The sequence below is a fragment of the Narcine bancroftii genome, chromosome 2, assembly GCF_036971445.1.
Source record: "Narcine bancroftii isolate sNarBan1 chromosome 2, sNarBan1.hap1, whole genome shotgun sequence".
NCBI classification, from domain to species: Eukaryota; Metazoa; Chordata; class Chondrichthyes; order Torpediniformes; family Narcinidae; genus Narcine; species Narcine bancroftii.
This window is the reverse complement of record NC_091470.1, coordinates 62,232,533-62,304,621: the sequence shown is the minus strand read 5'-3', so window position 1 is coordinate 62,304,621 and position 72,089 is coordinate 62,232,533. Positions and strand designations below refer to the sequence as shown.

The window sequence follows — 72,089 nt, the reverse complement described above, 5'->3', positions numbered from 1 at the left end:
AATATTCCAGCCCCAAAAGTACTGAGACAAAGAGAAAATTCTTATCACCTTGAAGTTGTCTGTAATCCTCTGTAATCTTGTTTAGTCTTTAATTTTCTTCAAGCTTCTTTCATCCTCGTCGCCAATGTCACATTTGTGGCCCGAAATGTGAAGTTAATAAAACACTAAACACAAGTTTTATCAGGTAAACTTCTGAGTGTCTTTATTCTCCCGTTTCCTTTGTTCTCCTGCCGGTGTTCTTATCTCTCTCTCTCCTACCACGTGACTTCCGGTACATCTCATACATATTCATCATCATGACAAATGCCATCTATTTAGACATCTCTCCTCTCCTGTCTCCTCCATAGCCACCCTCAATAACAATTGGAAGTATGCTGTTAAAATCAAGACCACATGATCTTGCTTTTTTGTTTTAATAAATCGAGCCAACTTTCACAGACATTCATAAAGCACAGCCATTCGTGAATATTCCATTGGAGATTATCAGTGACCACAAAAGGTTTCTACCAGTCAGCCAATCTTCAATCCATGCTAGAGCCTTTCCCAAAATACCACAGGCTCCTACCTTGTTTTGCAGCCTCATCAAAGGCCTTTTGAAATTCCAAAATCAAATGATTTCTACATACAAAAATATACAAGCTTGGCACTACAGAGCTGTTCTGAATGGGTATGGATCATCAATGATCTGCATCAGGAAGAAAAAGCATTAGAGGGTAATCCCATGTGCCAGTCTACCTAGAAGTATATAATCTTTTGATCAATTCAGAGATGATAAAAAAAACCTTATCCTGTAAAATGACCTATATTCATACCCTGGCCAACCCAGTTAAGTCAAGTGAACTTGCCACCAATCTCACCCTTTACTCAGATAAAATCATGTGCAAATTCATCATCAACAAAGAGGCAATATTTTAAAAACTGGTGAACAGTGAAGTAGTTTCGAAAAACATGAAGGCCTTGTGTGAATGCAGGAAGAAATGTTTTTACAAAGAATTGTGGTTTGCAGATGGTGGAGAAACAACTTGCACAATTGAAGAGCACAGAGATGTCAGAGCTAAAAATAATCACTCGGTGTGTATTTTCTACACCACTGTCACTGACGAGAACAATGCAGAACTGTATCTTGCAAGGACTTTGTGTGAGGTATTCTGAACCAAGACACTGTAGTCAGGGCAAACCATGTCACATAATGCTAAATAACTCTCCATTGTGGATTTCTTTCATTGAAAGTTTACAGTATGTAAATACAATTGAATGAACAGTTTCAGCAAATACTATCAATCTCAATAAAAAAGTGAAGTAACTGTCCTTTTAAAAAAAATCACAAATAAATAAGAAATGTGTTTCTGGAAAGGGACAGAAGAAATAAATATACAAGGTGTTTTTATTTAAACAGATAACACAAATCCATCATGGACTTCAGGTACACCAAGTGTGTATTTTATATTACTGTTGGTCAGGCAGTAGAATTTAAAAAAGGGAAAGACAGCTTTACCCTGCTGTTCACTTGGTGAGAAGCCTTCACTCACAAGAGTCTGTTGACTGCTGGTCATTGATTATTGTGGGAGGAATTAATGGGAAATTAAGAAAATTAGCAGTAACCAATAAAAAGGAGGGCTTGCTAAAGGTGCAGCTGTGAAGGAGTGGGATTTCAAGGCTGAGGAAGTGCTCCCCGTGAGGTAAGGTTTGGTAAGTCTCTTTTTACATTTATCTTTAATTACTCTAATTTAAATTGAAGAGCAGGTGATGGAGGCAGTTGAGTGGATGTGGGAGGTCAGGGACAGCACAGATGTTCCTGATAACTACACCTGCAAAAGGTGCATCCAGTTGCAAGTCATGGAAGATGGGTTATGGAACTGGAGTTGCAGCTGGATCATAAGGGAGGCAGAGATAGATGGGAGTTATGGGGAGGCAGTCACACCCAACAGTTAGGAGTCAGGGAAATGGGTGACTATGAGGAAGGGGGAGACAGGCAGTGCAGAGTACCCCTGTGGCTATTCCCCTCAACAACAAGTATACTACTTTGGATACTGTTGGTAGAGTGATGATCTACAGGGGGCAAGTCATGGAGGTCAAGTCTCTGGCACAGGGGCTGGACCTTTGGCTCAGAAGAGGAGGAAGAATAGAGCTCATAGTTGGGGACTTGCTGGTTAGGGGAGCATATAGGAGGTTTGCTGAATTAAATCCTAGGTGCTATGGTCAGGGATGTCTCTGATCAAGTCCACAACATTCTGGAGGGGGAGGTCAAGCAGCCAGAAGTCATGGTTCATGTGGGGACCAATGACATGGTTAGAAGTGGGGATGAGGCCCTGAAAAGGAATTATGTAGAGTTAGGGAAGAAGTTGAAAAGCAGGACCTCAAGAGTGTCAATCTCTGGATTGCTGCCTGTGCCACATGTTAGTGAGGGTAGAAATAGGAAGTTGTGGTGGATGAATGTGTGGCCCAGGAGCTGGTGCAGGGGTTTAGATTTCTAGATCATTGAGATCTCTTCTGAGGAAAGTCTGACCTGTTCAAAAGGGATGGGCTGCCCTTGAAATGGAGGAGGACCAATATCCCGCCAGGTATGTTTGCTAGAGCTATTAGGGAGGGTTTCAGCTAGTTTGGCAGGGACTGGGATCAGAATGAGAGTATGGAGATTAGGAAGGAAGAACACCTAGATTGGAAGGAATGGAGGGAACAGAATGAAAATATGAAGGAGGAAGGTAAAGATAGTAGATAACAAAAGGAGTATATGTGGAGGACCATCTCTCAAGTGCATATTTTAATGTAAGGAGCATTGTAAATAAGGAGGATGATCTGAAGGCATGGATGGTCACATAGAAATATGATATTCTGGCCATCAGTGAAACTTCATTGCAGGAAGGGAATGTTTGGCAGTTAAATATTCCAGGATTCCATTGTTTTAGGCATGACAGAACTGGGGGGGGGGGGGGGGGAATAAAAGGTGGAGGAGTTGCATTGTTTATTAGAGAGAACATTACAGCAGTAATGTGGCAGGATGGTTTGATGGGATTGTCCAGTGAGGCTATTTGGGTAGAATTGAGGAATAGCAAAGGCAATGAATACATAAATTAAAGTATTATAGACTAACCAAATGGGCTGAGGGAATTAGAGGAGTAACTTTGTAAGGAGATTGTGAATAGGTTTAATAAACACAAGGTGGTAGTTATGGGAGATTTCAACTTTTTGAACATTAACTGGGATGCCCATACAATAAGAGGGCTGGATGGGGTAGAGTTTGTGTGTTCAGGAAAGTTTTCTTAATATGTAAAAGAAACTACTTGAGAGGGGGCAGTATTGGATCACCTATTAGGGAAAGAAATATTTCAGGTGACTGAGGTTTGTGTTGGGGAAGACTTTGGGTCTAGTGATCACAATACTATTAGTTTTAGGCTAGTAACGGAAAATAGAGGTTAGCCAAAGGTTGAGATTCTTGATGGCAGGGGTGGGGATTTGGGGCAGGGGTGGGGATTTGGGGCAGGGGTGGGGATTTGGGGCAGGGGTGGGGATTTGGGGCAGGGGTGGGGATTTGGGGCAGGGGTGGGGATTTGGGGCAGGGGTGGGGATTTGGGGCAGGGGTGGGGATTTGGGGCAGGGGTGGGGATTTGGGGCAGGGGTGGGGATTTGGGGCAGGGGTGGGGATTTGGGGCAGGGGTGGGGATTTGGGGCAGGGGTGGGGATTTGGGGCAGGGGTGGGGATTTGGGGCAGGGGTGGGGATTTGGGGCAGGGGTGGGGATTTGGGGCAGGGGTGGGGATTTGGGGCAGGGGTGGGGATTTGGGGCAGGGGTGGGGATTTGGGGCAGGGGTGGGGATTTGGGGCAGGGGTGGGGATTTGGGGCAGGGGTGGGGATTTGGGGCAGGGGTGGGGATTTGGGGCAGGGGTGGGGATTTGGGGCAGGGGTGGGGATTTGGGGCAGGGGTGGGGATTTGGGGCAGGGGTGGGGATTTGGGGCAGGGGTGGGGATTTGGGGCAGGGGTGGGGATTTGGGGCAGGGGTGGGGATTTGGGGCAGGGGTGGGGATTTGGGGCAGGGGTGGGGATTTGGGGCAGGGGTGGGGATTTGGGGCAGGGGTGGGGATTTGGGGCAGGGGTGGGGATTTGGGGCAGGGGTGGGGATTTGGGGCAGGGGTGGGGATTTGGGGCAGGGGTGGGGATTTGGGGCAGGGGTGGGGATTTGGGGCAGGGGTGGGGATTTGGGGCAGGGGTGGGGATTTGGGGCAGGGGTGGGGATTTGGGGCAGGGGTGGGGATTTGGGGCAGGGGTGGGGATTTGGGGCAGGGGTGGGGATTTGGGGCAGGGGTGGGGATTTGGGGCAGGGGTGGGGATTTGGGGCAGGGGTGGGGATTTGGGGCAGGGGTGGGGATTTGGGGCAGGGGTGGGGATTTGGGGCAGGGGTGGGGATTTGGGGCAATATATTTTTTCATTGAAGAATATAGAAATAAATGGAGGCTATTCAAAGGAGAAGTTCTGAGAGCACAGTCGGTATGTCTCTGAGAATTAAAGGAAAGGTTAGAAACTGTAGGGAGCTTTAATTATCAAAAGATATTGAGAACTTGGTTCGGAGAAAGAGAAATGTGTGCAGCAGCAAGAAATGGATAAATTGCTTGAGGAATATAAGGAGTGTTATTTTTTAAATCTTAAGAAAGAAATTAGAAAGACTAAAAGAAAATCTGAACCTGCTTTGGCAGGCAAAGTAAAAATAAATCCAAAAGGTTTCTACAGATATATTAAAAGTAAAAGAATAGTGAGGGATAAATTGGACCTCCGTGAGAAGCCAGAGGTGATGGGTGAAATGTTAAGTGATTTTTTTTAAGTATTCACTAAGGAAAAGAATATTGAGCCAGATGAAGTGAAAAAATATGGTAGGGAGCTCATGGATAATATAAGAATTAATGAGGAGGTAGTGTTAGCTATATTGAAAAAGATCAAGGTGGATAAATCTCCAGGTCCTGACAAAATATTCCCTCGAACCCTGAGGGAGGTTAATAAACAAAGTGAGGGTGTTAATAGAATTATTTAAAATGTCACTGGCCACAGGGGAAGTTCTAAAGGACTTGGGGGGGGGGGGGGTGGCTCACATTGTTCCACTGTTCAAAGAGATCCAAAAATAAACCTGGTAATTATAGGCTAGTATGTCTGACATCAGGGGTGGGTAAATTAATTGAAAGTGCTCTTGGAGATGCTATATACAACTATTTGGAAAGACAGGGATTGATTAGGAGTAGTCAGCATGGTTTTGTACGTGGTAGATCATGTTTAACAAATATTAGTGTTTCAACGAGGTTACTAAAAAGGTTGATGAGGGGAAGGCAGTGGATGCTGTCTCTTTGGACTTTAGTAAGGCTTTTGACAAGGTTCCCCATAAGAGGGGAAGGTGGAAGCATTAGGTATAAATGAAGTAGTGAAATGGATTCAGCAATGGTTGGATGGGAGATGCTAGAGAGTAGTATTGGAAAATTGTTTGTTGAAATGGAGGCCGGTGATGAGTGGAGTGCCTCCGGGATCGGTACTGGGTCCACTGTAGTTTGTTATATACATTAATGATCGAGATGATAGGGTGGCAAATTGGATTAGTAAATTTGCAGATGATGGCAGTGTTGTGGATGACGAGGAAGATTATCAAAGCTTACAGAATGATATAGGACAGAGTAGGCTGAAAGATGGCAGATGGAATTTAGTACTGATAAATGTGAGGTCATACATTTTGATAGGACTAAATAAAATAGGACATACACATTAAATGAGACAATTAGGGAGTGCAGTGGAACCAAGGGATTTGGGAGTCATGGTACATAATTCTCTGAAAGTTGAATCACATGTGGATAGGTGGTGAGGAAGGTATGTTGGCTTTCATAAATCAGAGTATTGAATACAGGAGTTGGGATGTCATGTTGAAATTGAATAAGGCATTAGTAAGGCCAAATTTGGAAGATTGTGTGCAGTTTTGGTTGCTGAATTACAGGAAGGATATAAACAGAATAGAGAGAGTGCAGAAGAGGTTTATGAGAATGTTGCCAGGGATTCAGGGTTTGAGTTACAGGGAAAGGTTGAGCAGGCTGGGACTTTATTCCCTGGAGCTTAGAGAGTTGAGGATGATTTGATAGAGGTATTCAAAATTATAAGGGGGAAAGATAGTCAATGTGGATAGACTTTTTCCACTAAGAGTGGGGGAGGTTGAAACAAGAGGGCATGGATTGAGAGTAAAAGGGGAAAGTTTAAGAGGGAATTTCTTCACTCAGAGGGTGGTGGGGGGTATGGAATGAACTTCCAGCAGTTGTGGTAGAAGCAAGATCAATGTTAATAGTCAAGGAAAGGTTGGCTAGGTATGTGGAAGGGAGAGGTGTGGAGGTTTATGGGCCAAATGCAGGTCAGTGGGACTAGTTGGGAGAAGATGTTAAGCACAGACTAGTTGGGCCAAACTGGCCTGTTTTTGTGCTATAAATGGTTATATGGTTATAGCTTCAAATGAATTTGATAAATAGATGAATAGTCTAGTTCCTCATCCAAGTAACTTCCAAATATGAAATTTGCCCTGTTCTATGTATGAAGTCTGTGTACTTCAATATCGATGATATGCATGATGTTATTCTCATATCACTGATGCTTTGATTAAAAATGAAAGTCCACTGCTGTGGTTTATCACTATAGGACTTCAATAAACCTCATTTTGCACACCTTCTTCTGAACTGTCTATGATCGATGGCATAGGGATTCATCAACATGGATACTACATGAACATAAGCTTTTCCTAAACAAATGTAATAAATTTGAGAAACAATGTTTATGGAGAAGGAAACAATTCAGGCTTCTGCTTTTTTCCAACAGACTAGGTAAAAAGCCATCAGCCTCAAACATTTATTTTGTTTCATTCTCCAAATAGATTTACCTGCTGTGTTAAGTGATTTCTCTTTAGCTTTTGAGCAATGCATCTTGAATTTCAGTGCTGGATGATGACACCAAATGCCCATTTTTGTAGGAAAAGTCATAGAAAATCCATGACACAAAAGGAGGCCACTACACCAACAGTGTCTGCATTCCTCACTAAAGAACTGCTCTGCCTGTCCTTGCACCCAGCCCTGGGTCTCTGGCCTTGCACCAGTGAGTTTTCTGATGATGTTTAAATGTCTCTTCAAACTCATTGGAATGAATTTCAGAAGCACAGAGTACATCAAGCTGTTGCAACCATACTGGCCAGATGTGATTTTCAAAACAATTCTTTTATCCAAATGCAAACTCAGTAGATTTTTACTTTAATTAAAAGGGACACAAGCTGCCAGCTATAACTATTTGCACAATTTTGAAGTTTAGCATCAAAAGGAATGTAGAACTGTAGATCCCTTTCACGGATTTCTGTTTTGTTTCAAAACAATTGATTGTAAAATAAATTGAAAACTAGGCAGCAAGCTCAAACTCTTTCAAAGTTATAGTCGGAGCACAGACTTCGGACATTTAATTTTTTTTCCATGCCCTGCCTGTTAGGAACACCTCAATACAACCGCAATGCAATTATTTTTCATTACCTTTGCATAACTAACCTCTGAAGGAAGAATACATTTTATAGAAAGTGGGCCTGGCACTGAATTTACTTTTATTCCAACATGCATGCTCTCCTTGTTGGGTCAAGACAGTAGGGAAATGCAATATATTTGATGGTACCGACGTTCTAGCCCCTCCTCTCTCATTCAGAGATCAAAATCGATTAGTACTCCTCTTTCAGAAAAAAAATGAACCTTACTTCAATTATAACATATAAATCTATTTTTGGACTTTATTAACTGAATTGCCAGACCCCTGCCATTCCTGCAAAATAGAGATAACATTTTACTCTGAGCAGCATGAAGTGAAATCCTTGTTCTTGAGCTATTGAAAATATTTTCCATCTGCCAGGTCTGAGCAGCTGATAACCTATCTCAGCTGGTCTGTTTAAATCAAGTTGTACAGCATCATCTTAAACAGTTCCTGCTGTGTAAGTGCAAATGTGATTTTCCCCATTATCTGGATTCAACACTTCAAAGTAGTGATACTATTCAACTGGACTGCAGCAAATCATTATGGAATAAATGAAGCAAGGTTTGTATACTATGAAAGGTCAAAAATGTATTTGACAGGAATTGGCAATTGAATATCTGAGACCATTTCAAAGTGGGTTGGAGGCTCCTCTATATACCATAGAATAATACGTTAAAAAAGGGAAGAAAGGCCTCGCGACACAGAGGGCATAGGATTGGAGAGCCTATGGGTGAAGTGAACGATTGGTAAAATCCAAGTAAAATGTGAGCCAAGAGAGAGGTATAAGGTGAGGATATGTTATGGTGCACGGAGGAGGAAGCATACTGAGAAAAATCAGGCAAGGAGACAAGACAAAAAGGAGACTGGATTGGAAGAGGGCAGGCTTAAACATTAGGGGACAGAACTGTGGAAATTCATAGAGGGCTGATCTAGATAAGTGCAATTGATTGGCATGGATATGATGGGCAGAAGAGTCTTTATTGTGCTGTATGACTGACTAAAAAGAGACAATGAGAAAAAAATAGAAAAGCAAAATAGAATGGGCAAGTTATAAATGAAAATAGAACTGAAATAATAAAAGAAATATAATCTCTTACAGGAAAGTATAAAATAAATGAATGAAACTTGAAAAGACCAATGAAATACTATCAATACATTGAAATTCTGCCTGGCCGCAGGAAAAAAAGAACCCCAGGGTTGTATGTGGTATGTACTCTAACAATAAATCTGAAGTTGAAACTTGGAAATATTTTCCAAATCAGATACTTCGGATCTGCACTGGGGAAGTTAATTAAAAGATTATATTTCACTGGGGAAAATTAATTATAAATCCTATCTTCACTGAAAGAAATAAAGACCGGGACTTCACCAGGGAGAATTCATGGAGGATAGGTTCTTCCTTCTATAAAAATAGTTAATTACCTGATCTTCATTGGGGAAAATTAATTAAATATAAAGTTTTCAGGAGAAAAGTAATTGATTTGATTTTTGCTGTGGAAATTAATTAATGTGCTTATATTCACTGGAGAAAATTAAAGATTTGAGCACACGAGGGAAAATTAGTTGGGTCTTCACTGGGAAACTAAATGAAAGACAAGATCTTCACTATGAAATAGAGTCAAGACCTTTTTAAAGCCTAGACAGAGATCAAAGGAATATGGCCATCCTATAAGGATGGTGGAATAGCTCATGGAAATATTTTCAGATTCATCCCCATTTTTCTCAAAATCCGTAATATGATCCTTTTCATCAGATTTCTGCCCTCGTACAGTAACTAAAATCACTTACCAGAATTATTACTGATATTCTGGGTGACAGTGATAATGTCGATAACAACACATCAGCAATCAGTCATAAAGTTATAGAATACAAAAAGGATCCCTTCAGCTCAACTCATCTGCTCTGACAGAGGTGCTTACCTAAACTTGTTCCATTTGACCTATATGCCTAAAAATCTTTCCTAGCTATGTTCTTGTCAAATTGTCTTAAATGTTGAACGTGCCCTATCATTTCCTCTGGCAGCTCGTTCCATTTACCCACAATCCTCTAAGAAATGTCATTAAAGCAAGTTTTAAATCTTTTCCCCTTCACCTTAAACTGGGTTTAAAATTTCCTCCCCGGGAGAAAGAACATGATTTTTGTACCTCTAAGGTCACCACTCAGTCACGTATGCACCAGGGAAAGAATGCTCAGCCTATTCAGTGACTATGCAGCATAAGCTCTCCAGTTCTGGAAACATCCTTGTGAATTTTTTCTGCTCAATTCCAACTTGATGACATCCTTACTATAGCTAGGTGACCAGAAGTGCACACAATGCTTGAAGTGTAGTCTCACCAAGGTCTTGTACAGCTGCAAGATTAGGAAACATCTCCTGTAGTCTATGCTCTGAATGATGAAGACAACCATACTAAATGCCTTCGTCATATCCATTTTACCCATGTCACCATTTTTACAAAACCATTTACTTGTACCCCTCAGTTACTTTGTTCTACACCTCCCTCCAGGGCCTTATCATTGTCTCAGTCTTATCCTCCTTAATTTCCCACAATGCCACATTTAACATTTGCGTGAGATCAATTCCACCTGTCCTTCTTTGGCCCAGTTTATTTAGATCTTGTAATTTTAGATCGCCTACTTCGTGACCCACTGTACCATTAATTCTAGTGTCATCTCCAAATTTGTGAACCATGCTACTTGCATCGTCACCTGAATCTTTTTATACATGACAAACAAACAACAGAGGACCCAGTATAGATCCCTTCAGCATAGGCTTCCATTCTGGAAAAATAAACATCTACCAGCACCCTTCTACCACTGCCAGTTTTGTTTCTATTTGGCTTGCCTACCCTTAATCCCAGTTAATCAGCCAACTAAGCAAGACTTAGTTAACGCCAAAGTTTAAAATCTGCCTTTATCAACATTTGGTTGCCTCTTCAATCATTTTGAACACATTTGCGAAACATGATTTCCTACTCAAAATGCCATGATGTCTCTCCATCTATTCCTCAACATCCCTGCAGTGTCCTCTGTCAATACCTACCTTTCATTCTTTACCTCATTAGAACCACTCAAATTCATTCCTTAATCATTCAAATGTAGCCTCAGGATCACTTAAAAATGCCATTATTATCACAACTACATTTATAGCTCTGTGACATCACTCCAATGGCCTGGATTTGATTTTGACCTCCTGTATTGTTCATGTGGTGTTTGTTAGCTTTCCCGGTGACTACAATGGCTTTCCCTGGATGCTCCAGTTTCTTCCCATAGAATTATTGATTGCCTGGTTAGCTGGTTAATGCAAATTATCCTGGAGTACTTGGGATGCCTAAGAATCAGGGGGTATTAATGGACATGCAAAAACAAAGATGAATTTAGGAAATGAATAGAGCAGATGAGATTTATCTAGGAACAGCTGAGCTAAATGGCCTTTTTTTTAATGTTATAAGCAAGCATTAGAAATAATTCTCGTATCCTACAATAAATTATTCATGGAAACTTTCCTTTCCTCATTAATATTTAACCATTTGACAAAAATGTCATTTGGAATCTGATAATAGTGAAGAAACCAAATTTCTAACCTCTGGATATGTAACATCGAGCACTGGATGAGTAGAAATTTAATCCAAGTGAACATTGAAAAGACTGAACCATCTGTGTGTGTGATAATCTTTGTTCTCTACCAATTAACTCCATGTCTCTTGTCATCAGATGGTTGGAAAACCATGTCATTTTGATCCTGATGAGATCTTTAGACCACATAGCCAAGCTATTACAAAAATACCTACATGGTTCTCAGTAAGATCACCTGGCTCCATCATGCCTCAGTTCATCTGCATGGAGCATCTACTTTCTCCTGTTTCACAAGACCCCTATTTCCTCTGGATGCTCTGTTTTCTTCCCATGTCCCATAGAAAATGGGGAGAATAAATTTGGGACTAATGTAAGATCAGTGTAAATGAAATGGTCAATAGGATACGCAATGGGCCAAAGGGCCTTGTTCGCTAAATTCCAAATTCAAGGCACTGTGAGTGGCACAAATTGTTGTGAGATCAAAAGCAAAATGCTGCCTGTAGCTGCCAGCTCCAATGTGGAAGGTAATGCAAATGGAATACACAATACACAAATTATTTACCACGAGGAGGAATGCAGATGTGAGTACTGAATTTTTATCAGCATTCTGGGCTGCCATCTGCCATTTCCCTTTCAATATCTAAGTGCATGGCTTGCCAGGAGATGTAGTGGGAGCAGATACAAGAGTGGTAATTAACCTTCTAGTTACATGCATGAAAAATATGTACCATAGCAAGAAGCATAATTTTAGCATCATGTTCTGCACAGACATATTGACCGAAGGGTCTCCTGTGCTGTACTGTTCCATGTTCTCGGATAGTTACTGGGAAGTTACGAATAGTTTAAAATTGATGAATTCTAATTATAGAATTTTTAAACAAAACTTACTTTAATTAGAAAATATTTAAAATAGATGTAGAGGCCAATAAATAAGAGCATAAGATGCAATTGTAGCTAGTTGCTACAAGCTATGGCTCTGCAAAGCCTATAGCTTAGGAGAAGTTATAGGTGCATGCAGGTTAGCTCAAGAAGAACGACATGAACCTCAGCTGGGTGTAGTTAACACTGACTGCTTTATTGGGCTCACAGCCCTGCTTTTATTCTCAAGATGAGGGGTGTGGTCAAAACCCTCAGCACTGATTGGTGTGCTTGTGATCCACTTTCCCTGATATGCCAGTTAAGCTCTTTTGGTTGTGGCCAATTGGAAGGCAGCGCTGTGGGCCTCGTGCAGCCTGCTGGATCGTCGCGTTCGTCTTTCATTTAGTGAGGCCCCGTGGGGGAGCTGTGAAGGGCTGCCACACAATAACAATAGATTATACTAGAACTGAGACATAAATAAGAAGTAATGCTGGATAACTGACTGCCTGTACAGGGATATTTATCATTTTACAAAATTAAGTATTTTGAGCTAAATTAGGCAGCATGAAAAATATTGTATTGAAACTTGATAGATGCGAGCTTAATGAGCTTAGCAAAGACATGGTTAATGCTCAAGCATGCACAAAGATTTACTTATTACAGATTAAAATAGATCTAAAGCTACAATGGTGGCTTTGTTAGTAATGAATGCTATGACTTAAGTTGCTTAAAGAATAAATTGGAGCTAAATTACAGTTTCAATCAGTCTCATTGAAAGAATGAACAGCAACAGACTAATTGGCGAGTACTTGGGGAATAGTAGGTGTGTTGAAAGTCCCTGCTTGGAATCAGTTGTGACAATTAGGAGCATTGGGCTCCAAATTGACCTCTGGAATTCAGCTGACACAAAGTCTAATCTGAGAATGATGGACCCTGTGACTCAGTAACAATGAAAAACAAATTATGCACAATATTCATTCACCGCCTTTAGACTAAATGCCTGAAAATAATTTGTACAAAGCTCTATTTATAAATAGCCAACACTTCTTAAATTCAAATTCTAAAAGTAGGAATCTGAGTCATAAGATTTTTTGAGACTCCACCTTCTCCATCGTACACAATCAGTCTTTTGTGATATTGATGGTACGTCACCCCCTATTAATGAATCCCAGCATCCCGTAGGCCTTCTTAACTATTCTATCAACCTGTGCAGCAACGTGGAGGGATGTATGGATTTGAACCCCAAGGTTCCTCTGTTCATCCATACTCTTAAGTAACCGACCGTTAACCCTGTACTCAGCCTTCTGGTTAGTCCTTCAAAATGCATCACTTATCCGAATTGAACTCCATCTGCCATTTTTCTGTCCAACTTTACATCCTGTCTATATCCTCTTGCAACCTTCGATAACTTTCAGCTCCATCCGCAACTCCTTCAACCTTTGTGTCCTCTGCAACCTTACTTACCCATCCTTCCGCCTCATCATCCAGGTCATGTATGGCATCAATGGCTATTGATAATAATGCTACAAGTCTGATCTCAGCAAGATTCCTAAAGCAGCACTCCTAATTTAGGTCTCCCCTTTGTATTTGTCAACAACTCCACGTGCTTCTCCCCCTTTGCTCCTCAATTCCTTAGCAATCGCAGCACCTTTTCCCATTATACTCTCAATGGCATTCACTTCTATTATTTCTTCACCACTCTATACTTTAGCTAACATCCGCCCACAATTGTGACACTGATATCCTCAACATATCTCACTGAAATAATTTACGTTCTATCCTACAGCAAAAGAGAAGACACACAAATGTCACCCATTTTCTGGATCAATATCCAGAAGATTATAGGACCCCAAAGTAACTTGGTATAACTCTGATTTTAACCCTGTGGCAGAAGGCAAGGGCTATTACAGAAGACTACAAATGAACATTACAATTTCAGCTGATTGACCCAGGGTATGAAAGTGTCCCATTCAAGGACTGTTATGAAGACAATCATAGAACAAGTGGTTAGGTCTCGGGCCTCTGAGAATGAGTCACAGAGGGTCAGAGGTTAATGGAATGTTGAGATTCTAGTCATTTCCCTTTCGAAGGGGTATTAGCCTCTTGTGATGGGAACAGAATGCTGTGGTAAAGTTTAACATTCCTTCAAATAGTTGTTTCCAGGCACCAGTAAGCTTATTCAACCCATTCTGTCTTGCATCTCCATCAGCGTCTCCTTTTCCTAAATTCCTTTCTCCCAAATCAATTTCTGCAATTGGTTCCTTCAGAGGCAATATTATAGAGTGAGTAACAGATGTCCACAACAAAGAAAACACAGCGAGGTGCTTTCCTGAACCTCGAGGAAATAGAGCCCTACCTGAAGCGGCCAATCCAAGTTTGGTTTGAACTGTGGCTCTGCATACAGTCTTTTTCAAATTCTGTTCTAATGAACCTGGCAGAGCTGGTCACTACTTATTTTGATACTCAGTAGTATGAAATGTGCTATTTGCCTTGGCGAGTCTGTTGTCTATCTCATTGTCGATCCTTGAATCTGATGAAATGGTGCAGCCGAGATAGGTAAACTGGTTGACCGTTTTGAGTTTTGTGTGCCCGATGGAGATGTGGGGGGGCTGGTAGTCATGGTGGGGAGCTGGCTGATGGAGGACCTCAGTTTTCTTCAGGCTGACTTCCAGGCCAAACATTTTGGCAGTTTCCGCAAAGCAGGACGTCAAGCACTGAAGAGCTGGCTCTGAATGGGCAACTAAAGCGGCATCATCTGCAAAGAGTAGTTCACGGACAAGTTTCTCTTGTGTCTTGGTGTGAGCTTGCAGGCGCCTCAGATTGAAGAGACTGCCATCCGTGCAGTACCGGATGTAAACAGCATCTTCATTGTTGGGGTCTTTCATGGCTTGGTTCAGCATCATGCTGAAGAAGATTGAAAAGAGGGTTGGTGCGAGAACACAGCCTTGCTTCACGCCATTGCTAATGGAGAAGGGTTCAGAGAGCTCATTGCTGTATCTGACCCGACCTTGTTGGTTTTCGTGCAGTTGGATAATCATGTTGAGGAACTTTGGGGGACATCCGATGCGCTCTAGTATTTGCCAAAGCCCTTTCTTGCTCACGGTGTCGAAGGCTTTGGTGAGGTCAACAAAGGTGATGTAGAGTCCTTTGTTTTGTTCTCTGCACTTTTCTTGGAACTGTCTGAGGGCAAAGACCATGTCAGTGGTTCCTCTGTTTGCGCGAAAGCCGCACTGTGATTCTGGGAGAATATTCTCGGCGACACTAGGTATTATTCTATTTAGTAGAATCCTAGCGAAGATTTTGCCTGCAATGGAGAGCAACGTGATTCCCCTGTAGTTTGAGCAGTCTGATTTCGCCTTTGTTTTTGTACAGGGTGATGATGGTGGCATCACGAAGATCCTGAGGCAGTTTACCTTGGTCCCAACAAAGCTTGAAAAACTCATGCAGTTTGGCATTCAGAGTTTTGCCGCCAGCCTTCCAGACTTCTGGGGGGATTCCATCCATACCTGCTGCAGACTACACAAAAGAGTCTGGAAAAACAACCAACTGAAAAACCTCACAAAGATAAGCGTATACAGAGCCGTTGTCATACCCACACTCCTGTTCGGCTCCGAATCATGGGTCCTCTACCGGCACCACCTACGGCTCCTAGAACGCTTCCACCAGCGTTGTCTCCGCTCCATCCTCAACATCCATTGGAGCGCTTACACCCCTAACGTCGAAGTACTCGAGATGGCAGAGGTCGACAGCATCGAGTCCACGCTGCTGAAGATCCAGCTGCGCTGGATGGGTCACGTCTCCAGAATGGAGGACCATCGCCTTCCCAAGATCGTGTTATATGGCGAGCTCTCCACTGGCCACCGTGACAGAGGTGCACCAAAGAAAAGGTACAAGGACTGCCTAAAGAAATCTCTTGGTGCCTGCCACATTGACCACCGCCAGTGGGCTGATAACGCCTCAAACCGTGCATCTTGGCGCCTCACAGTTTGGCGGGCAGCAACCTCCTCTGAAGAAGACCGCAGAGCCCACCTCACTGACAAAAGGCAAAGGAGGAAAAACCCAACACCCAACCCCAACCAACCAATTTTCCCTTGCAACCGCTGCAATCGTGTCTGCCTGTCCCGCATCGGACTTGTCAGCCACAAACGAGCCTGCAGCTGACGTGGACTTTTTACCCCCTCCATAAATCTTCGTCCGCGAAGCCAAGCCAAAGAAAAAGAAAGTATGAAATGTAGAGAGCATTGAAGACCAGAAAAAGGAATGCAGCTCCTTGAAATTTTGGCTCAGACATGGATGACATGTACTTCCATCATGTTCCTACTGGACTTGGAATCCTCTCCAACTGAAGGTTTGCTGTCACACACCTCTCCAATGATCTCCATGACCTGATTCAGAACTGGGATGTCTGAAGTCATGGGCTAAGATCCTGTCAAAGCTGACAACTTTTTCTGGCTTTGTTGCTTCGATTGAAAAGATGATGATGTTGGAATAGAAAGCCTAAGTGTCAGCTACAAGCAGTAGAGCCCAGCATACTAGGAAATGCCACTGATAGTACCTGGGGTATCTCTCTGAATTCAGGATCATGGCTTTCCATAATGACAACATTGGTAGTATCAATACCCTAGTTGGGTTTGAGTTTTGTTGCAAGATGATGTCGATCCCCATATAAATCAGACTCCTGGTGTACTGCTCCTCAGTGAGTTGTACTATGGTAGCTAGTTTCTGAGCCTTGAATCCTCCTCTCCTCTTCCTTTTTGCCGTCATAACGCTTTCATGGACTCCCTCAGTTGAAACAAAAAAAATATTGGAGGTACTCAGCAAGTAAGGGAGAAGCTGTGGAGAGAGAACCAGAGTTAATGGCTCATGTCCAACTGGAATGTTAACTGTCATACTCTGCACGGATACTTCCTGAGCTGCTAAATACTCCAATTTAAAATTGGCAGAATTTTGCTCCCTCGATTGTTTTACTATTCACCATAATGCAAAGCCACTGGCAAAATTAAAAAAGATTGTGCTTTCAATGAAACAGTACAAAGTTGTCTTCACATCATCTGAATTAAAGGCAAAGCAGTCAAAGCCAACACAAGTACCATAGAAAGCTGAAAAGTATAACCTGACAGGTACATTATTAAATATCACTGGTGAAAGCTGTTTGAACTGCCAGGAATCATTTGTCTAAAACTATAAACTCATATTGGAAACTGACAAATCAACTGCTGATATAAACCAGCCTCCTACATACTTCTCAAATCAAAGAGAAGCCTTGTCACATAATAGGCTAAATAAAACCAGGAATAGTCAATAGTTCCAGCTGCTCCCAGGAATGCAAGGCCTGGCCTTATGAAATCCTGTGAGAAGCCAAAGTGTTTCCACCCATTTGCTGGACCTCAACAGCAGAGCTCTGTCATGCTAGGATTCCCAACAAGGGGTAATGATATCCTGGTGAAACAGAGAAGTCTGCAAATGCAGCATCCATAGGAGGGAAAGATGTTTTACCAACGTTTCAGGCCTGAGTCCGGTGCTAACTTAGTGATCAGGTTACAGGACTAATAGTTATTGCCCGGCCTGCTGATTTTCATCAAGGGTCCCATGTCCAGACAAATGATTTCCCCCCCCCCCCCACCATAATCTGGTAACTAACTGATTAGTTCTCAATTCCAAAAGATCAAAGCAATTATTTACCATTTCCCCCAATCTCAACATGTTCCATAAATTCCAAAACGTTTTGTTATTCAGAGAGTTAAAACAGCTGTCTTTGGAATAAAAGAAAGTGCAATATAGTCAGTTTGAATAGACTTTTGTTGTAGTCATATTTAGTGATGGCTAATGGTCTGAAGTTTTCTGAAAATGCTAAGGGAATGTCAGCAGGAGTTTCCTACAGTGTCCACTGAAGGAGGAGTAAGTTGTCTAGAATTGATTAGTCATAGATTTCTGAATCAGGAATAGTTGTATCCCTCTTTGGTAATTCAGACTATGGAATGTATACCAAGGTTGAAGCCAGGCAATGCAAAGAGGTAAGAGGATGTGCAGTCTGAATATATTCTTCACCATGGCCTCATTTTCTCTGATCGAGTTCTATAGCAAATATAGATAACCAGTGCTAAGACAGAAATTATTAAGCCTGGTCATGTATCCATCAAGACCATGAGAAAAATTATGTTCTTGAATGAAACAATCATGAAGGGAGAATGATCCAAGAAACAATCAATCACATGCCCCTCTATATTAAATTGGCCTAGTATCAGAAGCTTAGACGCTACACATTGGTGAATTGTAGACCATGGAAAGGGACACTATGCCAAAGCACAATTGAAAGGGGTTGCAAGGTCCAAAATTAGTCAATTCTGAACGGGTCTGCAGAAGAGTTCCATTGGATGAGAACAGTAGGAGTAAGTGGAGTTGGGTTTTTGGAAGCAGAATGTGAATTCCTTGTTGATCCTCAGGATATCATTCAGAGTGATTTTGAGTCTGGGACTCAGAGAACATTGGGCATCCTAAGTTTTGAGAACCTTGTGGCCTGATGGATAATATTTTTCACAAGTGTTTGTAATTTGCAATGAAAAATTAGAATAAAACACATTTACATGCATTCACCAGTTATCAGTCATGCATCTCTAAATACGAATTCAAAACAATACCATCTCATACTCAAGCAGATGGTCCAAAGCTTCAATTTCTCAGCTGATCCCATGCTGACCTTCCACACGCATTTGTCTCCATCTGCCACAACATAACATTGCTGCTTCTACCTTTGTCCACTGCTGAATTCTCCAATGTGCTTTGGTTTCAAGAGGTGGATCTATTCCAATTCCCAGCCTGCATGCTCCACACACATCAACAAAATCCTTGTTGTCCAGGGTTCTTTCTACAAGAAACTGCACTCATGCATCAATTGTGACCTTCCTTACATATTTATGTTGCCAGTTGGTCCCTCTGTGCTTCCACTTTTAAATTCCAATTTTTACATTGGAATAGGTTTTTTTTATCTGCCACACAACATAAACTTAACAAAAATGGAAAAAGCTCTCTGATTCTCCAATCTTTTTTTCTTTAAGGCATTCCTCTAAACCTAATTTGATGAGGGAGCCTTTATTTGCCTCTAATATATCACCTCTGCCTTGAAATCCACATTATCCTGATCAATTCCCTGCCTAGGGATTTATTTTCTATGTTAAACTTATTACATGGGATGTTCTTGTTCTCAGTTGTGTCCCTGTGAGGCTGAAGATCGGAAAAGGTCAACCTTGAAGTTTCTTTCTGCACTTCCACTGAAAGCTTAATGTCTCCAAAGACTTGCTCTTAAAACGAGATCTAGCACTCAAGGCAAGAGCAGACCAGTGTGTTCTGTTGGGTTCACGTGGCACTTCACTGTGAAGTGCAATTGATTTGCTTCTTTATACTCCAGCTTGCCGTGTTCTGTTTTTGACGGTTGCCAAATCATGAAAGATAGATTCAATTGGAATTCACTGTGCTATCTTTCAACCTCACCTGTGCTTCTTTTAAATTATTTAAATATTTTCAATTTTATTTTCCAAGGGGCATAATCTTTCTAAATCTATATAAAATGTCACCTGCCTGTTTCATTCACATACAGATTTTATCCGGGCTATTATATACTCTGTGTCCTTGGCTCACCTCCAATTAAGTAATGTCTGCATTTGCAGGCAATTTGTATTGATTTCCTGAATTCACAACAGTAATAAACCTAGCAGCTTACCTGGTGAGGTAGATGTTACAGCTCGATCAGGTCAGTGCCAGAAGTGACCATAAGGAAGGTACAGGTAATCAGGAGAGAAGGAGGAGACTGCGAGTGTCCAAATAGGCTGGCAATGTATTTTAGAGCTTCACTAGATCTGCAAGGAGAAATTTTTCACATGCTAAAAAAAAATTTTTTTCAAAATGTATCTTTCTCTGATTGTCCTCAGTGACTTAGTAGATCATGTGTTGCTTCATATTTACTGAGTGTAGTCTATTTGACAACAAAGACAAATAGTTCTGAATAAATCATACAAACATCTAGGCCTCTGCTGTATTTACATTAACAATCCTTGTTTCTTGCGCACACCTTTGACTTTTGTTAACTGGGCAGTTAGGCATTATTTTCAAGTAATAACGGCACATGTCCTCCATGTCAATTTGCATACTTAAGTGATTGATGTTTGATAAATGGTCAGGACAAACATTAGCAAACATGATATCCAAGTAATTTAATCATCAACAAACAGATTGGTCTGAATTAGGCTGATTGTAATCCGGGAGGAGTCACGTGATGGAGTAGTGGCCAGTAGGAGAGTACCAGCCCTCTCCAGAAAAGGAAAAAAGAAAAAAAAACCCAGACACACAAATAAAAAAAGCTGTGGAGAAAAATGGCATCTAAGAAAGAAAATCCAAAAACAATGGGAAGAAAAGAAAGACACCAGAAGAGAGGGGTGAAGGCCTTACCTGCACGAAAAAGCAGGAAACCACCGTGGAAAGAGGAGCCCACTACCTGAGGTCTCGACTCACCGACCGCAGGACTGCAAAGATGGCTCACGGAGCCAAACAGAGGTGCACGATGCACACGACAAAGACAACACAGATGGGGGGGGGGGGAACCAGCTGTGGAGTGAAACAGTTGAGAGGGACACGACAGCAGGGCTCCCAGCTGGAAGATAAAGAAAGGAACGGGAGGGGTGAGAATGAAAAAACGAAACTAGAGACACAACAGATAACCAACCCAGAAGAAGAGGACCAACATCAAGACACCATGGAAAAATACCCAAAAAACTGAGACAAGCAGCTCAACAAGAAAGTCAGAAGAGACACAGATACAAGGAAAAGAAATAGAAGACAAACTCAAGAGCAGACAAAGAAGAAGAACACCAAGCTCTGCACAGAGGAATAGGATGTAAAATGAATGGACACTACATAGATTTAAAAATTTTTAAGAACATATGAAAGCATTAAGAGAATGGCTGACACTGAAATTTAGTGAAATAAAAAGAAAAATGAAAAGTACAGAAGAAAAAGTGAGTGGAATAGAGCTGGTCATAACAGATGTAGGGAAAAGATTAGAAAATGTGGAAGAATGTGTAATGGCGGTAAATGTGGAAGTGAATGACTTAAAAAGAAAATTGGAAGAAAGTGATTTAAAAAGTTAGAGAAACACAGGAGTTGTTAGCTCAGAAGATGGATATAATGGAAAAATAGTAGGCGAAACAATACAAAGATAGTGGGCCTTAAGGAAGATGAAGGCAGCAAAGATATGAAAGAATTTATAAAAGAATGGATCCCAAAAGTCCTGGGAATGCCAGAAATGAAGGAAGGAATGGAAATAGAAAGGGCACACAGAACATTAGCCTCGAAACCACAGTCACAACAAAAACCAAGACCTGTTTTTGTAAAATTCCTGAGATAAACAAGAGAAAATATATTGGAGAAGGCCATGAATAAAATGAGAAAGGACAAAAAACCACTGGAATACAAAGGTCAAAATTTTTTTTTCTACTCAAACACAAGTTTTGAGTTCCTGAAGAAGAGGAAGGAGTTTAATGTAGCAAAATCGATCCTATGGAAGAAAGGCTATAAATTTATGTTAAGATATCCAGCTGTGCTTAAAATAGTTATTCCAGGGCAGCAAAACGGACTGTTCTCTGATCCGGAGAAAGCACGAGAATTTACAGAACGCCTGCAAGACAAGATGAAGAGATGTAACAAGAACAAAGAATGATGACAAACTACATATAAAGAAGAAAATATAACAAGAACTAAAGGAGGGAAAGAAAAGGGAAGAAAGGAAGTAAGGGGGGGAAAAAGAGGGTGAGCTTTGTTAAATGTGAAGATAAAAGTCTTTTCTGGAGGATGTTGGGTGGGAGAGAATAACAGTCATTGCAAAATCAGTTGACGCTTGCAAGCAGGTTCGCAATCCAAATGGAGAGGGGAGTTGTGGTTGCCTGGCAAGGGACAAGGGGCAACTCAGAGAGGGGGGGGACATTTGAGGTTAAGGGAATTTTAGATGTGGGAATGGTGGAAATATTTTATGTTTTAGAAATGTTGTCATACAGTGCGTTCAAAAAAAGACTGAGAAATGGAAATAGGGGAAAGATGGCGGTGAGGAAGCAGAAATGAGATGTAAACAAAGTATGAAATGGCCATGTTGAACTATATGACTATAACTATTAATGGAATACATAACCAAATCAAAAGGAAGAGGCTATTAAATTTACTGAAAAAAGAAAAAATTGATATAGCATTCATGCAGGAAACACATCTAACTGAAGTGGATCACAAGAAATCAAGGAGAGATTGGGTAGGGCACGTAACGGCAACATCATATAACTCAAAAGCCAGAGGTGTAACTATATCAATCAATAAAAATGTACCAATCAAAATAGAGGAGGAAATAATAGATCCAGCAGGGAGGTGATATGAGGGGACTTTAACCTTAATTTGGACTCAAAGATGGATAAAACTGGACAAAGGACTAGCAGAAAGAACAAAGTAGCCAAATTTATGGTTAAATCAATGCAGGAAATGAAACTTATGGATATTATGGAGGAGACGACACCCAAAGGAGAAGGAATACTCATTATTCAAGTAGACATAAAACATACTCAAGGATTGACCTGTTCCTGTTGTCAGCCCATATCCAAGGGAGAGTTAGGAAAACAGAATATAAAGCTAGATTGTTATTGGATCACTCACCCCTATTATTAGCAAGAGCTGGAGGACATCCCAACAGAACGTATAGATGGAGATTAAACTCCATGCTCCTTAAGAATTGGAGAATTCATTGAGCACCAAATTAAAATGTACTTTGAAATAAATACGGAATCAGTGAAAGATAAATTTATATTAAGGGATGCAATGAAAGCTTTCATCAGCAGGCAGATAATAAGTTATGTAACTAAGATAAAGGAGGACGACAATCGGGAAATAGAACAGCTGGAAAGGGAAATAGCAAGTACAGAAAAATAATTAGCAACAAGGGAAGATACAACAAAGAGAATTGGCAGACAAAAAAAAAGAAACACTACAAACGTACAAGGTGGAGATGAACATAATGAAGACAAACCAGAAGTACTATGAGCTCGGAGAAAAAGCACACAAAAATACTAGCTTGGCAGCTTAAAACAGAACAAGCTAAAAGAATGGTATTGGCATCAAGGAAAAAGAACAAACAAATTACATATAACCCAACAGAGATCAATGAAAACTTCAAGGAATTCTACGAGCAATTATACCGAACTGAGAACGAAGGGAAGACGACAAAATAGATGAGTTTCTAGCTAAAATTGAACTACCAAAATTGCAAGAAGAGGAGCAAAAAGCTGATTGTAACCTAGCAATTTAGAGTACTTAGTCAAATTCATGACATCTCTCATATTTAATTCATAACACAAAAGGAAACTATTCAGCCAATCAAGTTTAGAAGGGAGAAAGAGGAATTAGTGACTTGGTGCTAGGACAACAACCTCTACTTCAATGTCAGCAAGACCAAGAAGATGGTATTGACTTCCAGAAGAGGGGTGGAGCTCACTCCCTGATCCATATCAATGATGGTGAGGTAGAGTAGGAGACATTTTAAGTTCCTTCATCCAAACATCTCCAGTGACTGTTCCTAGTCCACCCATGTCAACATAAAGGTGAAGAAAGAAAGCCAGTATCTTTATTATATCAGAACCTGAGGAAATATATTATGTCACTTACATTCCTTAACTTCTCCAGATGCACCATTGAAAGTATCATGTCAAGGCACATCTGTATCGTCCCAAGATCACAAAAAGCTGCCGAGGGCTGTGAGCAAGGCTCAGTCCATCTCACACAATCCTTCCCCTCTGGAGATTCCATCTATTAACTCCCACTGCCTTGGAAAAACAGTCAACATATTAAAAGACATCCCACCTCAGCCATATTCTCTTCACCACCCTACTTCTGCTCGGAAGAAGATTCATGAGTATATGTTCACACACTACCAGATTCAGGGACAGTTTCATTCCCACCATTATCAGATTCCTGAATGATGCACACAATTGTAAAATTATGTCACCTTTTCTATGTACCAACTGATCTATGTAATTCTGTGTCTCACTGTACTCCACAACAAACATCTCACTGAGCTACTCACAATAGAAGTAGTATCATTGCTATATGTGGCAATAAATATGAAGTTGAACTTGAACTTCAAGTCCATGCCCATTAGTCCTATTCCCCCATATACATCCCTTAAACAACTCTTTCCTCACATACCCTTCAACTCTCCCCGATTCTCCTACAACCTCTTAATGGTATTTACATGCAGTACTTAATCAGACAAGGAGAAACACTCCTCGTGTGTCTAATTACATTCAGATGAATACAATCCAACCATGGGAACATCTTTGTTTTAAATCCCTTAAGCTCATCTTGAGACTCCATCTCATTGATATCCAAGTCAATAAACTAAGTTGGATTAACTCTGAGAACAGATGATGTGCTACAAATGCCTCCCCAAGTGAATGCTTAAAAAAAGTTGTAAAATATATTAACTATTTACATTTACCCTCAGACTTTCTCTGGTCAATAATCCTTAAGAGTTGCTGCTCTCTTATCACTAGAACGACTGATTTCTGTTATACATGTAAATACACATGGTTGCTCGATTCTTCAGGGCTGTGTCATATATTTCGGAGACAGTCTGGGGAAATCATGATTCGTGGTTAATCCATATTTATTCAACCAGCATTTGTTGATTTCTACAGCCAACCAGTGCTCACGCAATTCAACTCAGGGAATGACCCAGTAGGATAAGTGATGAAGGCCAAGTTAGACTATATCACTTCAAGTTAGCATGCACCTTTTACAAGGCAGGAACAGGGTCGCTGTAGAAGATGGTGAATGTCGTGCTGGAGATGAATGCCACTTAGGATAATGAGGTCATAACACAATGGTGACTACACAGGACACCTTGCTGCAGAAGGAGTAGATCAAGGAATGATGTGATAAAATCCATTCATGGAGTCACAGAGCACTGTGCAGAACAGACCCTTCAGTCTATCTTATCCATGCCAGCCAAGATGGCATTCTGGGCCAGTCCCATCTCCCTGCATTTTGTCAATATCCCTCAAAGCCTTTCCTATCCATAAATCTGTCCAGATGTCTTTTGAATGTCAGATTATGCCTGCTTCTACAATTTCCTCTTTCATTCCTCATAGGATTGCCTCCACAGAGTGAAAGTATCCACTGGCTAGGGATGAACAAGGACAAGAGCCATGGAAAGGACCTTGTTCCGAAATTTAAATAACTTGTAATCCGCATCCAGTCCCAGAAAGACACTGAACAAATGTTGGGTCGTATCTGTTTCATTAAGATGGGAAAATATACCTGAAGACATTGAATATTTATTTTCCCAAGTGTGTCAGAGACAGATTTCTTTGCATTAACTCAGCAACTGTCACCAGCAAGCTCAAAAGGTGAGAAGTGACTTCCCTAGGGTGTTGATCACTTATAATGGACTGCATTTCATAGCAATCGTGGGAAGTTCCCAAAAGGACCAACCTTCCTCTCAGCATCGCTTTTCTTTCCACAGACCAATCAATACAAAGAGAGAGAACACTGTGAGAATGGCTAAAAGAACTGCAGACAAAAGCAAACACATCAACATCACACCTTGACTTGATCATCATTGCTTTCCCCCCCAAAAAATACAACAAGGATTATGAACAGTGCTGCTGGACAGGGGGCAATGAGCAAACGGATAAGAGTTTAGTTTTTCTTATTGTCACAGTGAAAATCTTGGTTTCAAATTTTAAAAGTTTTAATTTAAATTTTAAATTTAGACATCCAGCATGGTAACAATGCTGCCAAATTTACAGGCAACTAAGCTACAACTCCCTGTACGCTTCGAACTGTGGGAGAAACCGAAGCCCAGAGCTCCATGGGCTATCCGCACATTGCAAAAAAAGTCACCAATTTCTCACACCATTTTAGATTAAAAAATTCACAGAGTACATGGAAATCAAAGTGAATCGTGATGTCAATAAGTTTCATAACAGGCATAATTCACTGCAATACAGATGTGCTGGAGATTTTTGTATTGCAGTATCTCCAGCATAATTGTATAATGCACTCGATCCTAGCATCCGTAGACTTCCTTATTTAACTTCATTTACTAGTTTCCTGCCATGCCAGGAGCCTCCCAGTCCTTGACAGGTAGATGGGATGCCAGCACAAACAATCTTTGTCCCCGAACCCCAGCCTCTGTGGCCATAGTAACTGACTTCACTCCAGTACCCTCCCGAGTAGACGTCATGCTCACCTCGCTCATACTGACCTCAGTCATCGTTGCTGCTTCTCTCATCCCCCCCATTAGTCACTATCTCTCCAGTAACTGCTGCAACTATCACCATCTTTGCAGCCACATGATGAGACCTTGAACCCCTCACTACCATCCAAGACATGGTGATAGGTAGGAGTGCAGATTGGTGCCTAATCTCTGCAGCATTCTCCCTCAGTCTGCTGCAGTCATCCTTTCCAGAAGATGGGCTGCTGGAACCAGCGGTGCCCAAATCTGCAGGAAGACAACTGGAGGCATCTGCTGAAGCCAAATTCTCTATCCCCACAGTGAATATAGAATATAGGAAATTGCAACACATCATTCCTCTCATTCTCCCTTCAGCCCATGATGTGGTACCAACCTATTCAACAAAACTAAACCTTCCCTAGCTAATACCGAACTTTTTTTTGTATATGTGCCAGTCTCAGAGTCTTAAATGTCCCTATTGTACCAGCCTCCACTAGCACTAATTCTAGGCACCCTCTACTCATGTGTTAAAAACTTATACTCCTGATGTCTTGCCTAAAGTTTTGACCCCCTCACCTTGTACAGATGTCCAAAAAGGTGCTGGCTATCCATCCTAGCTGTGCTTCTCATGATCATTTGGGCCTCTAGAAAGAGAATACTCAACCTTCTTCGCTCCAAAGAGCAAAGTCCCAACTCTGCTAACCTTGTCTCACATTCTTCAATCCAGGCAACATCCTGGAAAATCTCCTCTCCTTTAAATGAGAAGACCAGAACCAAACAGTTTTCTAAATGTGGTCTAACTAGAGTTTTATAGAGCTGCAACATTACCTCATGACTCCTGAGCTCAATCCCCCTACTAATGAAGTTCAGCTCCACCATAAGCCTTCTTAACTACAAGGACCTGAATTCTGTCAAAGGGGTTTTGATCTGAAATAGTAATGGTTTCTCTTTCCACTGATGCTGCCTGGCCTGAGCTTTTTCAGCATGATCAGGTTCTAAGCAGTTTCTGGGTGCTGCTGCTCCAAAGTGGAGACAGAGATAATATATCTTGCACTCACACCAAGCACGGCAGGAGGTAGAGAGGAGAACGCACAAACCACACCCCAGATTACATGAGCAATGATGAAAGAGAGTATCCCTCATCAGGGAACAGCTGGCATTCCTGAGCTGAAATCTGAAGATGAAAGTGAAATCGCCATGTTCCCTTGCAGCAAGAAGCTGCTGGAAAACTGCAACTAATTAGGCCCAGCTTGAGAAAGGCAGTGCATCAACCCAAGTGGTTGTGGACATTGTGCCAAAGTAATGTGCCTAGAAACTGGACAGCTATGTTGATCTTCTGTTTATTTACTCTTTTTCTTTTCATTATTAAAGGGAAGTGACATTTTTAACTAAAATTTAACTACCAAAATTACAAATAGAGGAACAAAATAAATTAATAGAACCATTTGAAATAGTAGAAATACAAGAGATAATAAAAAAACTACCGAATAATAAAACACCAGGAGAGGATGGATTCCCAATAGAATTCTATAAAACATTTAAAGATTTATTAATTCCTCCCCTCCGGGAAGTAATCAACCAGATTGATAAAACACAAAGCTTACCAGATTTATGCAAAACAGCAATAATTACAGTAATACCAAAGACAGGGAAAGATCCACTCGCACCAGTGTCATATAGACCAATATCTTTACTTAACACAGATTATAAGATAATAGCTAAACTATTAGCAAACAGATTAGCCAACTATGTACCAAAAATAGTAAATCTAGACCAAACTGGATTTATTAAAAAAAGACGAACAACGGACAATATTTGTAAATTTATTAACTTAATTCATGCAGTAGAAGGAAATAAAGCTCCAACAGTAGTGGTTGCTTTAGACGCAGAGAAGGCCTTTGACAGAGTAGAATGGAATTATTTATTCAAAGTACTACAAAAATTCAGTTTACCAGAGAAATATATTAATTGGATAAAAGCATTATATAAGGGGCTATTGGCGAAAGTGACAGTAAATGGATATATATCAAAACAATTTAACTTAAGCAGATCAACAAGGCAGGGATGCCCACTATTGCCCTTATTGTTCGCGTTAGCCATAGAACCACTAGCAGAACTGATAAGAACAGAAAATAAAATAAAAGGGATAGAAATAAAAGACAAGGAACATAAAATCAGTTTATTTGCAGATGACGTTATAGTATACTTAACAGAACCAGAAATATAAATAAAAGAATTACATAAGAAATTGAAGGAATATGGAGAAGTGTCAGGATACAAGATTAATGCAAATAAAAGTGAAGCAATGCCAATGAATAATGCGGATTTCTCAAAATTGAAGAAAGAATCACCATTCAGATGGCAAATGCAAGCAATACGATACCTAGGTATACAAATAAATAAAAACCTCGGCCATCTATATAAACTCAATTATTATCCACTGATGAAAAAATTACAGGACGACTTAGAGCATTGGAAAGACTTACCACTAACTCTAATAGGAAGGATAAACTGTATTAAAATGAACATTTTCCCAAGGATGCAATACCTATTTCAGGCATTGCCAATACACTTGACGGAGAAATTCTTCAAGGAGTTAAAGAAAATAATAAGGAATTTTTTATGGAAAGGGGGGAAACCGAGGATAGCACTAGATAAATTAACAGAATGGTATAAACAAGGAGGCTTACAACTGCCAAACTTTAAAAATTATTATAGAGCTGCACAATTAAGATACCTATCAGATTTTTATCAAACAAGGGAAAAGCCAGATTGGACTAGATTAGAACTAAATAAAATAGGGGAGAAGATACCCGAACATATATTATATAAATGGAATGAAAAATTGGTACAATGTAGGAATTCTCCAGTATTACATCATCTGCTCAATATTTGGAAGAAGATTCATGTAGAAAGGAATAAAACAAATTACCAACTACCAAAACTAATACTGACACAAAATCAGCTAATCCCTTTTACAATAGGTAACCTTTCCTTTAGAGAATGGGAGAAAAAAGGGATCAAAAGAATAGAAAATTGCTTTTCAGGAAATAAATTATTATCCTTTGAACAAATGAAGGATAAATATAATATAACTCACGATACAGTGTTAGCATACTACCAACTGAAATCCTACTTGAAGGACAAATTGGGAAGCAGTCAGAGGTTACCAGAAGGAAGTAATTTTGAATATGTGATTACAGTCACAATGATAATCAAAAAATTTATAACAAACATGTATATTAAACTACAAGAAAAGGAGAATGAGGAAACTAATGGTAAAACTAAATAAAAATGGGAACAAGATCTAAACAAAGATAAGGAAGGAAATATGGGAGAAGTTATGCTCAGGAACTATGAGAAATACAATAAATACGAGGTTACGTATGATACAATATAACTGGATACACAGGCTATATATTACACCTCAAAAGTTAAATAAATGGGACCCAACAGTATCTGACAGATCTTTTCGCTGTAAAAAGGAAATGGGAACAACAATTCATGCAATCTGGACATGTGAGAAAGTGAAAAAATTTTGGGAAGATCTAAACCAGATATTAAATAAAATCACAAAGAGCAATATACCAAAAAACCCAGAGATCTTCCTCCTAAGTAATATAAAAAACAAAGAATTTGGACTTGATTTGGATGGTGCACAAAAAAGATTTGTTAGGATAGCCCTAGCTGTAGCAAAAAAATGTATTATGAAAGCCTGGAAATTAGAAGATAACTTGAGAATACAACAATGGTATATAGAAATGAATAAATGTATTCCATTAGAAAAAATAACAATTTAAGAAATAATATTACAATATTTGAACAAATATGGGAGCCATACATGAAACACAATAGAGAAAACCTACCAGGGACATCTACCACCTAAAATGACAGAAGGAGAAGGGAATGAAAAGAATTGACTCAGTGGAATTTCTTATTTATTTTTATTGAGTGACAACATTGTTTGACAGGTTTAATGCATCTTAGATTCTGTACTTTAAATGAATGGGAGGGGAGGTAGGGAGGGTGGAATGGGAAGAGGGAGGGGGGAGAAAACGACACTGTATACATTTGAAAAGGAAAATGTATGTATCTTTATTAATGTGGTTTATAGTGTGAAAAATAAAAAATTAAAAAAAAACAGTTAAGAGAATGTTGTTTAATCAGACTGCTCTATTAAAACTTTTAAAATGTCAACATTGTCAATCCTTGTTCAAATAAAGAAGCAATTATAAGAAATCAATCAATGACTAATCTGCAAGAAACTAATGAAGTCTTTGTCACTGGCTGAAAAAAAGATGCTGGATATATATTTAACCATGTGAGGTTATATAGGTTAGATCTATTTTGGCCATGCTGGTAATTGATCAATATTGCATTCCAATTGATGTCACCCTTCCTCTGGACAGTACCAGCATACTGTCATTCTCAAAATGAAGGCGAATTAATCTCGGTTTTCCCAAAGAGCAGGCAAGAGGCATGGAAAATTTATTTCCCTTATTTCATATTTTGTATAACAGACGGAAGACATTCAGCCATTGTTTTTAATGGCAGCTCTTCGAGCAGTCCCTATCCCCACTAATGTTCTTGTTATTTTCTCATCTACTCCCCATTCCCAGATTCTACCATTCATTTGTATGAGGAATAAACAAGAAAATCTGCAGGAGTCTTGAGCAGTGCACAAAAAAAATTGCTGGAGAAACCTACTGAGTTTTCTCCCTCACTTTTGTGTCCTGCAGTTGCAGATGAGAAGTACTTTGTGGCAGCTATCCAACTTAACCATTCTTTTGTCTTTGGGACATAGGGAGAATGGCAAGTTCCACACAGGTGGCATCCAAGGTCACTATCAAACCCATCTCATTGCAGCAACTCTATCAGTTGGACTTGTGTGTCAGCCTCTCTGATCAACAAATTAACTTATTTCTAAAGTGCTTGGTAGCTGTCCTTACCATGTTAGATTACTGTTCATTTATCAATGTAAGATAATACAGATTGATTGTGTGCTTACCAACTTAAGTTAATGTATTTGTGTTGCAAGCTCAGCAAGATTATCCCAAAAGCTTTGCCCTCGAGGCTCTATAAGCAGATACAGCTGACAATAAATTAATTTCAGCTCTTTATCATTGTCTTGCTTTAGGTATTTTACAATTGCTAAGTATTTTACAATTGCTAAGTAATTATGATACTTTTGGAAAGTAAATAAATTTTACACTTGAATAATATACATCAACTTTTCCTGGCTGTCCACTGCACCTAGGAAAGTGCAGTAAAATAGAAGATTCAGAAAAAAGGACAACAAGATCAAACACAGTTATATTAGAGTCAAATACTCTATACAGGTGGGCAGATCACTCTATGAACTAAGATTAAAGGTTCTAGAGCTTCATTTCATAGGAATAGAGTGGGAAAAATAAGAAGAAAATGTTTTGTTTAACAGGTACATTGAATCCACTACAGCAATTTGAAAACTGCTTTAATCTTTAACATAGGAGCACTTTTAGAATCAAATTCAAATGTTTTATAGATTAATAAACTGAAAGAAGCCAAAGTGAGTTTGTCAAGAAAACTTGCTCTTTAACTTGGTAAAACGGTCAAGGAAGTCATTAAACAAATTTAACAGAGCCACACAGGGCTAAGTTAACTAAAGTAAAATAAGTTATTGGAGTATCTCAGCAGGTCAATTAGCATATGTGGAGGTAAATGGATGGTCAATATTTAACGTTGAGATTTTGCATCAGGACTGGTGATGAAGGGACAATGCGTATTGTAAACAGGTCAATTTAGAGATGGGTGAGAAACCAAAATGTTCAGAGAACTCAAAAACTCTGCAATACGACATATAAATTAACTGAATGACCAAATGAATGGGAGATTAGGTACAATGTGGAAAAAATATGAAATAATCCAGTTTGTGAGGAAGTCGAGAAGCAGAATGGAGAAAGACCTCAGAATATAGATGTGTATTATAGAGTCTGGGTTTTTTCATGCAGGAAATATTGAAAGCTTGCATACAAAATGATGAGAATGGTAAGATGATTGGAATGGCAAATAAAGGCATTTAAGTTTTGTTTGGACTCCACAAAGCATTGTGAAACCACAAATAGAGTGGTGTGTACTTTCTGCACCAGTGCCTCTGAGGTGTCTTCTCAACTCCTGCACCATAGCTTCCCCTCCCCCATTGTGCCAGATCTTATTAATTTCCTATACATCTATTCACCTCCAAACTTCATGTCATCAACTTCCATCCACCAGCCTTCCCATTCAACAGATCATCACTTGCAATTTCCAGGACTTGTAGAAAGATCCTATCAAGGATATACCTATCCCTTCTCTCCCATTCCAGTATTTCAAAGGGACGTTTTCCTTCCAAGTTCCCTGATCCATTTTCCATCACAACCAAGCACACTCCATCCTCCAGCATTTTCCTATGCAGCAGGAGAGAGTGCCACACTTATCCTTCTGCCTTTTCCTTCCTCAATATCAACCTTTCCAGGTAAATTGGGGAATTATTTGCCCATTCTTCACTTCTCCCCAACTTTTTAATTCAGGCAACTGCCTGCTTTTTACTTACAATTCAAAGTGGGGGGGTCAGGCTTAAAATGTATTTTTTACAAAATATACTTTATTCATGATAAATTCACAATACAAGAAAACCATTCAAATATTTGTACATTCAAGGTGTCAATCACATCAATACAATCTCATCATTGTATGTTTTACATTCTTCTCTCTATCATTGTGGCACCTTGTTTCTCCCACTCTGTCTGTTGAGGGGCTTCCCCCTCAGTGCCAGATTATGGGAGGACTCTAGACTGGTCCATCCCCACAGCACCCTCGCGCTGGCTGCACTAAGTTGAGGGACGCACATACTCCTACAGCCTGGAATGTGCCAGTCAGCAGCATTCCCCCACTGACATCTCAGTATGCTGAAAGACCAACAGGCTTCAGGCAGGCCAAAGGGCATCTTTCAAGGAGCTGATGGCCTTCCAGCAGTTCCAGACGTCAGACTCAGTGGGTCCCCAGGAACAGTCTGCAGATGAGAGTCCTCCATCACACTGCCGCTGGGGACGAACAGTGACAAAGCCCCCTGCATCCTTCTCCACAGGTGGGCGATAGTCTCCACTCCATTGCAATTATCTTAAGGACAGTATGCGTGGAGGATGATGTTCCAGTTACACAGAAGGATCTCATTTGGAGGGCTTCTCACTGCCAGCCAGGTTAAATCCTGGTGCTCGCTTGTGAGAACTAATGATGAGGCATTCCATCAGATGACCTGGAGGGTCTGCTCAGGGGACTATCTCACCAGATCCATCAAGACCTCATCTCAGTTTGTGCTAACCATTGCCTGATGGCTTTTTGGTCAAAGGTATTGTTCTGGAGAAAATAAATTTCACAAAGGATAGGTAGTGTGGCAAAGTCCAGCAAACTGGGACATTGCCCTTTCCTTCAGCACCTGGGACAGATAAAACCTTGAACATTGGTTCCACACAGCCTAATGCAGCTGCACATGAAGATGGTCATCAGGACGAGATCCACAATGGATACGTCCTTACCCCCATATTCTGGCAACTTGTACATGGCACCCATTTGGTCCCTATCCATTTTTGACTCCCAAAAAAATGCCAGGGTGGAGGTGCAGGGGATGGTCCACACCTGTGTCATGTACAGCAGCACCAAGAGCACCATGCCCACTGTCTCAATTTTTGGTGGACCTTGCGATCCATTCTGACTAATTCTTTTTGCATGCCTCAGCCCCTCCAAACAAGATCCCCAGCACCAACAGGTAGTTAGATCGGAGTATGAAGGAGTTGGAGGGGCCATTTACCAAGGAGCATTGTTTCACTGGTTTATCCTGGCACCTGATAAGGACTCAAATTGTCCACATTTGCTGGTCAGTCTCCTGACCAATCATATATCTGAACAGAAGACTGTGACTTTGCCAACATACATAGAGGCCTTGACCAAAGTGCCTCTGCAGCCTGGCAACATCACTCCTCTTCTGCCCTCACCCTTCCTAATAGATTCAGCAAAGTGTTCTATGCAGCACACAAGCAAGACTGGAGACAGTGGGCAGCCTTGCCTAACTGCAGACTTGATGTGGAAGCTATCCATTTTCCACCCATTGATTTGGACTGTACCACAAACGTCTGTATGGAGCAGTTTCATACAATTCTAGATTCCCTCCACAAAGCACATTTTGGAGAGCTCACCCATCATGTACACATACAATAGCCAGTCAGCCTTTTCCTGGTCTAAGTTGACCAGGCAGGTGTCCACGCCCATGTCCTGTACATAAGCTATAGCATCACTGAGCAGCAAGAAGCTGTCAGATATCTTCCTGCCTGGAACCATGCAGGCGTGGTCTGGGTGGATCACCTGCCCCAGGGCAGACTTGACTCAATTTGCAATGGCCTTTGACAGGATATTGTAGTCCACATTTAGCAATGAAATGTGTCTCCAATTCATATTATCTTTTTTTTGGAAGATGAGGGTGAGGTTTCCCTTCCTCATGAAGTCTGACATGCTTCCTTCCTGATGCACTCAAAGGGATGGTTGGCCTTTATCAGCTGTGACCTGTCCAGCTGGTTGAAATGTGGTTTCCACTCTGCACAGACCTGGCAGTTTTCGGTCATTGTCCTGATGTCCTAAACCAAATGGGAAGGTTGTGGGCTTTGATGAAATGGAAGAACCTGGTGACCCTGGGATAGCAGAGGTTATTGTGGAGGGCTTGTGTACTGGCACAAGTCCCTCAGGACAGGGAATCCAGAGGCTTGTTGAGCTTTCAAGATATATTTATGGGTGGAGAGTTCGATTCTCCACCTCAGAACATTGTCTTTCTTGATTTTACCCCCACTGCTTGTTATAGAACACGAAAGCAACTGCACATTGGTCAGTCAGCAGGGTAAATTATTTGCTGGCAAGATAGTGTCTCCAGTGCTGTACTGCCTCAATGATGGCCTGGGCCTCATTCTCAATGGAGGAGTGCCAGATCTTGAGGCCATGGAGGGTGTGAAAGTAAAATACTATGGGTCTCCTGCCTGGTTAAGTGTGGCAGCCAGGGAAAAGTTGGACGTATCACTCTCCACCTGGAATTGTCTACAGAGAGCATTGCAGCCTTGGCAATGTCACTTTTGATGTGGCTGAAGGCCTCTTGAGCCTCTTACAAAAGTGAAAATTAGGTAGCTTTTGAGGGCATGGGCATTGTCCACATAGTTGGGGACCCACTGGGCATAATAGAAGAAAAAACCCAGGCACCTTATCAGGGCCTTGAGGCAGTGGGAGCTCCAACAGGCAGTGTATGCTGCTGGGATCGGGGCTAATAGCTCCATTCTCCATGTTGCAGCTGAGTATAGCCAGGCATGATGTACAGAATAAACCTCATCTACAACAAAGATAAATGTTAAGGAAGATAGTGACATAGTCAAGGTAGGGGAATGTGGCCAGCAGTCTGTACTTGTCCACCATTCAGTCCATCCCCCTCAAGAAGACAGATTCCATTAGTGAACCTGAAAGGTACACTGAGAAAGTGGTAGAGGCGGCCATTTGCCTCAAATGTAATGTACTAACGGTCCTCCAAGCAGATAGGGAGCTGGTGATATGCCAACTTTGTCAATGGTAGAAAATACCCGATGTTGGGTAATTTGGTTTACCATGTCAGCTATGTGGGGGAGGGGGGTACGTGTCCAGTTACGCAAAACTGTTAATGGTCTAACTATTTTTCTCACTTTTCCTCCCCCCCCCCCCCCCACCCCTACCACTTAACCACCACTACCTGAGCTCTCCAGGGGTTGGTATTGGTTTGGATGATCCCCTCAGATAGGCCTTTATCAAATCTCACCAGATTTGATAAAGGCTCTTTTCACCAACTGTATTACCTCCTCTTGGTAGTGAGAAGCTTATAGTCGGGAGTGAGGTTGGCGAAGAGGTGGGGGAATCTGGAGGGTGAAGAGCCTGCAGGTCATGCACGGTGGACAGATTGCAGGTTGGATGCATTCGGAGGGGAGGGCAGGCAGTTTAAAAACTTGGTTGTAGACCGTGAAGGGAGGAGGGCGATGGGGCCCGTCAAATTCCACGGTGACACTAAGTTGCACTGAAAGTCTAACCCCAAAAGTTCGGGCACATGCAGCTATGTCATCACAAGGAGTTTAAAGTTTTTGTACTCTGCCATGTACATTCAGCTTCACCATGCAGCTGCTGTGGATCTCTGCTAAGTGGGACTTAAGAGGCCATGGAAACTAACTCACTGGTCTTACTTCAAGGGAGTAACACTGTCAGGGTGGATGAAGCTCTTTATACTCCCACTATCAGACAGACAGCTTGTCTTATGCCCATTTACCTCTATGTCCATCTGATGAGGGCTGCTTTGGTCAAGCGTGACTGAAGCCAGAGTAGTGTCGCTGTCTGATCCACTATACTGGCTCATGGTCTGGCAAGATGATGGCTTCCAAGATGGCAGCCCTCAAGGCACACAGGCAAGGCTGTTGCTGTTAGTCAGGAGTGACATCATCCAAGATGCCAGTGGCCCCCACGCAGCACTGCTTGGGTTAGAAGGTTGCTTGGATTTGCATACCTTTGTGAGGTGTCCCTTCTTCCCGCAGCTGGAACAAAGCACATCCTTCATCGGGCAGTGCTTCTACTGGCCGCAGAAGTAGCATTTCGGGTGCCTGCCGGTGGTTGTAGTCAGGTCGAGATGTGGGGCATCCTGTGACCCAAGATGGCAGTGCCCACATTCCCCCATGTAGTGGCTAAGTTATCAGTTGCGAAAATCCACGTTCTGGAGGCTACTTCCAGAGTTTTAGCGAGTTTGATGGCTTTCTGCAACTTCAGCTTACCCGCTGGTAAATGTAATCCCGATCTACACTGGCATCTCAGATCAACCCCTCAGTGTACTCTTCTGCTGAAACTGCTGCAGGCCTGACTGAAGTCTCGCAGGACCCAAAGGTAATCCTCAATCGACTCCCCAGGTTGTTGTTAGGACGTGCCTGGCATAGATTCCATTCACCTGGGCCATGCACTGGCCTTTCAGAATGTTCATTCCTTCAGTGAATGCCTCGCAGTCTCTGACCATCGGTTAAATGCGGTGCCAGACCCATGAGAACAGTAAGTGCAGCTTGTCTGCGTCAGATTGGACAGTCTTGGTGGAGGCCTGCAGAAACACAATGAAGCAGCGTAGCCATAGTCCAAACTTATCAGATGCTTTCAGTGATCATGGGTTGATTTCCAGCCTCTGGTCTCAGAAATTTGCCCAGTCCAAAAAATATTATGGTAATAAGATTGATGTGCTATCAATAACTCCAAAAACTAGAAGTTACCTGACTGATAGACTTTTATTACCATAAATTGAAGGCACGTCTCATGTTGCTGACCCAACACCTGAGCTTGTTCTGGGGGAGGGGTTATGGTGTTGCCACCTTTATTAGAGGAATCAAGGGGGAGGAGCCACTGGTACAATCAGCAAGGGGCAGACCACCAATACACATAAAAAGAGTGGATCCACCACACTACCAGAAGCACAATTCCAACAGGTCCAGGCCCACCCAGTCCCACAGAGTCGTGTACAACTCAGCTAGAAGGCTATCATTTCTGAGAGTGTTAATCAACCCAAAGGAATGGATGAAGTCCATCAGCTCCACCAAAGTAATTGTCTGATTCAGACATTCCCTCTTGCTCTCATCTAACACCTCTGAGATAGAGGACAATGTTTTTTTAGGCTGTTGTGTCTATAGTATTAGTGTCCCCTCTGAATGCCCATCTGCAAAGATGTGACTGAGCTATTCTCTTCCTTAAAGCTATGGATCAGAGCTCCCTCAAACTTTTGGAAGAAGAAATGTGAGCATGTCTCAACCTGCCCCTCTGAGGGGAGGGGTGTGTGGACACTGGGTGCTGTACCTCCCACTGTAAGGCTTAATTGGAAAGACTAGAGACACTGGGTGATTGCTACATTCAGCAAGTCAGCTCTGTCAGAGTCAATATTGGGGGATCTTCTTGTGGCCACTCATTTCAGTTTCCTACCCCATTCCCTTGCTGATATGTCTGTCAATGTCTCATGCACTGCCAAACGGAGAACACCTGCAAATTGGAGGAACAACACCTCATTCCACCTAGTCATCTTCCAACTGGATGGCATTAACATCAGCCTCTACAGTTTTGGTTAGCCACTCCACCCCACCCAGCCCATGTGTTCCTGTCTCCTCCTCCCACCCACCCCCCCCCCCACCCAATCTCTGCTTCCACAGACAAAAACAACTGCACTTACCCAGTCAATTCTCACCTGTACCATCTCCTGTGTCCCATCCATATCCAATAACTCTTGTTGTCTGTATTCTTCCCCCTACCCATTCTCCCCTATCTAGCCTTTTAATTCAAGCTCCTGTTTTTTTTTGTTTTTTTTTAATTCAGGTCTTGAAGAAGGGCTCAAGCCTGAAATGTCAGCAATACATATTTAAAGCCTACAGATGCTGTGAGACCTGCCGTATTGTCCAGCATGTGTTTTTAATGGTCTCATTTGGAGTACTTTCAATCTAAAGTATTGCATCCTCATATTCAATTAAGCCTCCATTATGTTATAAAACACACATTGGTTTATGGATTTATGGAGCCTATTTGCTCAGTAGTGAGCATGAGCTTCAGGTTGCCTGCCACCAGATTCCTAGAGCACGCCAACTCTGATCTATAGCCACTTTCATGTGCATCCTCTGCCTTGGGGGCGGCTGCAGAAGCTGATCCCAGCCCACCTGAAAGAGCCTGTTTTTCCCCCAGAGGTGCCTCTTAGTGCCTCCACATCTGAAGGAGACGGGGTGACTGGTGCCACCCGTCATAAATGTGTGGCATAGCAATGGCAGTCTTCACTACCCATAATCCCCAATGCAGATCGAAGTGTTCTGTGTTTCCCACTCAGTTCCAGCTGCATGGGGGTTTAATGGGTAGAGAAGATCACCATTGCTATGCCACATTTTGAGCGGCAGAGAGTGGCCCCAGTGCAGGAGCAACCAGCCAAGCTGTGACGACCTGCACTGGCTGCTCCTGCACAGACTCCAACATTCCCTGCTAGCCATCACCCCCCTCTCCACTGCTGAAGCCCCTGCCTTACTGGGGAGGAGAGGTCAGTAATTCAACAGGTGGTGGGGGGGACCGCCAGGTCAGGTGGTGGGGGGGACCGCCAGGTCAGGTGGTGGGGGGGACCGCCAGGTCAGGTGGTGGGGGGGACCGCCAGGTCAGGTGGTGGGGGGGACCGCCAGGTCAGGTGGTGGGGGGGACCGCCAGGTCAGGTGGTGGGGGGGACCGCCAGGTCAGGTGGTGGGGGGGACCGCCAGGTCAGGTGGTGGGGGGGACCGCCAGGTCAGGTGGTGGGGGGGACCGCCAGGTCAGGTGGTGGGGGGGACCGCCAGGTCAGGTGGTGGGGGGGACCGCCAGGTCAGGTGGTGGGGGGGACCGCCAGGTCAGGTGGTGGGGGGGACCGCCAGGTCAGGTGGTGGGGGGGACCGCCAGGTCAGGTGGTGGGGGGGACCGCCAGGTCAGGTGGTGGGGGGGACCGCCAGGTCAGGTGGTGGGGGGGACCGCCAGGTCAGGTGGTGGGGGGGACCGCCAGGTCAGGTGGTGGGGGGGACCGCCAGGTCAGGTGGTGGGGGGGACCGCCAGGTCAGGTGGTGGGGGGGACCGCCAGGTCAGGTGGTGGGGGGGACCGCCAGGTCAGGTGGTGGGGGGGACCGCCAGGTCAGGTGGTGGGGGGGACCGCCAGGTCAGGTGGTGGGGGGGACCGCCAGGTCAGGTGGTGGGGGGGACCGCCAGGTCAGGTGGTGGGGGGGACCGCCAGGTCAGGTGGTGGGGGGGACCGCCAGGTCAGGTGGTGGGGGGGACCGCCAGGTCAGGTGGTGGGGGGGACCGCCAGGTCAGGTGGTGGGGGGGACCGCCAGGTCAGGTGGTGGGGGGGACCGCCAGGTCAGGTGGTGGGGGGGACCGCCAGGTCAGGTGGTGGGGGGGACCGCCAGGTCAGGTGGTGGGGGGGACCGCCAGGTCAGGTGGTGGGGGGGACCGCCAGGTCAGGTGGTGGGGGGGACCGCCAGGTCAGGTGGTGGGGGGGACCGCCAGGTCAGGTGGTGGGGGGGACCGCCAGGTCAGGTGGTGGGGGGGACCGCCAGGTCAGGTGGTGGGGGGGACCGCCAGGTCAGGTGGTGGGGGGGACCGCCAGGTCAGGTGGTGGGGGGGACCGCCAGGTCAGGTGGTGGGGGGGACCGCCAGGTCAGGTGGTGGGGGGGACCGCCAGGTCAGGTGGTGGGGGGGACCGCCAGGTCAGGTGGTGGGGGGGACCGCCAGGTCAGGTGGTGGGGGGGACCGCCAGGTCAGGTGGTGGGGGGGACCGCCAGGTCAGGTGGTGGGGGGGACCGCCAGGTCAGGTGGTGGGGGGGACCGCCAGGTCAGGTGGTGGGGGGGACCGCCAGGTCAGGTGGTGGGGGGGACCGCCAGGTCAGGTGGTGGGGGGGACCGCCAGGTCAGGTGGTGGGGGGGACCGCCAGGTCAGGTGGTGGGGGGGACCGCCAGGTCAGGTGGTGGGGGGGGACCGCCAGGTCAGGTGGTGGGGGGGGACCGCCAGGTCAGGTGGTGGGGGGGGACCGCCAGGTCAGGTGGTGGGGGGGACCGCCAGGTCAGGTGGTGGGGGGGACCGCCAGGTCAGGTGGTGGGGGGGACCGCCAGGTCAGGTGGTGGGGGGGACCGCCAGGTCAGGTGGTGGGGGGGACCGCCAGGTCAGGTGGTGGGGGGGACCGCCAGGTCAGGTGGTGGGGGGGACCGCCAGGTCAGGTGGTGGGGGGGACCGCCAGGTCAGGTGGTGGGGGGGACCGCCAGGTCAGGTGGTGGGGGGGACCGCCAGGTCAGGTGGTGGGGGGGACCGCCAGGTCAGGTGGTGGGGGGGACCGCCAGGTCAGGTGGTGGGGGGGACCGCCAGGTCAGGTGGTGGGGGGGACCGCCAGGTCAGGTGGTGGGGGGGACCGCCAGGTCAGGTGGTGGGGGGGACCGCCAGGTCAGGTGGTGGGGGGGACCGCCAGGTCAGGTGGTGGGGGGGACCGCCAGGTCAGGTGGTGGGGGGGACCGCCAGGTCAGGTGGTGGGGGGGACCGCCAGGTCAGGTGGTGGGGGGGACCGCCAGGTCAGGTGGTGGGGGGGACCGCCAGGTCAGGTGGTGGGGGGGACCGCCAGGTCAGGTGGTGGGGGGGACCGCCAGGTCAGGTGGTGGGGGGGACCGCCAGGTCAGGTGGTGGGGGGGACCGCCAGGTCAGGTGGTGGGGGGGACCGCCAGGTCAGGTGGTGGGGGGGACCGCCAGGTCAGGTGGTGGGGGGGACCGCCAGGTCAGGTGGTGGGGGGGACCGCCAGGTCAGGTGGTGGGGGGGACCGCCAGGTCAGGTGGTGGGGGGGACCGCCAGGTCAGGTGGTGGGGGGGACCGCCAGGTCAGGTGGTGGGGGGGACCGCCAGGTCAGGTGGTGGGGGGGACCGCCAGGTCAGGTGGTGGGGGGGACCGCCAGGTCAGGTGGTGGGGGGGACCGCCAGGTCAGGTGGTGGGGGGGACCGCCAGGTCAGGTGGTGGGGGGGACCGCCAGGTCAGGTGGTGGGGGGGACCGCCAGGTCAGGTGGTGGGGGGGACCGCCAGGTCAGGTGGTGGGGGGGACCGCCAGGTCAGGTGGTGGGGGGGGACCGCCAGGTCAGGTGGTGGGGGGGGACCGCCAGGTCAGGTGGTGGGGGGGACCGCCAGGTCAGGTGGTGGGGGGGACCGCCAGGTCAGGTGGTGGGGGGGACCGCCAGGTCAGGTGGTGGGGGGGACCGCCAGGTCAGGTGGTGGGGGGGACCGCCAGGTCAGGTGGTGGGGGGGACCGCCAGGTCAGGTGGTGGGGGGGACCGCCAGGTCAGGTGGTGGGGGGGACCGCCAGGTCAGGTGGTGGGGGGGACCGCCAGGTCAGGTGGTGGGGGGGACCGCCAGGTCAGGTGGTGGGGGGGACCGCCAGGTCAGGTGGTGGGGGGGACCGCCAGGTCAGGTGGTGGGGGGGACCGCCAGGTCAGGTGGTGGGGGGGACCGCCAGGTCAGGTGGTGGGGGGGACCGCCAGGTCAGGTGGTGGGGGGGACCGCCAGGTCAGGTGGTGGGGGGGACCGCCAGGTCAGGTGGTGGGGGGGACCGCCAGGTCAGGTGGTGGGGGGGACCGCCAGGTCAGGTGGTGGGGGGGACCGCCAGGTCAGGTGGTGGGGGGGACCGCCAGGTCAGGTGGTGGGGGGGACCGCCAGGCAGCAGCGAGTTGGGTCACCAGCTGATAGTGACAGCCGCTTTCAGGTGCCTCGGGGGACTTCAGTGCTCCAGCGATTATCCCTCCTGGAGGAGGGTTAAAAAGTGTGCCTCAGAGGCACCTCCTGGTCTTTCAGGTGGGTTCTCCAAGAACCACAGAATGGTAGAATATGCAATTTTCCATTGGGGCATTCTGGCCACCTGAAAGGGCCTTATCTATTAGTAGTTCCCCATCTGCAGAACAGTTTCCCCAAATTCTTTTTGGACTTTAAATTAAATTTAGAAATACCGCATGGCAACAGATCCTTTCAGCCCAATGCCAACCAATTGACCTACATGCCCAATACATTTTAAAACTATGGGAGGAAACCAGAGCACCTGGAGGAAACCCATGCAGACACAAGGAGACATGCAAACTCCTTCCAGACAGCATTGCATTTGAACTCCAGTTCTTGTCCCTGTAATAGCACTGCACTAACCACTACGCCGACTGTGCTGCCTCTGGTAGCCTTCCAGGCAGGATATCAAAGTCTCCAACAGCAGGCAAGTTGTTTTCACCATGTGTATAGTAATAAGCCATTCAGCTATCATTAATCTGTGATATTGGTTTAGTTTTTACATCATGATCAACTGTGATGTCCCACAGCCACACTATTAACAACATTGTGATCCTATCTGTATTAACACCATCTTACTGCTCCAATCAACTCATTTGACATCTTATCCTTTCATGCCCTGTCCATCAGATAGGTATTCCTTTGTCCAATCCATCCCTCCAACTCAATTTAAAAATGCATTTTATTTCTATTGGCACTGATGAGGAATCTTCAGCCTAAAACATTAATTAGGCGTGGCGGCACACATCTCTTGTGGACAACTGGCCCAGCTTGTGTCGTTGCGCCGGTGGGGCAGCCACGGAAAGATGGTACCAGCGGGGGACCTCAGTGCCTCGTGGTTTAGCCAAAGCCCGCCTTGGGCGAATGTGGTGATGTCACTGCCAGCACAGGGCAGAGCTCACACCACCCATAAAAGATGTGAGGTTTAAATAAATCAGATCAATTGAAACCCCTCAGCATCCTATGATCCTGTGGTGTGTTTTCAGAGTTAGCTGCCCCTACATAGGTCTCTTACCATCAGATACTCATTGGACTTGCTGCGCATTTAAGTTTTAGTTTTTTCCCACCCCCCCCCCCACCAAACACAGGAAGTAATTGCACCCCCTACGGATTGGAGATATTACCTTGGGAGGAATGGTTGAGCTGAAGGGGCCTAAACTCTTTGGAATTCAGTAGAAAGAGGCAACCTTGGTTAAAAAGGATATGAAATGGTAGTTGCTGGGAAGTAATCTTGGGGTAATCTTAGGAGGTGGGGGCTTAGTTTCAACACATTTTCCTACTGGAGATGATGAAAAATAATTTCTTCATTTGAAAGCATTTTACACCAGTGTGTTGCTAAATTATTGAATAAATGAGATTGACATACTTGTGGACATTGGGAGTTGAAAGTTATTGAGAACAGGCAACATACTGGATGAGGTTGAGATCAAATTTAAAAATCTTCAGGTTAACCCCCAGTCCCATTATCTCTTTAAAAAATTGGGCCTGCACCTCTCCGATTCAATTTTTTAAAAATAGTTTCCAACCGCCAAATTTTAATTGTTACCTTGGCACCTTTGACCTTGGTACTACACAGATAATCACATTTTCCTCCACCCCTCTCACTGCAACTTAAATCACTCTTGCCTTCTTGTGTTTCCTATACAGTCTTGGAATAGAAGCATCTGCTCTTTTTCTCACTCCATGGATGCTGATTGACCTGTTAAATGTTTCCAGCAGTTTCTGTTGTTGTTCCTGTACTGATCTTTGGCTGTTGGAACAGACTTGAGAAGCAGGGTGATCTTGTTCCCATTTCATTACATTTCCTGGTGTTCTTATAGTTGAAGATCCAAAAACTTTTACAGATGTACCAATGAGAGCATGCTGGCTGGTTTCATCACTGCCTGGTATGGAGGCACCAACTCTCAGGACAAGAATAACCTCCAGAGAGTTGTCAACTCGGCCTACGACATCACAGGCACCAGACTTCACTCCATCAAGGACACCTACAAGAGACCGTGTCTTTAAAAAAAAAGCCTCCATCCTCAAAGACCCCCACCACCCAGGCCATGACCTCTTCACTCTGCTCCCACTGGAGGAAAAAGGTACAGGACCATAAAGACAAACACTCAGTGACACAAGGACAGTTTCTTCCCCCCTGCCATCAGATTCCTGAATAATCAATGATTTAAAGACACCGCTGTACTTTTTGTGCACTATTATTTTCCAAGATGTTTTATAATATGAATTTTTGCAGTATGCTGGTGCCACAAAATACTGAATTTCATGGCAATAAATTCTTTATTCAGATCACTCAAATTGTCACTTAAGTAACATGCGGAGAACATAAGTGGTAAAAATAGGAAGAGATCACTCAGCTTTTTATGCTTTCAATAGCCTTAGGGACAAGCTTATTTTAGCATCATTTCTTGCATTAACCCCATCCCCTAGATTCTTTGATGCAGTAGGCCCATCCTGCAAGTGCATAAACCACACATGTCAAACTCAGGCCCGCAGGCCAAATTTGGCCCATGACATAATTATATTTGGCTCACAAGATCAAATCAAATATGTATTAGAGCTGGCCGCCACGCCAGTATAGAGCATGCACAGCTAATACTACAAATCCCAGAATGCTTTGCAAATGTGTTGGCACCAGCCCGTCAGCCCGCTAATCGCCCCCACCTCCTCTCTTTACTTTCATTAGCATCTGCGACCTGTCGCCCAACTCACACGCAATAAATCCCTTACGAAAAATGGCCAAACGAAAGACAGAAAACAGGACCTTTCAAGGCAGGTGGGAGGGAACTTTGACCCCACACTTTGATGAACTTGCATCCAAGAAGAGATGCCAAGTATCTGGTTTAGACCCAGGTGCATCAGAATAAATCACAGTGTAGCTTGGATTAATATTTTCTTTGGTGAACTTTGGACTGTTCATAGTTGAAAGATTGGATTTTCATTGAACCAAGTTGTTATTTTTTTTGACTTGTTGGCTTGTGAAAAAAATACATTTAAAAGGAGCTTAAAGGCTATAGAGAAATATTATTTATTGAATATTTTATTTCTCATTTGTTAATGCTTCTTCTGGAAAGAGTTTAACAAACTATATTAAACATTTATTTTAATAAGAAAAAGTTTAACATTACATATGTTGAAAGAAGAGAAAACATGCAGATGTTGTTGAAAATTTTCAATAAATATTTAGTTTGGCCCACGACTTAGTCCAAGTTTTTAATTTTGGCCCTCTGTGAATTTGAGTTTGACACCCCTGACATAAAAAGACAGTTAAGACAGTTTTTAAAACTAGCAATTAAGCCACGTTGGTCTTGCATTCATTTTGGTGATATTAATTGACTCAAATTAGATAATAATGCTACTTTAGCAGATGTTATTTTAATACATTTACCCATTTAAAATGAATAGGTGACATGATATGGCAAGGGATTTTAACATTTATCTGCCAGCAAACACTATAACCCATGTCTTCAGAATTTCCTAAAGTGGTTCACAGCCAATTAAGTACTTCTGAGATGCAAACACAGATGAAAAGGAAATCCCAGCCATTAGTTTGCTCACAGCACTGTCTGACCAATACTCACAAGATAATTGCTTTAAATGATCTTGACAGGGGGATATCTATATAGACAGAACAATGGGAGAGCAGCACTGTTCACTTTCAAGTCAATTTTTAACTTCCACTTCTGAGGATAGGAAGGTTGATATCCTCGTACAAAAGACAGCACCACAAAAATATTTCAATTCCATCCAGATAAAGCACTCAAACCTCTGAGGTAATTTCTGAAACTATGATCTTTTGACCCAGATGTTACAGTCAAGTCTGATTGCATCCAAACATACCATCTCCACTGAAACCAGAATGGTTTGATGGGGACAGAATTGAAGTCAAAATCATTCAGAACTGAATTAGGCCTTTCAGCCTGATCAACTTGCCCATCTGAGCTAGTCCTATTTGTCTAGAATAAGCCCATATTCTTCTAAACCTTTCCTATCCATAGCCCTTTTACACACCCCATAAAATCAGTTTTGGTTAGGAATGGCATTTTTGCTGTTCACACTTGACCACTCTTAAGCAGGACACTGCACACTTTCATACTCACCACAAGCCAACCCCAGGGATAGGAATGTTCTACTTTCTACCAAAGACAGTGGACCTGCCCCAAATACTGATCAATGCATTATATTTAAACAAAATTAATCATGCCTAATTATAATCCAATTAGCAAGGATCGACAATGAGATAGACAACAGACTCCCCAAGGCAAATAGCGCCTTTGGAAGACTACACAAAAGAGTCTGGAAAAACAACCAACTGAAAAACCTCACAAAGATAAGCGTATACAGAGCCGTTGTCATACCCACACTCCTGTTCGGCTCCGAATCATGGGTCCTCTACCGGCATCACCTACGGCTCCTAGAACACTTCCACCAGCGTTGTCTCCGCTCCATCCTCAACATCCATTGGAGCGCTTTCATCCCTAACATCGAAGTACTCGAGATGGCAGAGGTCGACAGCATCGAGTCTACGCTGCTGAAGATCCAGCTGCGCTGGGTGGGTCACGTCTCCAGAATGGAGGACCATCGCCTTCCCAAGATCGTGTTATATGGCGAGCTCTCCACTGGCCACTGTGACAGAGGTGCACCAAAGAAAAGGTACAAGGACTGCCTAAAGAAATCTCTTGGTGCCTGCCACATTGACCACCGCCAGTGGGCTGATATCGCCTCAAACCGTGCATCTTGGCGCCTCACAGTTTGGCGGGCAGCAACCTCCTTTGAAGAAGACCGCAGAGCCCACCTCACTGACAAAAGGCAAAGGAGGAAAAACCCAACACCCAACCCCAACCAACCAATTTTCCACTGCAGCCGCTGCAACCGTGTCTGCCTGTCCCGCATCGGACTTGTCAGCCACAAACGAGCCTGCAGCTGACGTGGACTTTTACCCCCTCCATAAATCTTCGTCTGCGAAGCTAAGCCAAAGAAGAAGAAGCTTTATGTAGAGCACAGTATGAGCCCTTCAGCCCATTGTTGTGGTGCCAACCTATATAAACCTTAATAAGGGATTGTGGTAAAGTGCTAGCAATGAATAGCAACAGTGGACAATTTTTAAAACAGCATGGGAAAGTTAATAGCACTACTGTGCACAACTTATAAAGACTGTGGGGGGGGGAGTAATGGACCTGCCCTCCCAGAATTCCATGCAACAGAGAAAGTGGCGCCTGCATGGTGGGGTTTCTCTGCCACATGGAATTTTGGGGAGGCCAGTATTCGTATGAGAGTTCTTAGGCAGCACATTGATGAAGGAAAAGGTTATTTACTTTAAAGTTGTTGTAAACAGCACCGAGGCACACCATGAGGCTGCAAGCCTCTATTACAGATCTTGCATACTGTGCATCAGCCCCCTGCTGGCAGCTAAGTCTAATCAAACAGCAACTATAATCAAGGCCTTGCTAGTGGCCATGAAAACATGATCACTATCATTACAGGCAGATCTGCCATCACTTTTCCCTATGGTTTTTATAAATTGTGTAAAATAGCACTACCAACTTGCCCACCCTGTTTAAAAATTGTCTGCTATTTATTGCTAGCACTTTCTCCTGCTGCAACTTTCTTTAATTGTAATCTTTTCTTTCCTTTATGCTTCTGCACTCGTGCAAAAACACTAGTTATTTCTGTCCTAGAATGCATTCTCACTTTTGCACTAGGGTAATTTGCATGCCGACTTGGGAGACGCCAGGGATTGCAGTAGTGGTTGAGGTCATCTATCCTCAGCGTGAAATGGCATCATTTCACACTGGCCTTTAGATGATTTTGCTTTCGTACTTGACCCTTATCCTGTCACTTGACAAGGTACAAGTGTGAAAGGGGCTATGTATCTGTCGAAATGTCTTTTAAACATCATAATTGAACTTCCACCCACCACTTCCTCTGGTGTCACATTCTGTAAACCCACAGCTTTGAGAAAAAAAAAACATGGCCCTCTGGACCTTTTAAATCTACCAACTCATCTTAAACTTATGCACTCCAATTTTATGGGTTTATTTTTAAACAGAGAATTTGCATTTTTTGTGTTGTAAAGGTCTTCCTACCTCCAGAGTGGCCGTTCACAGGTGACCAACAAAAACTCAAATCTCCATTTCCCCATGCGATTTTAGGCAACATACAGGAAATGCAATAATTAAAAAGGCAGATTGCAGTTGTGTAAAAAATGTTACACTACTCTCCTACTCTGGGAGAGGGCCTGTATCACCTTTCACACTGGCTAACCAGTAGATTGGCCATTCAGTGAGCCAGTTAAGGAGGCTATTTTTTTGCCTTTCATACTGGACCACTGTTAACCAGTTCTCTGTATCCTTTCACATTCATCACAAGGCATCCTGGGGATAGAGGATTCTATCCTCCACCGGGGAGGTCTGAGTGATGCATCAAGCGATGGTGGACCTTTCCTAAATACTGATCAAGGTATTACAATCTTGTAAACAAAATTAATCATGCCTAATTATAACATAATTAGCCATTATGAATAGCAGTTGTTGTGCCGACCTATATAAACCATTATAAATTTATAAAAGGCTATGGGAAAGTATAACCAAACAAATTATAAAAACAGTGGGGAAAGAGCAATGGTGGACCTTCCTCCTAGAATTTCATGTGGCAGAGAAAGGTTTGTATGCACAGAGCACTCATGCACAGGTTTCTCTGCCACACAAAATTCTATGATGGCACACCCGCCGTCTCTCCCACGGTGACTTTCCTCTGGTCTGACATTTATAAAGGTTTATACAAGTTGGCAAAATGTATACTTTTTTTATTTAAATGTTTCTTTCCTTCACATTGCTGCACTCAAAAATGTAATCAATATGTTACTACTTTATCCCAGGATATCTTGTGTTCCTTTCACACTGGGCTAATTGGCACACAGTCATCATTCAGAAGCCAGGGATGATACTACCTACCGTAGTATTCTGGCATCTGATGACACCTGCTGCCAATTAAAGAGCTTTCACACTGGACCCTTAACCAGTAGTTTGACCGTTAATTACTGGGACAAGGTGCCTGTGTGAAAGGGGGTTATGAAGACAGTATTCTCCTCAACTGGGCCCTCATGTTTTTGTTAACACGATTAGGCCTCTAAAAGCTCCAAGCACAGAAGACTTTGCCCATCCAGCCTCTTCATACAACTCACCTCACCATTTCTGGTAACATTCTTGTGAATCATCTATGCACTCTTTCCATTTTAATGGCATCCTTCCTATAATCACAATAGCCATGATTGCACACATCTGCCAAAGGTAACCTTATCAACATTTTGCATAGCTCAAGTCAGGTCAAATTAACTTTGGTATCTGATTGTACAAATGCAACTTGACCAAACTTCATTCTCTGGTCCTTGATGCCAAACATGCAGGCACACAACCAGACAAAATAATATGCATTATTTGTATGCATCTTATCCAAAAAAGAAACAAATAGTATTAACGAGAGTCTTGGATGGTCAGTGAGAGGAGTTCCTTTGGTCGTTCAGCATTTCACTGCCCGTGGGTAGAAGCTGTTCCTCAGTCTGGTGGGGCTGGCTCTGATACTCGTGTGTCTCTTCCCTGACAGGAGCAGGTGAAAGATGCAGTGTGCAGGGTGGAAGGGGTCCTTGATGATTTTATGCACCATCTCCAGACAATGATCCTAGTAGATCACATCAATGTTGGAGGGGTGGTGAGGAGGGAGACTCCAGTGATCCTCTCTGCCACACTTACCTTGGTGGATTGACCTCTGATCCATTTCTCGGCAATGACTGTACTACATGTCATTGCAGCTGGCCAGGACACTATAGAACTCCAATAGGATGTTGACTGAATGATGGCTGGTAGCCTTGCCCACTTCAGTCTTCTCAGGAAGTGGAAGGAAATTGGTGTTCTCCAATCTCTCTACCTCAGAATTGTAGATGTGTAGTGGAAGGTGGTCACTCCTGGTCCTCCTGAAGTTCACGATCATCTCCTTCATCTTGTCCACATCGAGACTAGTTGTTACTCTCATCTTCTCACAATATTTTCCAACTCTTCTCTAGTGTGACTCATCACTGTTGCTGATTAAGCCAAACTATTGTGTCATCTGCAAACTTGATGACACTGTTGGAGCCAGACCTACCAATGTATTCATGGATCAATAGTCTGAAAAGCAGTGGGCTGAGCATACAGCCCTGACCTGTGCCAGTGCTCAGAGTGATTGCACTTGACATTCTGCTACCAACCCGTGGTCAACTGTGGTCTTTCCATTAGGAAGTGCAGGATCCATTTACAGAGAGGGGTGTTGAGTTCCAATCAGGCAGCTTCTCCACCAGCCTCTGAGAAATGATTGTATTAAACACCAAGATAAAGTTGATGAACAGCAGCATGGCATTCAAGGCATCATTCTTCAGGTGGTCCAGGACAGAGTGAAGCAACAAGGCTATAGCATTGTCTGTGGAACGGTCACTTCTATACGTGAATTGAAGTGATCCAGCATCTCTGGGCTATGTGTTTTGATGTTTTCTATCACACAATTTTCAAAGCATTTCACAATGGAGGTCAGTGGTGCAGGGCAGTAGTCATTGAGGCCCGTTATTGTCATCTCTTGGGTACCAAGATGATGGTGGCTGTTTTGAACCCTTCAGGAACAACAGTATTGAAGATTTCCATCAGTTGGTCTGCACAGTCCTTCAATACTCAACCAGGTATGTTGTCTAGCCCCCAACACCTTGTGGGTTAACCATGGAGAGGTTACTCCTCACCTTGGCAGCAGCTATGCAGAGGGCCAGTTCGTCAGGGAACACTCAGCTTTCTTTGTCATCATCCGGTTCTTTTCAAACTGTGCATAGGTGTTCAGTATTTCTGGAAGGGAGATGTCAACCTTGCTAATTATGGACAATGACTTGTGATCCACAATAGTCTTGATCCCTTGCCATACACACCTCGTGTCGAACAGCTGTCTTCGCGGACCCCCGCTTTGCCTTCTGGATTGCACAGGGGAGTTCAGCCCTGGTTGATCTTGGTTCTATCCTACACTGTCCTGAAGGCAGCATTACAAGCTTGCGGAAAGGCCCGGAACTCTGCATCTGTCCTGGGTAAACTTGTACCTCACTGTTCATTTTAGATTGGTCAGTGTTTGAGCTACCGAAACAGACACACACACACCGAGAGCACTTCAGTTTATACAAATCTTTATTACTAAATCTAAAGCTGAATTCAAACTACAATATGCAAGCCCTTCCCAATTATACTTATCAACGCCTGGACTGGTCCCAACTGCCGAAGCGAGGCAACGACCGCACACTTGTAGTAGCTTGTGTGGGCGCCGGTAGCAGCTTCTCCACCTCCCCGACCGTGATGTTGGTTGGAGTCTAGAAGTTCTTCTTGTTGAGAGATGTTGCCACCTCTCGGAGAGTCTGAAACTTCAGCAGCGGGACCATGGCTTATATTACCCAAAAATTGTTCACTCATACTTAGCCCATCACCCTGAATAAATGGTACACTTATCTTCAAGGTCTCCTGACAGTCTGCGACCAATAAAAGACAACTGCATCTCTGGGCCTCATGGTGTAAATTAGATTATGCATAAATTATTCTCAAAGTAGGTTACTGATACTCAGTCTTGCATAAGCAAAAGCATGGTCTATATCCTCCATTACAGCATCCAACAATGGTTTCTGGTTAGCCCTAATTGTGAAACATCTCAGTGACATCCTCAATGCACTTGATGTAGCCAAAGCGGAGCTCGTGTACTCCTCTATAATTACATGATCATCATAGGTGGGCATCTCCTTGAAACAGCTCCAGTCTGTGGTATCAAAGCAGTCTTACAGCACTGCTATGCACCCCTGCACCACAGGGTTCACAGGACAGATACATGATCTGAGTAACCAAGGTGAGAGAGAGTTACAACCTTGTATGCACCAGGGATGTAGGTGTACACCCAATCCAGTGTGTTCTCTCCTCTTGTGGAGACATTCACATGCTGTTGAAACTGTGATAAGACCATTTTCAGGTTGGCATGATTGAAGTCACCAGCAATAGTCATGGCACCAGAGTGGGAAGACAGGCTTTACAGATGGCACCATAAAGGTCCTTCATGTCTTCACCCTCATTAGCCGAAGGTGGAATGTAGATTGTAGCAATCAGTATGCCTGAGAACTCCCTGGGCAGGGCAAAAGTCTGCTTTTCACCATCAAGTAGTCTATTTCCACTGAGCAGAAGGTCTTCATAGAGACATTGGTGCACCAGTTCTCACTGATGTTAATCCTTGTATCTTGACAGAAACAAGAATGTCTCGGTCTTCCCTGAAGGAGATAAGGCCATCCAGGTGGATCACCAAGGCTGGAGTGGTGTCTTGGAGTCACATTTCTGTAATCACCAAAACTCTGCAGTTCTCTGGTTCATATACAATGTCAGGTAATCTTACATTGGAGTTCAAGAAGGGGTCAACTCAGTCTGACCCCAATGCTGGCCCGCTTTCCATGCTTCTATCTTCTCCAGCAGGGCTTTCTAAGTCCTCCCACACATCTCCCGCGATCCACTCTGCAGTTTGCAGCAGTCTGTGTTCACTGCTTCAGTAGGTTTAAACAGCTCAGAATCTTACTGATCTGATCCACTAATTTGAAAGTCCATTTGGCATTTTGTATTTTTTGATGAGTTTCCTGATCTTAGCGGGTTGGGGATTTCCCCATTATCAGGAGCCAAAGTGCACCACCATCTTGAAACTTGAAGCTGCAACACAGCCTTCCAACTCCTGTACTCCATGGCCTGACTTACGAAGGTAAGTCTGCCAAACATTCTTCACTAACCTGTCCATCTGTGATACTACTTTCAAAGACCTATGTACCTACAACTCATGGTGTCAGTCCTGCAACCCTACCTAGCCACCTACTACTGACTGTGTCACCTCTACTCTAGTATGATCTACCTCACACACATTCATATTACACAACATCTGCCATTCCTTGGCCCACCGACTCAGTTCATGAAGATCCCATTGTAATCTTAGATAACCTTCCTTATTGTCCACTATTGATATTTTTTAAACAAGTGCTCACTCACAGAATGCAAGCCAAAATTCCTTCTTTCAATCTTTATAAAATGCTACAGTAAAGGTTCCATCATTGTCATGTAATACTGCATTGAGAATGTAACATGAAATTCTTCAACTTTGTCCTATGTATTCATTCTTTCTGAACAGACTAGGTAAAGCTATTAATTGGCAAACATTATTAAAATTAGGCATTTTCTATATCCTATTCTAAGTAATAGAAATATAGTTAAGTAAACAAAGACTCTGAATTGCCCTCACACTCTTCCTTTGTGAACCTAAAGACTCAGAACGTAATTATTTCTTACATTCACAGAGAAAACAAAAGAAAGTATCTCTCCCATCACCAAAGGGCCCCATGTTCCTGGGATCTTACAGAGGAAGTCACATCTGCTCCAACCTGGTTGTTTCAAAACATATCCATCAGCATCAATGTTTTCTTGAGAAATGGTTTTGGACAGAAGAAAATACCAATGGGAAATTGAGCAAGTGCTCACCACTCTAGAGAAGATATTGATAATTACCAATAATCCAGTCAAAATTAAAACATCAAATTAATAAATCTAACAGAGCTTCCCACTTGTAGAGGTTTTCAGGAAAACCAGCATCTCATCGGTGCTCCAGTGTCACACAGGCAAATGCAAAAATGCCAAGTTGACAGGCAGAGGACTTCTTCGTGCCTTGCCCAGTGCACCCATCAAAGATGAATCGCAGTGGTCACCTGAGTTTTGTTCTTCAGCTCAGCTAGATGGTTTGGCTTGAGAACCATCAATTGACTTCCAACAACTTTTTGGCTAGTTAAGATTATTTTCAGTGCTGCAGGGAAGGGGGAGGAAGGTTGAGGGTGGGGGAAGGATGGGCAGAATCCACACCAGAATCCAATTAATAGTATTCACTCAGTCTCCTATTGGAATTAATGGTGGAAAAAACCTGAACATTTCCTGCCATGTTTCTTGTCTAGTCAAGAATCTTGTGAACAGATTGGCATCCTGTCAAGCAGGACAGCTTGTGTCACAAGGAAGGGAGAGATTGTATAGAATAGAGGCTTTTATGAAGAGAGTTCTAGTGGGAGATGAATATGTGGGTAATTAATTGTGGAAGTCAAAGTCCAGACCACAGAAGGGAATGGTTTGACAAGTTGTCCGGATCCTCACAGTTCAGCACCAATGCTCTTAATACACTTACCTAACAGACTTTACCTCCTTTAATCTGTTAGGTTTCAGTGAATCTTGATAAAATGTTTGGAAAAATTTTCCATCTGACCCATCTCCAAAGAGGGTGTTAATCACTAAACATCTGGCTGATATCCATTAATGTCAAAAGTGGACAAAGGATCTATTTTGTTTCTCCAATACCCAGCAATTCTTTGGGATTGAAATTTGACCAACACGTCTATATTGCCAGATAGGCCTCGTGTCCAATATCCTCCACTGGTATTATTTTTACATTATTTTTAAATGCACAGGAAAAGACCAGAATTGTGAACTCGGCCAGCGCCATCATGAGCGCCAGTCTCCGTTCCATTGAGGTCATCTGTAAGAGGCAGGATCTTAAGAAAGCAACTTCTATCCTCAAGGATCCTCACCACACAGGCCATGGCCTGTTTTCACTGCTTCCATTAAGAAGGTTCAAGAGCCTGAAGATGAACAGCCAGCAGCACAAAAAAGCTCCTTCCCCTCTGCCATCAGATTTCTGAATGGACAATGAACCACAGACTTTACCTCACTTTCTTGCAGATTTTTAATAATTTATAGTAATATTTACACCCGTTTATAAAAACTTCCTGACATGTTCATGACAATAAATTCTGATGCTGATTAACATTTTCAATCATTGAATTTTTAAAACTTGATTTTTACTTCAATCATGGTGTCTGAATGGGACAATCAAAATCAGAAAGCACGAAAGTCTGCAAAGAAATGGAAAGGCTAGTAATTTGCATTAGTTATGTTTCAATATATGCAAATCAACATTTCATTCACTGAGATTCCGATGAATTCAACACGTATTTTCAGTATTTACAACCAAAACCAGAAGAATGATTATTGGGCTAAAGTTAAAAATCTGGAAAGCTACTGTATCAAAATTGAAAGGTGAAAACATCTTCAGATCCACTCCAAATAATCATGGTCACCCAAGCTACCCCCGACTCACATTCAATCATGGGTCTTTCTTCTTTCCCATCCTGTTGAAAGGTATTGCATTCATATTAATGATTGCATTTTTATCCTGGCTTTATCCATCTATGTGCAATGACAAGTTGCTGCCCAACCCAAATTCCTTCCATAATGAAAGAGGGTGTTATTCTTGCAATAAGGATGTGATTATGTTTTGAAGTTGCATGTGTTGGGATTCCAAACACCATTTTCACTTTTATTTCTACATGATACGATTCATTGCTTTGAAAAATGTTTACTTGTAACATAAATGGCCATTCAGCCTATTAGACTAATGCTAGCATCCAAATCCATTTCTCGTACCCTGGCAAATTTCTACAAATGTATGGTGGAAAGTGTTCTGACCAGCTGCATCACAGTCTGCCAAGGAGACACCAATACCCCCAAGTGAAAAGCCTGCAAAAGGTAGTGGATACTGCCAAGGACATCACAAGAAAAGCCATCACTATGATAAAGAAATCTACAGTGAACTCTGCTATTAGAGAGCAACAGCCATCATCAAGGATCCATGGATTTCATTGCTGCTAAGTGGTATCGGTGCCTCAAGATTCACACCACCAGATTCGGAAACAGCTGCTACCCCTCCACCATCAGACTCCTTAACACAAACTCAATCAGGGGCTCATTTAAGGACCCTTATTTTGCACTTGGATTTTTTTCCCCTCTATTGCAGTTTGTTTACATCGCTTTATTTTCTTTCATGTGTACAGCATCTTTTTCTTACACTCCCAATGAAGTAATCCTGCCTTGCCCCAAGGAAAAACAATCTAAGGTTTGTATGGGATGTCATATGTACTCTGACAATAAATTTGAAATCTGAATTTCCTTGCAGCCCTACAACTTATTCTCTCTTTTGCATAGCCATCAATTCCCTTTTGATCCTTTATTCTGTTACTTACAATAAGGTGGGGGGTTGTCTCTTCTTTGGCTTGGCTTCGCAGACAAATATTTATGGAGGGGTAAATGTCCACGTCAGCTGCAGGCTCGTTTGTTGCTGACAAGTCCGATGCGGGACAGGCAGACACGGTTGCAGCGGAAAATTGGTTGGTTGGGGTTGGGTTTTTTCTCCTTTGTCTTTTGTCAGTGAGGTGGGCTCTGCGGTCTTCTTCAAAGGAGGTTGCTGCCCGCCAAACTGTAAGGCGCCAAGATGCACGGTTTGAGGCGATATCAGCCCACTGGCAGTGGTCAATGTGGCAGGCACCGAGAGATTTCTTTAGGCAGTCCTTGTCCCTCTTCTTTGGTGCACCTCTGTCACGGTGGCCAGTGGAGAGTTCGCTATATAGCATGATTTTGGGAAGGCGATGGTCCTCCATTCTGGAGATGTGACCTACCCAGCGCAGTTGGATCTTCAGCAGCGTGGATTCGATACTGTCGGCCTCTGCCATCTCGAGCACTTTGATGTTAGGGATGAAGTCGCTCCAATGAATGTTGAGGATGGAGCGGAGACAACGCTGGTGGAAGCGTTCTAGGAGCCGTAGGTGATGCTGGTAGAGGACACATGATTCGGAGCTGAACAGGAGTGTGGGTATGACAATATATGCTAATCTTTGAGGTTTTTCAGTTGGTTGTTTTTCCAGACTCTTGTGTAGTCTTCCAAAGGCACAATTTGCCTTGGCGAGTCTGTTGTCTATCTCGTTGTCAATCCTTGCATCCAATGAAATGGTGCAGCCGAGATAGGTAAACTGGTTGGCCGTTTTGAGTTTTGTGTGCCCGATGGAGATGTGGGGGGGCTGGTAGTCATGGTGGGGAGCTGGCTGATGGTGGACCTCAGTTTTCTTCAGGCTGACTTCCAGGCCAAACATTTTGGCAGTTTCCGCATAACAGGACGTCAAGCGCTGAAGAGCTGGCTCTGATTGGGCAACTAAAGCGGCATCGTCTGCAAAGAGTAGTTCACGGACAAGTTGCTATTGTGTCTTGGTGTGAGCTTGCAAACACCTCAGATTGAAGAGGCTGCCATTCGTGCAGTACCGGATGTAAACAGCGTCTTCATTGTTGAGGTCTTTCATGGCTTGGTTCAGCATCATGCTGAAGAAGATTGAAAAGAGGGTTGGTGCGAGAATGCAGCCTTGCTTCACGTCGTTGTTAATGGAGAAGGGTTCAGAGAGCTCATTTCTGTATCTGACCTGACCTTGTTGGTTTTCGTGCAGTTGGATAACTATGTTGAGGAGCTTTGGGGGGCATCCGAGGCGCTCTAGTATTTGCCAAAGCCCTTTCCTGCTCACGGTGTCGAAGGCTTTGGTGAGGTCAACAAAGGTGAAGTAGAGTCCTTTGTTTTGTTCTCTGCTCTTTTCTTGGAGCTGTCCGAGTGCAAAGACCATGTCAGTAGTTCCTCTGTTTGCGCGAAAGCTGCACTGTGATTCTGGGAGAACATTCTCGGCGACACTAGGTATTATTCAATTTAGGAGAATCCTAGCGAAGATTTTGCCTTCAATGGAGAGCAGCGTGATTCCCCTGTAGTTTGAGCAGTCTGATTTCTCTCCTTTGTTTTTGTACAGGGTGATGATGGTGGCATCACGAAGGTCCTGAGGCAGCTTTCCTTGGTCCCAGCAGAGCTTGAAAAACTCAGTTTGGCATGCAGTTTTGCTGCCAGCCTTCCAGACCTCTGGGGGGATTCCATCCATACCTGCTGCTTTGCCACTTTTCAGTTGTTCATTTGCCTTATATGTCTCATCCTGGGTGAGGACCTCATCCAGCTCTAGCCTTAGGGGATGTTGAGGGAGCTGGAGCAGGGCGGATTCTTGGACTGAGCAGTTGGCACTGAAAAGAGATTGGAAGTGTTCTGACCATCGGTTGAAGATGGAGATCTTGTCGCTGAGGAGGACTTTGCCGTCTGAGCTGCGCAGCGGGCTTTGGACTTGGGGTGAGGGGCCGTACACAGCCTTTAGAGCCTCGTAAAAACCCCTGAAGTCGCCAATGTCCACGCTGAGCTTGGTTCGTTTGGCGAGGCTAGTCCACCACTCATTTTGGATCTCCCGGAGCTTGCGCTGAAGATGGCTGCATGCACGACGGAAGGCTTGTTTCTTCTCTGGCCAGGATGGCTTTGTAAGGTGAGCTTGGTGGGCAGCTCGCTTCTTTGCCAGCAACTCCTGGATTTCCTGGCTGTTTTCGTTGAACCAGTCCTTGTTTTTCCTAGAGGAGAAGCCCAGTACCTCTTCAGTGGATTGCAGTACGATAGCCTTCAGCTGATCTCAGAGGGTTTCAGGGGACGAGTCCTTGAGGTGGATTGCATCCTCGAGCTTTGCTTTGAGGTTTGCCTGGAAGTTTCCTCTCATTTCGTCTGACTGCAAGTTTCCAATATTGAACCTTCTTCTGCCGGGGCCGGGGCCAGGGCTACCGCCTCCCCCTCGCTTCTGCCTGGACCGAGGCCTCCGCCTGCCTCACTCGACCGAGGCCACCGCCTTCCCTTCGCTTCTGCCCGGACCGGGCCCTCTGCCTGCCTACCCTCTGCCCAGACCGGGGCCGCTGATGCTTTCCCTGTGCCCGGACCGGGGCCACCGCCTCCCTCTTGCTTCTGCCTGGACCAGGGCCTCCGCCTGCCTCACTCGACCGAGGCCAGGGCCTCCACCTCCCCCTCACTATCCTTGTGAAGTGGAGGGAAAAAAGTACCAGAATGAAACCCATGTTGACATAGAGACAATGTACAAACTCCACACAGTCAGTGCTCCGATCTTATCAAGTCACTAGAGCTGTGATGTAGGAGTACCAACTGCTTCAGCAACATACCATTATGATGTCATATACATTTAAATATTGGATTTTAATTTTCAGCCCACAACCACATGACACCCAATTGACCTATAACCCCCAATATGTTTCAAAGTGGGAGGATACCAGAGCACCTGAAGGAAACCCACACAGACACAAGTTAAACTCCTTACAGACAGCATGGGATTCAAATCCTGATCCCGATTGCTGGTGTTGCAACATCAATGCACTAACTGCTATGCTAACCCTGCCACATGTTTGTACATTTGCCATAATGGTATTTTTAGATTGGTTTGCCTTAGTCAGTTATGGTCAACCATGAGTATACACCTCTGTTAGTCACTGCAGAATGGACCAGGGCACAAGCCAGGACAGAGTTGATATGGAGATCCATATGTCAGACCATGCAATAGGACACCCCCCCCCCCCCACCCAATGACAGGTCCAAAGGAAAGGTTAATACATTTTGATCCCAGCAGCATCGCAGGAGTTACTGAGCTGGTACCCAGTCCTATTCTCATGGAATTCCTACAGATTTTCAGGAGATTTTCCCCCCCATTAGTGTGATCTGGACTCACTTTAGTTGCAAAAATGAAAGTGTGTAATTATGCCCATTTAATTTCCAACCTGCTAGATTTTCAAGGTTTTCACATCGGAGGAATGACACCATGTGGAAAGTGGATTAACACAAATGAGAATGATTGATGTGATTGAGAGATTTGCAATGAAAAGATTGAAAGGAGCCATTATGACGACCAGCAATGAGCCATGATCAATACAAACATTTGGTACAGGAACTTCAAAATGAACATTATATTGTGTAAAACAATTATTCTGATCATCAAACTTCTCTAAGCCTGACAAGTATTTCTTTGTATTTTAATAGTTTATTTTTCTTTCTTCACCAAAACCAGAAGAATGATTATTGTTAGACCTACATGTTGATTCAGTATCCTTCCTCTCCTTTACCATCTATGGCTTTTAATGCTGTATCGATAGCAGTCTCCATCACCTCCTATGCCCTTTGGTTCCAAATACTCAAAAGGTCCATGTGAAAAAGTTACCACTCTCACTTTAAACACCTACCTCTGGTCTAGACTCCCCTTCCCTGGGTCAAAGATTTGGACTTTAAAAAATCCCTCATGATTTTGTAGACCTCAGCTCCCCACATTCCAGTGAGAATAAGCAGAGTCTATCTAACCTCTCCTTATAATTACAGCCTCCCCTACTTTTCAACAACCTTGTCAATCTCATCATGATCCATGTTCTTTTGGACAATTTGGTTAATACGGTTAATAGCTTTGCAATAAAAAGATCAGTTTCCTTTTGCCAAGCTGCCTTGTAAGTAATAACATAGCTGCATCTTCAACCTGGCCTTATGGATGTATGATAAGATTAATGGACAAACCTACCAAGTGTTGAGTTTTTTTTTTAAATTCAAGACAGTCAATGCAATATGTATATTAAAGGCACTTACTTCCAATATTAATCAAGGAAGCGATGATGCCTGAAGGAATTGATGCAAGCATCTGTGCAGTGTTTGAGAAGGATAATCATCACGTACAAGCAGCTCGCTAATTACAAAGGGAATAAATTATACTAAGGGCAGCTTGCAGCCTTTAATTTTTGTCTGGTGAATGGCTGGCAGTAACATTGCTGAGTCATAGGTAGGAGAATTCACTGCAAAAGCACTACAGATTTCAACTAGAGCAATGCAGTTTTCAATAACAGAGGGAAAAAGCTAGACAAATATCAGGTGGAAGGTTATCGACTAGAAATGCTGTTTATTGCTCTCTCCACAGATGTTGCCTGGCCTGCTGAATGCTTCAACAATTCTGTTTTCATATCAATGCATATGAAACAAGGCAGGAGTTGGCCATTCAGCTCCAACATTGAATAAATAGTTGATTTTAGCCTCAGGCTATTCACCATGATCTGTGGTTACTCAGGACCAAGAACCCAGTTGTCTCAGCCTTGAATAGGTCAAATATTGCTTTATCCATATAGCTTCTTACATTTGCCCCTGCAGCTGCACCTATCTCCCTTTGGGTCCAGTTTTCAAGGCCTGGCTGCTTCAGTGACTGGGCCTAAGGGAGTAGTTCCCAGTGGCCTGCACCCACACTAGAGGCTTTGGGGAGCAGAGGCTAAGGAAAAGTGCTACAGGTAGGAACAGGCAAGATCTTTTCATAATAACCCAGGGTAGACAGTGGAGGATGTCAGCAAGAACAGGGGTATGCTCCATTTGCAGGATGTGAGAAATCTGGGACAGCACAATTGCCTCTGAGGACTACACCTGGAAGTGCATCTAGCTGCAGCTGATTGGAGCTGGATAAACTCCAGATCATTTGGTAGGCAGGGAAGTGATAGAGAAGAACTATAAAATAGTCACACCCAAGAGGAAGGTAATTGGGTGATTGTTAGGGAAGGGAATAGTTAGTTAACATAGGGAACCCCTATGTATACTGTTTTTGATATTGAGTTTAAAAAGGATTACGAAAGATATAGATAAATTAGAAAAGATAGCAGTATTGGAAAAACATTCAAAAATTGCAGAGGATAAATGTAGGCATTCAATAAAAAAGTACAATGTAAAACAATGTAGAACAGAGGAAATTATTCTTAGAACTAAACAGAAATACTATGAATTAGGGGAAGATCTTATATTTTTGGTTTGGCAATTAAAAGCAGAACAATTAATGGAGAACAATTAATGCAATTTAACGAGATAAGAGTGTCATTTAAACCACAAGAAATAAATGAAAATTTTGTAATTTTATGAAAAATTATACACTTCAGAATCACTACAGGATGAAACTATTATAGATAACGATTTGTCAAAAAATAATATTGCCCAGATTAACTGCAGTAGACAAAGACAATTTGGATAGACCATTTACTGAACAAATTAAGGAAGCACTCAATTGTTTACAGAATAATGTCTCCTGGAGAAGATGGATTTCTTGTGCAATTTTATAAAGAATTTAAAGATTTAATAATAGAACAAACTTTTAGGCTACATGTTCTTGCAGAATTTTTTCTTTTCATTTAAAACAGCAATAACTACAGTTATTCCCATAAAAAGACAAATCCAATAAAATCAGCTTCATATAGATTCATTTTGTTTTTAAATGTTGATTGTGACAAAGATATTAGCAAATGGAATAAATGTCTTCTTGAATCAATATAGATTATATAGGTTTTGTTAAAAATAGTAAAGCTTCTGAAAATATAGTAAGATTATCAAGTATAATTAATTTAGCACAAAAAAGGATTTGAATGTTGTTGCATTGGATGCAGAAAAGGCTTTTGATAGATTAGAATGGGATATTTTATTTAAAATTGCTAAGCAAATTTGTCTTTGAATTTAATTTTGTAAACTGGATAAAAGCACTTTATAAAAGCCCTAAAGCTAAAATACTAACTGGTGGGAAGATATCACAATCATTTAATTTTAATAGATCAAGTAGACAAGGATATCTTTCATTTCCAGCCTTGTTCACTTTAGCTATAGAATCTATCACACAAATAATCCATATAGATCAACAGTTAAAATGTTTTATGGTAAATCAAACAGAACAACATTAGTTTATTTGCAGATGATGTGTTGGTATATTTAACTCAACCACAATTATCTTGTGAAATGATTTTTGGATCTTTGAGCATTTCCTAAAACAATCCTATATTCCCAACCATTATGTAGTCATTTTTTTTGTAGTTTAGTATACTTTTTAGTGGGGGTAGAAGGGGTTGGGGTTTCGATGGGGTTCTTTTGTAGTTTTGTTAAATTATTTTTTCTTTGAACAAATCCACATTTATTTTAAATCAACATTCATAACAAATAAAAAACATTGTTAAATTAAATAAAAGTCAAAAAGGATGAAAATTTGTTCTAAACAGAAGATGAGGTAACCACCGCTGCATAAAATATGGCAAAAAAAAGTGGGAAGCAAGAAGATTGGGAAACTATTAAAAGTCAACAGAAGGCAACTAACAAAGCAATAAGGGGAGAAAATATTAAATTGTTGTGTTCAGAATAGGTTTGACAGGTTCAAAATTGAATCAAGGCTGGATAAGAGTTATCACCATATAGGAGAATTCACAAAAGGTCACACTCAGATCAATCTGGAATAATACACAAATAACTTCATATCAGGTGCAAATAACTTGCTGCTGAACATTCTCAACTCCTGATTGGGAATGCAAAGGTTAAGCACATAATAGACATCCACCCATAGACACAGCTCACCAATAACAGTACCAATTAAATGGGGTTCAATTTCCACAGTACCCTTCCACCCCACCGACCCCAGCATTCTAACAACAAATTAATTACAACCAACAAGTTTATCAAATGAAGCTGGTCTCCAGCATGGCACATAGCTCACAATCTAGGACAGGCCAACCTATGGCATCCAGCCTGGAGATCAGTGATGGTCTCCACGCATGAGTAAACAAAGAGCCCAGAAATGTCATGTGCTGCTTTTTTAATGCAGGGCCATCCACATGACCTGCAAAAAACATTAGATGTCAGGCTCACCCATGGGCAGATCTAGCAAGAGATTGGCACCTAGAGGACCAATCACACATCAGGTGCAAGGGCCATTCATGCATCATCTCACATTTAGGCAGATATTGATTGGTAGATTTGATTTCCAATTAGTTTCCAGATGGAGGTCACATTATTCTCTGCAATCCACATTCCCACCAGCTTCCAGAGGTCATGATCCACAATCCACACTACAGAAATTTAAAGGCAAAATAGCCAGCATAAAAAAATGTGAAATGTTAATTGAGGTACACAGACCAAATGAGAGGCAAGGATGGACCTTAGACTGCTGTAAATGACGCTGGAGATAGATACAAAAGGTCATAGCTTTAGGCTGAAAGAGGGAAACATTAGAGGAAAGTTTTTCACTCAGTAGTAGAAGTGTGGAATGAGCTGCTGTATGATGTAGTGAACGTAGATTCAATTTGGAGTTTTAAAAATAAATTGGATAAATACATGGATAGGAGGGGTCTGGAGGGTTATGGAATGAGAATAGGTCAGTGGGATTAGCTAGTTTTATTGGTCAACGGAGTCCAGAAGGGTCAAATGGTTTTGTTTTTTTTCTGTGATGCTCGATGGAGAGTTAATAATGGGAACAAAGAAATAGCAGACAAACAAGGTTTTTTTTTGGGAATCGGTCTTCACTATGGAAGGCACCCCCAGTGTACCACATGTTTTAGATTATCAAGCGGTGTAGTTGAAGGTGATGGAAAAGTTGAAAGGTCTAAAGGTGGACAAAACAGATGAACTACATCTCAGGGTTTTGAAAGAGGTAGCTTAAGAAACAATGGAAGCATTGGTAGTGATATTTCAAATCACTAGATTCTGGAATGATTCCAGAGGATTGGAATGTTGAAAATGTCACTCGACTCCAAGAAATGAGGATGGCAAATATCAGGAAATTATAGGCTAATTAGCCTGACACATTTAAGATATTCTATTTCTCAGGAAATTTTGGAAAGTCATTTATATTATATAATGATGTATTTAATATATTTAAACATCTATAATGCAAATACACATTTAATTAAAATTTGGGTTTAAAAAAATACTTTGTGCTGTCTGGAATTTAGTATCAGAGCTGGAACATCCAGAGATCTGTTTTTATTTGCAAAAGTGAACAGTCACAGGCAAATGAGTGAAGCCATCAGGCCATACAGGTGCAAATGTAATTGGCAGCATGAGAGAATGATATTGGACACAAAATGCAGTTACACCTTACCTAACATATCTTGTTTGAAATGGGCACGAGTGCAGGGATCAGTGGATTGATGTTGAAGTGACCGTTGAATGTGCTGCTTGGATTTTTAGCACTGCTGAAGGTCTGTATATTAACTGATGTGATTCACAGATGTATTTTGTGCTTTGCAGCACAGGTGGGTTTCATCTTGCACCTCAGCCTTGATTGGAGAAACTATCAACATTCTGCAATTTCCTCCAAGTGATCTCTAAATAAAATCAACAGGATGATTTCACCAAGATTGCCTCAGGCCAGATCAAAGGAAAATTAGACCAACATTAGGTGCATGCTTAATTTGACTCTGCAGCTCCTTTGAGAACATATCCAATGAGGAATACTTAAACTGACTGTACTTTGATAAGAAAGCATGGTGGAGCTTTTTGTTCTGTTGCAACCAGACTGCAATACCTCAAATATCTTCACTTCAAGGGTGAATGACTACTGTTTGGAATTTTTACATCACAGGCTCACTTTTGAGCAGTTGCCAAAGATTTGCCAACATCATAGTTTTGATGCAGACTTTAAATGAATGCTCCAATAAAAAGAGACGATATCAGAAAGTTGCTAAGATTTTGTCAGTAGGTCAAAAGACTAAAAAGTTACAATTCAGTTGTCAACTTGAAAATGCCATCACAATCTCACTTTTCAGCAAGCCTTTATGTAAGCTTTTGGATTAAAAAATTGTAGGTGGCTGCAACATTGAATATTCCAATGAAACTGGTAAACCAGCTCCAGGCCAGGAATAAGGCAAAGGTTCACTTGGTATCTACATGACTACAACATTGGCTCCTTTGACTTATTTTTATACATCGAGCCAAGTTGCAGATGGAAGTTGCAGAATGTGTTCAAATTCTGATGGATAATGTCAACAGCATCTTAAAGGAAATATTTACAGTTTTTAATTAATGATTGAAGAATTTTACATTAAAATTGAGGATTTATAGTAGTGCATTTTGGCATTGCACTCTTACTTGGTTGAATTCCTATTAGAATAAGGAAGGAGAGGTAGCTACACAGCCTCGCATCTGTTTAAAGAAGCTATAGGATCAGGCAATTTTACAGTTAGAGTTTTACAGCATGGAAACAGATCCATTGGCCCAATATGTCCATGCAAACCATTATCTACCCAGGTTGAACACATTTGCCCTCATTCAGCCCATATACAGTACCTCTTATCCTTTATTTTTTTTATATACCTGTCAAGATATCTTGTTACACCTGTACTCACTATCACCTTATTCCTGATATCACAGAGCAAATATTCCAGAGAAATCAAGATCAGGATGAGATCAACATCCACTAATTAAATGGCAGACCAAAATTGGCCTACTCTTGTTCCTGATTCTTATGTTTGCAATGACAAGTGAAAATTCCAAAAATGCCATTTTACCAAGCAAGCAAACCATAGAATGCTACAGCACAGACAACAGGTCATTCAGCCCTTTTATGTACCAACCATTGCTCGGCTAGTCTCAATAACCTACTCCCATTTCATAACCCTCCAGACATTTCCCATCCATGTATCTATCCAATTTATTCTTAAAACTCGAGAGTCTGCATTCACCACTCAGTGAGTAAGTTCCCCCTAAACCTTTCTGCTTTCACACCAAAGCCATGAGCTCTTGTATTTATTACTTCAAATCTCAGTGGAATGTGCCTACTCACATTTACTGTTTACACTCCTCAATTTTGTAAACCCCTTTCAAATCTACTCCTTTGTTCCAAGGAATAAAGTCCTAACCTGTTTAATCTTTCCCTGTAACAACTCCTGAAGACCTGACAACATCCTAGTAAATCTTTTCTGCACTCTTTCAATCTTATTGATATCCTTCCTGCAATTAGGCGAGCAGAACTGCACACAATACTCCAAATTTGGCCTCACCAATGTCTTGTATAACCTCAATACAAGATCCCAGCTCCTATATTCAATACTTTGATTTATCAAGGCCAAAGCTTCCTTTACAACCCTGTCCACCAGCAATGCCACCTTCAGGGAACAATGTATCTGCTTCCCCAAGTCTCTTTGCTCTTCAGCATCCTACCATTTACAGAGTATGTCCTTCCTTGATTTGCTTTTCCAAAATTCAATACCTCACACTTGCCTGCATTAAACTCCATCATCCATTTACTGGCTCATTCTCCCAGTTGGTCCAAATCCATCTGCAAGCTTTGAAAGTCTTCCTCACTGTCCACTACACCTCCTATTTTTGCATAATTAGCAGAAATACTGATCCATTTTACCATATGATAATCCAGATCATTGAATATAGACAACAAAACAATGGACCCAACACAGATCCCCAAGGCACACCACTCACCACAGGCCTCTAATATGAGAAACAACCATTCACTACCACTGTTTTCTACCACAGCCAATTTTAAATCCAGTTTACAACCAGTCCATGTAGACCTAGTGTCTTAACTTTCTGAAGTAGCCTCCCATGTGGGACCTTACTAAAGTTCATGTGGACAACTTCCAGCCTTTCCTTCATCGATCTTCTTGGCAACTTACTCAAAGAACTCTACAAGATTTGTTAAACATGACCTACCATGTACAAAGCTGTGCTGACTGTCCTTAATCATCCCATTGCTGTCCAAATACTTAAATATCCTATCTCTCTGAACCCATTCCAATAATTTACCTATGATTGACATCATGCTCACTGAGCTATAGTTATCTGGTTTACCTTTGGAGCCTTTCTTAAACAACAGGACAAGGTGAGCTACTTTCCAATCCTCCAGCACCTCTCCCATGGAGAAGGATCCTGTAATTTCAACACTTGCCTCCCTCAAGGTCAGAGGGAATATTATATCTGGCCCAGAGGATTTGTCTATCTTTATTTGCTCTAAGGCAGCAATCAACTCTTCCTTAATCTCCATAGGTTTCTTGACACTTCTGTTTATTGCCCTTCCATCTGTATGCACTAGGTTAGTTTATTGAGTAAATATTGATGCAAAAAAAAGTTTTCAGATCTCCCCCATTTCATGAGGCTCCACATATAATTGACCACTCTGATCCTCTAGGGGACCATTTTTGTCCCTTGTAATCCTCTTAACATATCTGTAGGAAAGCTTCAGATTTACCTTCACATTACCTGCCAAAGCACCCTCATGCCTTCCTAATTTCCTTCTTTAATATTTTCTTTCCACTGCAAGTACCTCGTTTGCCCATTGTTGCCTATACCTACTATACAGCTCTCTTCCTAATCATATCACCATTATCCCTTGAAAACCAAGATTCCCTATGCCTGTTAATTTTGCCTTTAATCCTGGTCAGAACATACATACACTGCACCTTCAAAAATCTCACCTTTGAATACCTTCCACTTGCTGGACACATCCTTGCCAGAAAACAGCTTATTCCAATTGACTCTTCAGAGATGCTTTCTCATTTCCACAAAATTAGCCTCTCCAATTTAGAATGCATTTAGAAAGAGCAGATCTATCCTTATCCACACAACTTGAAACTAATGACATTATAGTCGCTGGACCCAAAATGCTCACCTACACAGACTTCTGGCACCTGACCTGCCTGGTTCCCCAATTGGGGATCAAGTATTGCATCCTCTCTCAATGGTACCTCTACATATTGATTTATAAAATTTTCCTGTACACATTTGACAAACTAAGCCATCCAGTCCTTTTACAATATGGGAGTCCAAGTCAATATACAGAAAGTTAAAAATATTCTACCACAACTTTATTTCTTATAATGGTCTGCTATCTCCCAACAGATTTGCACCTCCAATTCTCTCAGACTATTGGGAGATCTATACTACAATCCCATTAGCGTGCTCACACTTCTTCGATACTTTAGCTCCACCCATATGGCCTCTGAAGGCAAGTCCACAATGCTGTCCTGTCTACACACAGCTGTGATAGTTTCCCTGACTAACAAAACTACTCCTCCCCCTCTATCACATCTGAAACATCAGAACATTGAGCTGCCAGACCCTCCTGCAGCCAAGTCTCACTAATGGCAATAATGTCAAAATCCCACATGAAAATCCTGAGCTCCCTGAGCTCCTCTACTTTAACAACACTCCTCACATTGAAAGAGATACATCTGAGATCATTCCTATCATGCAGAAACTTGTGCTTTGTCTTTACATGCAGTCCACTCATGACCTTTATTGTCCTCCATCTCACTAATTACTCTATCACTCAGGTCCCCCTCCACTTAAAAATCTAGTTTAAACCACCCAGAGCAGCACTAGCAAACCTAACTGCAAGGATGCTAGTCCCCTTCCAGTTCAGATACAAACTGTTATGTTGGAACAGGTCCCACCTTCCCTGGAACCAAGCCCAATGATCCAGAAACAGGAGGATGAAAGACTCCCTTCCTGCACCATCTCTTTAGCCACATTTTTAGTTACATTATCTTTTTTTTAAGCCTCCTTAGCACATTGAAACAGGTAGCAATCCTGAAATTACCATCCTGGAGATACTGCACTTCAAATTTGCATCTAACTCCCTAAACTCTCCCCAGCCTTCTTAACCACATTATTGGCCCCTACATGGACCACAACATCTGGCTGCTCACCCTCCCCCCAGAATCAGGAGAACTCAATCCAAGATATCTCAGACCCCAGCACCAGGGAGGTAACAGGACCATTTGGGATACTCAGTCTCTCCCACAGAACCTCCTATCTGTTCCCCCTAACTATGAAATCCCCTATCATTATTGCACTCCTCTCCTACATTCCCTTCAGAGCTGAGGGTCCAGCCTCAGTGTCAGAGACCTGACCATTACAACTTGTCCATGGTAGGTCATCCCCACCAACAGTATCCAAAACAGTATACTTATTATTGATGGGAACAGCCATAGGGGTACTCTGCTCCTTCTACCTTTTCCCCTTGCCTCCCCTGACAGTCACCCAGCTGCCTATCTTTTAAGGGTGACTACCTCCCTAAAGCTCCTCTCTCTCACTCCCTCTGCCTCTTGCCTGATCAAAAGTTCATCCAGCTCCAGTTCACTAACTCAGTTTATTAGTGCACTGTAGCTAGGTGATTTGTCCCTGACTTTCCACATCCTGAGTCAGAACATTGGACTACCCTAATAACCACTTCCATTACCCAATTCCTGTTAATTGACCAGCTTAATTAAAAAAAAATTCTTACCTTACTGGGAGTAAAGTCCTCCTCAGCAAAACCATAATGTCCCCCAAGCCATTCCATCACTGGCTGCTTTAACAGCTGTCCCTCTTTTTATGTCCTTAGCTATTATCTCAATTGCTCTCCAGCCCTAATCAATTAACTCAATTGCAGCCCCCTGACTCCAACTCAAATTTGTTTCTTTTCATATCACTGATTCTAAATGCTTCTTTGGAGACTGAGGTAAGTGGGAAATCCACTGGATTTTTATGCCCAGAAAATCCATTGGATTGCTGGGCATAAAAAGCTATTAGACCAAGGCTTAGGACCAGAATTAAAGTTAGTATTATATGGAGTGTGTTAGCAAGGCAACACTTTGTGGCTTGAGTGGTTCATCAATTTAGTAGTTAGCACCACAAGTGTTCTGAGGTCTGGTGAATGCATATAATTGTGTCTCTTTCTGATAGTTCATGATGAGGTGGATGCCTTGGGTAAAGAAACAAGAGGTCCCTTTAGTAGTCAACCAATGGAGTAATCTCAGTACTTTGGTGGGCCTTTTTGGTGTTGAGAACTCCACTATTTGTCCATAGACTTGCTTGTTAGCCTCTACATTTGTTTTGCAATACATATTTTCCCCAATACAGCTAGTCTAATGCCTGGAAGCTTCTTTCCAGTTCATTTGAGCCCTTGTAAATGCCACTGAAAATAAGTTAACTTACAACTGAGCCTTTTCCCTTAAGATTGTTTTGTTCATTTAATTCTGTCTTGTAGCCTCCCCTCTGTCTCCTCTCTTCATCTTTCTCTCCCTCTTGCCCTCTCCATGTACCTCTTCATCCCTCTGTCTCCCTTCCCCTCCCTCCTTAATCACTCTTGCTACCTCTTGCTCTCTCTCTCTCTCTCTCCCTCAGTGCCATATAGAGATGATGTTAACCAGCCAAATGAGAGCAAAATGCTAAAAGTTTGCCAAATTTGTGTTTTCATGTTTCAGACAATCAAAAAGATCCTAGCTTTCTGAGACTTGTAACAGAGTTGCGAGCAGGAAGTTTATTTTATTTAGCCCTACATCTTAAAAGATAAAATGTTTGAAATCACGTACAGGATGAATTATTGTATGAAAAAATCATTTGTTTTTTTTACCACACAAATTCCAGTTATTTAACCTATTAGCCTAACAATTAAATTGTGCGCTTTGTAAACTGACAGGCAGAGACTGCCTGGGCCTTTTTACATTCTCCCAGGGATTGGGTATTACTGATGTCTAGACTTCATTATAATTTGCACATACACCAAATCTACAGGTTTGCCAATGACACCACAATTGTTGGCAGAATCACAAACGGTAATGAGAAAGCATATAGGAGGGAGATAGATCAGCTCTTTGAGTGGTGTCACATCAACAACATTGTCCTCAACATTAGTAAAACCAAGGAGATGATTGTGGACTTCAGGAGGGAGTTAGGGGAACATGACCCAGTCCTCATCAAGGGGTCAGAGGTGTAAGGGTCAAGAATTTCATATTCCTGGGTGACAACTTCTCCAAGGAACTGTCCTGGAGCCTCTATGTTGATACAATCATGAAGAAGGCTCACAGGTGGCTAAACTTTGAGAAGTTTGAGGAGGTTCGGAATGTCACTAAAGACTCTTCGAAAACCATGGAGAGCATATTGGCTGGTTGTATTGCTGTCTGGTACA

At 43.2% G+C, this 72,089-nt stretch overlaps 1 protein-coding gene across 1 annotated transcript; it reads right to left on the bottom strand.

The window, feature by feature from the left end:
* Positions 1–12,172: 12,172 nt before the first annotated feature.
* LOC138752870 (uncharacterized) lies at positions 12,173–68,183 on the bottom strand. The gene is made up of 7 exons (XM_069915486.1): positions 67,853–68,183; positions 66,538–66,544; positions 64,055–64,084; positions 59,194–59,392; positions 56,712–58,994; positions 19,659–19,794; positions 12,173–12,375 (listed from the first exon to the last, which is right to left on the bottom strand). Exons 1-5 carry the CDS (start codon positions 68,181–68,183, stop codon positions 58,206–58,208), a joined length of 1,356 nt encoding a protein of 451 aa, XP_069771587.1. The 3' UTR covers positions 12,173–12,375; positions 19,659–19,794; positions 56,712–58,205.
* Positions 68,184–72,089: the final 3,906 nt, after the last annotated feature.

Bases quoted from the DNA above. Each gene is read 5' to 3' on its own strand.
- LOC138752870 (XM_069915486.1), bottom strand. From the start codon at position 68,183: ATGGAGATTAAGGAAGAGTTGATTGCTGCCTTAGAGCAAATAAAGATA. The intron at 59,393-64,054 runs GTGAGCCTGACA...CCACTTCACAAG, and splicing joins CTTGCTAGATCTGCCCATGG to GATAGTGAGGGGGAGGTGGA. The intron at 58,995-59,193 runs GTGAGGCAGGCG...CTCTGAGATCAG, and splicing joins AAGGCGGTGGCCTCGGTCGA to CTGAAGGCTATCGTACTGCA.